Genomic DNA, 72,089 nt, shown 5'->3' on the forward strand with positions numbered 1-72,089 from the left:
TCCGCGCCGCTGAGCAGCGCAGAGGGCAATCTCAACTCCCCTCTGTCTGGAGATCAGGGGGCGGGGCTACCAGCCATGTGACCATTTTCAAGAGGTTCCGGAACTCCGTTCCCCCACGTTCCCCCTGAAAAAAAGCCCTGGTTATGATGAACTGGGGGGGGGCATGGCATGCCATCTCATCCTCTTCCTCCATGGATCTCAGGATGGCTTGTGCAATTCTCCCATCCCCGTTTTCCCTCACATCAGCCCTGTGAGGTAGGTTAGACTCAGAGAGAGCGAACAAGCAAGAGGTTCAGATTCGATTTTAGAATATTCAGATGAGATTTCAGCTGCCTGTGGGTCTTTTCTTGGACAGTTTCATGCCTTATGCTGTCGTTCCTTGCCATGGAAATATTTCATGGAAAGCAAGTTTAATTCCCCTCAATAAATAAATAAGAGTTTTCAAATACAACATTCTGTAGACCATTCCAGCTTCTAAGGGCATTGCTTTTAAAACCCGGTTTGCAATCCTTTTAGCTCTGGCTTTGATTGGGCTGACACATTTTGCCTATGTGCAGAACAGGCTGATGGTTTGGCCGGTTCTCAATGGGTCTTCCTTGTTTTTTACAAAAAGCCATTAATAATAATGTCTCCTTCCTTCAAATTGCCCGAGAAGGCCATGGGAGGGGAGGGGAGTCGAGGGGAATGGAAATGCAGGAGACAAAAGGGTATGATGAGACATGCTATAAAAGGAACACACAGTCACTACAATCCCATAGAGCCATCTCGTGCATATGGAAAGGGTTTATGTTGGCTGAAGTGGGGGAGGGACCTCATATTGCATTCTGAGATCTGGCTACCCTCACTGGAATTAGTAATTTTGCATGCACTTGGAAATCTGGATTACAGCCAGTGATTTTTTCAGTTCCCTCCTATGCCGTTACACCCTTCTAAGTTCACTGAAATATATCATCATCATCATCATCATCATCATCATCATTATTGTGGTTGTCGTTGTCGTTGTCATTGTCGATGTTGATGTTATTAGTTAATTTATACTCTGCTTTCTCCCTAATGGGGGCTCACCATTCTTTCCTCCACTTTATCCTCACAACAACAACCTTGTGAGGTTGGTTAGGCTGAGTGTGTGTGGCTGGCACAAGATCTCCCAGAGAGCTTCTGAGTGGAGATTTGAACCTGGGTCTCTCAGATCTGTTGCACCACAATGGGCTAACATGGGTGCAGGTCTGCTGAGGGTGTGTGAACCACTAAGATTGGGCCCATCCAAAGGTGAGCCAGATGAGCTCCTGTTGAGATCTGATCTCTGCAGTTTGGGTGTTTGGGGCGGGGGGGACTTGGGCCTGTGCTGGGCCCCAGATCTGTTCTCAGGCAAACAGCTGACAACTGCAGGACAAGCTTCACACAGCTGACCTCTTCTTATCCTAGGACTGCTCCATGGCCAGGAAAATACTGTTTGCCCTGCTCCAGTGCTCTTGAGCAACTTGATGACCTGAAATCATCAGTATAGAATCATCACAGCCAAGAAAAAGGCTTTTGTCTCTATGCCATGAAAAGCTTTACCTGCTTAATGCCTGCAGAGCAGCTTTAGCTGCTGCAAAATACACAAGAGCAGTGGCTGCTAAAAACATGGGCACCTTTATACTATTGATGTATGGGTAGTAATTCCAGAGGGGTAGCCGTGTTCATCAGCTGCAGCAAGAAAATCAAACAGGAATATCTCATGGCACCTTGAAGATTAACGCTGCATCCATGTGGAGAGCCAGTTTGGTGTAGTGGTTAAGAGTGCAGGACTCTAATCTGGAGAGCCGGGTTTGATTCCCCACTCCTCTGCTTGAAGCCAGCTGGGTGACCTTGGGCTAGTCACAGCTTATAGGATCTCTCTCAGCCCCACCCACCTCAGAGGGTGTTTTGTTGTGGGGATAGTAGTAGCATACTATAAATCAAATGTTGTTGTTGTTGTTATTATTATGTGGTGAGGACTTTCCATTTGCATGCACTGCAATTGTGAATGCAGAGGAACACACAGGGAGCAATCCTAAGTGGGTCAACTCAGAAGTAAGTCCCAAGTTATTCAATAGGACTTATTCCCAGGAAAGCATCCTTAGGATTGCAGCCACACTAGCAACGGAGCTTCCCCATGGGAGTTTTCTGGACATTTTCCTCCATCAGCCACCATTTCCTAGGGGCAGGCCGGGGGTCCAGTTTGGAAACCAAAATGGAGAAAAACATCTGTGTTGAAGCAGCCAAATATATGGCAGAGGATGTGTTTCTCCTCCTTGTGTGAAATGGTGACACGCAGGGACCCTGAGCAGCAGTTAAGTGGCTATGCTGGGTCAGTTCAACAAACTTCCTTCTTCAAGAATGTTGAGAGGAACTCATCCCCAACACATAATAAACCTGATGAGTTTCTTGCATTTATAAATGCAATAACAAAACCCTACAGCAAAAAAAAAAAAAAGGCATCGTCCCTGCTCTTTGATAGGTGCTATTTTTAGCATGTGTGCTATCAGATGTGTTGGCTCTTGATGAAGCGTCTTAATTAAGTGCCACCTCTGCATTCAAAGAGCTTGCCCTTCTGTATTGGAATTGCAAGCCTGATTGAATGAGACATTATACAAAGGGGAATTTTGCAGGAGGGTGGTCACACTGCAATTCTTTTATTTGGGGGTGGTCCCATGGACATGAAGCTGCTTTATACAGAATCAGACCCAGGGCTTTTTTTCAGCAAGAATGCGATGGAAAGGAGTTCCGGAACCTCTTGAAAATGGTCACATGGCTGGTGGCCCCGCCCCCTGATCTCCAGACAGAGGGGAGTTTAGATTGCCCTCTGTGCCGCTGGAGCACCACGGAGGGCAATCTAAACTCCCCTCTGTTTTGAGATCAGGGGGCAGGGCCACCAGCCATGTGACCATTTTTGCCAAGGGCAATTTAAACTTTTAAAAACTCCCCCTTGTTCCAGCAGACTCAAAATGACGTCATTGGCCCTGGGAGCATGCGTGCACTTTGCACGTGCACATGTGGAGCGGCGTGAAGGGCAATCTTAACTCCCCTCTGTCTGGAGAGCAGGGGGCGGGGCCACCAGCCATGTGACCATTTTCTCCGAGGGCAACCCACTGAGTTCCACCACCTCTTCTCCCAGAAAAAATGCCCTGATCAGACCATTGGTCTATCAGAGGTCAGTACTCTGAATTTCATTGGGTCTGTCACACCACCTTATTCTTGATATTTTCAGTTGGAAATGCCAGGTATTGAACCAGAGACCTTCAGTGTGCAAAAGAGCCATGGGCCGATTCCAGATGACTAACCTGAAGGTGCTTCGTGCCGCCATGTTCCGGATCGCGATGGGGAAAATGCGAAATATAGCGTTTTCTCACGTGAGTTTGGTGTGACGTCGCGCCAAACTCGCGCAAGAAAACACGATATTTTGCGTTTTCCCCGTCACGATCCAGAACATGGCGGCATGAAGCGCCTTCCGGTTAGTCGTCTGGAATCGGCCATAGTCTCACCCCTAGCTTATTTGAACTCAGTGGGATTTTAACCCTAGTAAAATGGCATTGTGGCTACTAGCCACAGCTGCTAAACAGCATGATAATGATATCGTTCTGAATTTCAGTTACTTGGGAGCATCCAGAAACTTTCTTCTGTATGCTTCGTTTGTGGACTTACTGGAAGGATCTGTTTGGGTTCTTCGGAGGGAAAAGGGACAGTGGATTAGTGGGATCTGTGGCGTGATCTATCAAAACATTTGTAATTGGGCTGCATGACGCTTCCAGATCAGTGGTGGTGGTGTATGCATTTATAATGAAAGAGAAACAATTATGTGGGAAACGTAGATCACTTGGAGCTTGCCAATGGAAAACGGGGAGGGGGGGTGTTATATGTCATGAGACGAGCCTTTGTTATCCTTTGGGCTGAACAGAGCCCTGCAATTTTATTTTGAGATACAGGGAAGCTGTGTTTAAGGTGTGTTACACTCAAATTGTAATATATGCATGTGCTGATTTTTCTTAAAATAGTTCCCCTTCCCTCTAAAATTACACACGCAAATGCATTGGTTTCTTGACAAGCTTTCTTTTCGCATCAAGCAAATTGTACCAGATTTCTCCTTGACCTTCAGCTCAAAGCCTTCCCCTTCCTTAACCTCTGATTTGTGCCAGATGAATTAGACCATCCTTTTAAAAAATCAATGGCAGCCTGTGCCCCAAAGAAAGAGCCATAAACATTCTTTTAAGATTTGCATGATATAAATAGCTCAAGGGGGAAAAAAGTTTTCTTGGATGGCATCGACAACTGACAATTGACTTTGCTGGGGGACTGTTTCAGGGTCACAATGGATAAAAGAGGCAGATCTCTCCATTTTGGAACGAGCTTTCAGAAAGCAGGTGCTGTGGGAAGTGGCAGAGAGACATGCTGGGAGTCAGCCCTGTTGAATGACACTGGCCTTACTTCTAATTAGGCCTGTTTAGGATCACTCCCCTCAAGATAAACACTGTCCTAAACAGTGTTACGCCCTTCTAAATCTATGGGATTCAGAGGATTTAGTTCTGTTTAGGATTGTGGTGTTAACTTGTAGAGGCCCTGGGAGTGAGTGACAGTGCTCGCACAACACGTTTTAATAAAGGTGACTTCAAAAGACAACCATATAGAAGAAATCGCACAGTGCTTTCTCAGGGACAGGTGCCAGGAAATAAGGACTCTCGTTCTCTCTTGCAGAAGGTATCCAATTAACAGTTAACTACTCTCTGTGTTTTGGAAGTTCTTCTGACTACAGGAAGGTGTGGTCTTTATCCTGTCTGGGCTACTGATCCGCAGCAGGTGCCTCCCATTCCTGCGTATCTAAGCTTTGCCGTGTCAGCAGTGGATTCAATTAATCTCGGAAGTACAGTCACAAATAAATGCATGATGCCATTGGAAGATAATGGGTTTTAAAGGCTTAGGATGCTGTCCTGTAGTCATTGTTGTACAAGAGTCAGTTCTATTGACTGCAACATATCTTGTGCAAGAGTAACGAGGTGCAGGATCACAGCCTTATTAAATGAGGGTTCTAGACAATACAGGTCTAACTTGTAAGGTGCACACAAACCGTCATGCCTCACAAATAAATGTGCAGCATCACAACCAAATCTCAATTAACAATACATTCAACACAATATACTCAGCATAAAATACTATGTATTATCTGGTTGCAACTATTTTCTCCACAATGCAGATGGGGAAACTGAGGTACCCCCGTCTAGTGAATTTATGATGGAGATGAGGTTTGAACAATAGACCTGCTCAGGGCTTTTTTTCTGGGAAAAGAGGTGGTGGAACTCAGTGGGCCCTCAGAGAAAATGGTCACATGGCTGGTGGCCCCGCACCCTGATCTCCAGACAGAGGGGAGTTTGGATTGCGCGTGGAGGGCAATCTCAACTCCCCTCTGTCTGGAGATCAGGGGGCGGGGCCACCAGCCATGTGACCATTTTCAAGAGGTTCCAGAACTCCGTTCCCCTGCGTTCCCCCTGAAAAAAAGCCCTGGACCTGCTGCATTCTTTTAGTTAGCATGTTATACCATTTCCCAACCATGGCATTAATAGGATTTGCATCATATGAAGTGGTCATTGGTCCATCAAGGTCAGAACTGTCTACTCTGGCAGGGGCTTTTTAGGATCTCAGTCAGAGGTCTTTCATATCACCTACTGCCTGGTCCTTTTAACCAGAGATGCTGGGAATTGAACCTGTGGCTTTCTGCATGCAAAGCAGATGCTCCCCCACTGAGCCATGGCCCCTCCCCTTCAGTATATGGTACTGAATTGGTATCATGGATGCTTTGCTGTTTCCAAGGTGATCATGACATCTAGAAATATGAGAAACCAGTTTGCAGCTACCAGCCAGTACATTTGCACTACAGAATGCAGGAGTAAACATCCTCCAAGATGTAAACATTAAACCTAAACTTTTTTTTTGAGACTAAGAAGTGGAGTTGAACAATTGTTCTTTTAAACCAAGAATCCTACTTGTCTTCTTTTAAGCATGAAGTGCTCAGGGGGTGGGTGCTCAGTGGAAATGGATGACAAGCTGGCTTGGTGGAGAGATTAATCTCCGAACAGTATCCCAAAGGGAAATAGTTTACATTGCCACTGGGTTTGGGGGATGTGAAGGGTTGTGATTCAGTGGCAGAGCATCAGCTTTACTTGCAGAGGGTCCCAGGTTCAATTCTTGACATCTTCTGTTAAAGAAGAATCTTTTTTTAAAAATTGTATTGATGTCTTTGTTTACATAGCCATACATAGTCACTTCCATTACATTAACATAATCCTACATCAATACAACCTTTCCCCCTTTATGTTACCCTCCCCCGCTTCCCGTGAGCAACCAATTGGAAAATAATACTTTATACTTGCAACCATAAGCACACCCTTTGGATGTGCTTATGTATCTATATAATATAGATACATAATCTATCTATCTATCTATCTATCTATCTATCTATCTATCTATCTATCTATCTATCTATCTATCTATCTATCTATCTATCTATCTATCTATCTATCTATCTATCTATCTATCTGTATGTGTATGTGTATGTGTATGTGTATGTGTATGTGTATGTGTATGTGTATGTGTATGTGTATGTATATGTATATGTATATGTATATGTATATGTATATGTATATGTATATGTATATGTATATGTATATGTATATGTATATGTATCTAATCTATAATATATTAGAGATAAGGAAGAAATGGCTTGGGTATATACATTGGGTAAGGGAAGGGGGGCCAACGAAGATACATCTGTTAAAGAAGAATCGGCTACTAGTTGACATGAGAGCCAAGCTACAAGAGACGAATTACACAAGAAGGAGCACATGAAGAGAGTTGCAATGTTAGCCTGGAAGCTGAGTTTTAAAAGAGATGGGAAGGCTTTGTTAATTTCCCCTCTCTACAGAGCCAGGGAGAAGCTGTTCAGAGCCAAGCTACAAGTGACGCCTGACACAGGTTGGACACTTGTCAGTTTACCTCAAGTTTTGATGGGAAATGTAGGCGTCCTGGTTTTACAGCTTGGCTCTCCATTACAGCTGCAAGACCAGGAGGCCTACATTTCCCATCAAAACTTGAGGGAAGCTGACGAATGCCCACCCTGTGTCAGGCGTCACTTGTAGCTTGTCTCTCAGAGGGTTTGTTAATTTCCCCTTTGCCTCCAGAAGGCTCTGTCAGTTTCACTTCCTCTTTTAAGAGGCAAAGAAGAAATAAACAAACCCTCTGAGCAGGGATCTCCCTGGCTCTGTAGAGAGAGGAAACTGACAAAGCCTTCCCATCTCTTTTAAAACTCAGCTTCCCAGCTAACATTGCGACTCCCTTTACATACTCCTTGTGTAATTCGTCTCTTGTAGCTTAGCTCTGGGACTCAGGAGAGCCTCAGGGTAGGCAGGGTAGACAATAGTGACCTTGACAGACTAGTGGGCTGACAAAATAAGGCAGCTTCATGCTATCGCTTTAGGTGTGTACAAGGGCTTTCAGTGAGGGTTTTTTGCCTGTTTTCTTGTAACAGCTACCCCCTCCCCACAACTACATCATAAATTGATTTTGAAACTTTATCAGAGACAAACATGGTTTGTTATGTGGCAACGGGGGGCCTGTTCCAAGAAACGGAAGTTTGAAACCCTGCTTGGGCCCATCATGTTGCATCTGCAGTAGAACAATTGATTGAAAAGTGACATATAATTCTGCGCCAATTAAAAAAGAAAGAACCTAAAAATGAGGAACAGCGTTTGACTTCTGAATCCACGTCATTCTTCTGAGCAACATCTTGTTATATAAATCAGCTCAAGATGGCATGAAACCTGTGGTGTAAATGGCTTTAAAAAATCTATATGAGATGAGTAAGAAGTACCAGTGCTTGTAAAAAGCAATTTCTGAAATAGATCTCAAAAGGCCTTATTCAAAAGTCTTCTCTCTACAAAGCCTTACTGGTTCAATATCCCACCCAGAAAATCTGGGACCTCCTGTTTTTTGTTTTTTCAAACTCTTTAAATGTAACAAGCAAATATATGCATTCAAATGCAAGGGAAGGCAACAATAGCATTAAATACTGGCTCTTTCGGCAAGGAAATGGCTCCAAATTCTAAAACAGTGATCCCCGAAAGGAGCAACAGAGGCACCATGGCTGCATACCCATAAATTTGTTTCTTTGGGGCTTTTTTCCAGCGGGAATGCAGTGGAACGGAGTTCCGGCACCTTTTAAAAATGGTCACATGGCTGATGGCCCAGCCCCCTGATCTCCAGACAGAGGGGAGTTGAGATGGCCCTCCATGGAGGGCCATCTAAACTCCCCTCTGTCTGGAGATTGGGGGCGGGGCCACCAGCCATGTGACCATTTTCGCCAAGGGCGATTTAAACTTTAAAAAACTCCCCCCTTGTTCCAGCTGACCCAAAGTGACATCATTGTGCGGTTGAGTTCCACCACTGAGTTCCACCACCTCTTTTCCCAGAAAAAAAGCCCTGTGTTTCTTGGTCTGCAGGCCAAATGTTCTTGAATGGAACATTTGGGGAGGGGGAGATAATCTTTGGTTTACTTCCTAACATCTGATTGGGTAGCAAAGCATTGAGGTCATTCCAGGAAGGCATGTCATACCTGTATGCCCTTAGCTTGGCTATACGAGAAGAAATTTGTATATCTGTGGGGGGGGGAACCTTTACTGTGACCATACAGGGAGCATCCTTTTCCCTTTTTTTTTTTTTTTTGAAACTGAAGCCAAACACTGACTCCTGACCGAAGCAAAAAGCAAACACCACCGTCCTTGTAGCAACCATTTTGTAATGGCTTCCTTTGAGGCAGACATGTTGTGATTGTCCCCTCCCTCATGGCAGCCATTTTGTGATGGCCCCGCCCAATGGTAGACACTTTGTGGCTGGCCCCATCTTTTCAGCAATCATTTTGTAGTGGCCCGCCCTGCCCTTTCTCAAAAACCCCAAAGTGCTTGCAGGTTCAACAAGGTTGTTTTTTTAAAAAATCCTGTTCAGTTATACAGTAAGTGTAAGTGTACAGCCTTGGAGAGTGAATTAGATTAATAGAAGCCATTTCACCTGTAAGTGGTAAAGAGAAGTGACACAGAAATAAATAACAAGGTGCCAGAGCTTTCCAATACGGGAACTATGCCCAGAGGCGTTTTAATAAAGAAGGAAGTTGCCAGCAGTAATTCCCCGCTGAAAGGTTTCATATTATTTGTAATTTTGAGCACTGCTGTTTTTTGTTTTAATTTGCAAACTAACATGGCGGTTTCTGACATGTTTTGCTCTAGAAAAAAGAATGGGGAGTTTGGCACAGCATGGCCCAACCGGGGTTGTATTGAATCCCAGGAAAGGTGGGTGGGGTGAAATCTAACAAGCAGCTAGATGGATAGGAGGGGAAAGCTTTACCCTTCCTCTGCTTGTGGTTTTTTCACAGAGACATACACACATCTTATGGCAGAGATTATTTCAGGTAGCATTACACTGAAAAACAGGGCTTTTTTCTGGGGAAAAGAGGTGGCGGAACTCAGTGGGTTGCCCTCGGAGAAAATGGTCACATGGCTGGCGGCCCCGCCCCCTGATCTCCAGACAGAGGGGAGTTTAGATTGCCCTCGTGGACAGCAATCTCAACTTCCCTCTGTCTGGAGATCAGGGGGCGGGGCCACCAGCCATGTGACCATTTTCAAGAGGTTCCGGAACTCCGTTCCACTGCATTCCAGCTGAAAAAAAGCCCTGCTGAAAACACTGATTTATCTCTTTCCATATCCCCCAACAAAGGACAAAGTTTAGTTTTCCATTCTGGGTTGTGCTTTTTTAATTGCTTTGGATGGAATCAGTAAGAATCCAATTCTGAGGCAGGTGGAGAACAAGCTCTTTCCTTAAATTTTTGTTATAGGTGTTCATACTAATTCTGCGATATTTGATAGACATGTCAGTCATATATATAATGCCATAATATTGCAATTATATATAGTAAGCAGAGATTACTTTCTCAAGTACTGTAGCACTTTCCTAATTAAGAACCAAGTGTCCCGATTGATATATTAAGAAAAAATGTGGGACAGATTTTTCTGATACTAAAAATTTGAGAGGGTCTTAGCGAGGCTGCTTAACAAAAAAAGGGATGAAGGGAGGGGGGGCAGCATGCTTGTCTCCCATTCTGGTTACTCTCCTACAGGATTTCTAAATCCATCTCTTGTTTACCAACATATCAATACTACCCTATCCTATGTATTGGGGTAACCTGTCTCCAGGCCTTCTACAACCTATTTTCTTCTGACCCATCTTTCAGAATGACTCAAATAACCTAGCTGGTATTTTGATCCTATAAACAATTATTGCTGATCTCTGATGCTTATTAGCACTGGAAACACCCTTCTCTCTTAGGTAGGGGTGAATGCTAACGCCATACTTAATGAACTAATTTGCCTAGGAAAGCATTGGCTTTACTTCAGCGTCTGTGGGAGTGAAGCTGTAGATCGGGAATCGATATCCTTTGTGGAGTTTGCAAGAATGCTCACCCCAATGCCTTCTGGGGTGAAGGAGGTTATGATGAGTTCTCCTTTCTGATCTTACACAAACAAAGGAGTCATGTGGATCCTTAAAAGGTGTAAAGGTTTATTAAAGCACCAGGATTCATGGGCTAGAGCCTTGCAAAAGCTTAAGCTGCAATAAATATGCAAGTATTTAAGACGTCACTCACAAGATTCCACTAGGAACTGCCTGATACTCTCAGCTATGAAGGGGCAGAAGATGAGTGTCTGTCCTTTAGAGCATGATCTGAGTGTTGTTTTGACTTTTGTGCTTATTATGTGTTGCTATTTATCACTTTTTAAAAGTGGTTTATCAGAATGTCTAGAAGTGCCAAGGATAAAAGCAACAGACATATGTTTGCAGATATGCCTATTTTACAGGTATTCTTAGAACAGAGTCACAGTTGATGCAGCACCTGGTTAAGTGTCCATAAAGTGGCAAACTCAAATTTGCTGCTATATGATATGAGAAATGGGCCTAAAAGCATTAGCTAACTAGGCAAGGACAGCTGCAGAAGGGGATTTGAGGCAGCTTGCTATGCGCAAAAAAAAGCGCTTCTGTTGCGGCATCAGTATTCCCAGCAGTATCAGTCCCATATATCGAGGTTGGTCCTATTAGAAGCATGATAAATTTTGCATTTGCAATACATTGCAAGAGGGTGTACATATAGCCACTTACATGTAATTATCATTATATTTTTCCATTTTTAAAGCAACACTCTCATTCACTTTTCTTTCATTTCCCTTTCTGCTGCTCAATATAAAAAATAATAGTGGATTTTCACAGCTGTTCAATACCCCAGAAGTCAAGTCACATAAGGGTCTAATTTGGTAACATTAACTCACCTAGACACCTACCCATGTCCTTATGGGAATGTTTTTCTTTATTTACTATGCTGCTATTAAATGTCCCAATTAATAGAGCAAATTCTGGTTTTGACTTCACTCCACAATCTTGTTGTATAGCAAACTTTCCTTTAGAGGTACAAGGAACAGCAGGACAGCCCCATGCTTATGGTGCCATTAAGAATCCTGTTCCTAATTGTACTCCCTCTTCACTCCAAGTGTATTTTCTACTATATCATTATTAAGTTTGTATTTGCTGAGGGCCTCTCCAATGCAGAGTTACACCCATTTAACAAAAGGTATGATTTTAAACCAATTAAGCCAAACCGGAACAACAAGCCATGCAGAAACTATTTGGGCTTCATCTTGCAAAGACTTAGGATTTGCTGCTATGTTATTGCAAGCCTTATAAAGCATGAAAGTGCCAGTCTGGGGCTAGAAGAAAATAACAGTTGTTCAGGGGTTCCGTTTGGGGCCACCACTACTCACCAAGATTGCACAGTATACCATACTGGAAAGAATTGCAAACATAAAAGAATGGATTAAAACGTAAGACATTCTCGATATCTACAAAGTATTACATATTAGGAAGAAAAGTCAGGAAAGATATAGGTCTTTACATATTAAAGGATTTCCCAAGTATGTAGAAAAACAGTACATGTAACAACAGCAAGAAAAAAACGACGAAACACAGATTTGCTAAGGTCCAGCATTTGAAAACAAATTGTAGTCAAGCCTTTCCAAAGCTTAATTTACCTGATCTCTGAGGTTTATTTTATTTATTAAAATATTTATATCCTGCATTTCCTCATGGCTCAAGGTGGCTTATAAATCACAATTTAAAACACACAAGATAAAAGGAATCCCCAAATAACCCTCCTCTCACCCTAAAAACTCCTGTAATCTATACCCTGCCTTAAAAGCCATAACAACTATGGCATAACAAGATCTAGCATAACAAGATCTGGGATCATTTCATGACGGAAAAATTGAGTGACAAAATTTATCAAGCCGAGCACTTTCCCAAAAGCACTGATTTTCAGGAGAAATGGTCTCCATTCTTTGAATACCTGGAAAACAATAATATCTGGGCTATCTCAAAGTTTCACAAATCTGTTTTTGAATTGCTATAATGTAGTTCTTAGAATTTAAGCCTTTTCACTGTTACTTTACATTGTATATAGTATTGTTATTTGGTTCTTGGTTGTGTTTTATTTACCAGTTGTTACTTGTTAATCTATGCTATCTTGTAATTTATTGTACGCTTTTTATTAATAAAATTTTGTTTAATTAAAAAAAAGGCATAGCAACTAGAATAATCCTTGCAAGGTCTCCTAAACATTTCTAGAGAAGATGCCTCTCTCACTTCTTCCTTTCCACAGATAGGGTTGCTGACTCGTCCCTTTAATAGAGCCATAATAGGACATAATGTATTAATTGTTGTAATTAATTCAGGGTGGCTTCCATGGAGTTTCCAAACAGTGTCCAAGACCAGACATGTTTAGCTTCTAAAGCTGAAATGAGTTATTTGCCCGCAGACCATTTTCTGAGCCATAAACTGCACCTGTATAAAGGTTGCCCAAGCCAGCAGGTCTTCTCTGATAACATCTCTCTGAACCAATCTGACTTGGATGCTAGTTTGGATGCAGACTGGGCAGGAAAGGTGCTTGTAGCACTGTCTAGTTAAGTTGTTATCAAGCAAGTTGGACTGAAGGGTGCTGTCAGGGCTCCTGGGGTTGTGAAAGGCAGTATAAATATGATTCTGGTCCCCTTTGGCGTATAAAAACCTGCTTGGTAAAGCTTGGGGACCTGCTTGCTAGAATAATGAAAAAGTTCCTAAAAGAAGGATTCTCTCATGGTCCATTGAAGGAAACCCTTACTAGATTTTTATCAAAATGTGTACCTTATGTAAAGATAATTCAGTTATAAAATTATGGCATGTGGATATGGGCCGTTTCCAGACGGCCCCCCGCCTCGCGAAACGTCGCGCGTCGTCGCGCGTCGTTGCGCAGAAAACGCGAAATATCGCGTTTTCTCGCGCGAGTTTTGCGCGACGTCGCGCAAAACTCGCGCGAGAAAACGCGATATTTCGCGTTTTCTGTGCAACGACGCGCGACGACGCGCAACGTTTCGCGAGGCGGGGGGCCGTCTGGAAACGGCCATGGTGAAGAAAATTCACTTATTTTCCTTTTCTCATAACACTAGAACTTGGGTATGGGTCTAAATGAACTAGGGACCAGTTATTATTTATTATTATTATTATTATTATTTATTACTTCGATTTATAAACCGCCCATCCTCAGGGGCTCTGGCCAGTGAACATCAGTTAAAACCAATAAAAATGAAAAAACAGTAAGTCTAAAATCAACATACAATAAACAATAATAAAATAAATTAACCAAATAAATTAACCAGTTAAAGGCGGGAACTGAATTAGGGACTTTAGAGGTATTTTCTTGCCTGTTTTTTTCTTTGTCTGTTAACCCAGTGAGATTTTTTGGTAACCAGAATTTATGCACACTGTTAATTGTCTTGAAAGCTCCAAGTTATTGACAACCCTTTGTACATTTTGTTTTTCTGTTGAATATAATCCTTTAATCTTTTAAAAACTCTACTAGGGGTTGCACATCTCTGGCTTGGTTCCAAAACTAAGTAGCAGGCCAGCCCCCTTTGTGCAAGGAGAGGCTGCCTAGGGAATAAAAAGTAAGGGGATTATAGGGAAATCCCCAAATTATTGGGAAGACTTCAAACTAGGTTGTTGGTGGCAGCATGTACATGGTCTTAGCTGAGGACTGAGGAGGCAAGTGGAAGAGAGGTATGAGAAATGGAGGGAGGGGTTTCAGGTTTGTCTGATACCTGGGAAGGGGTGCCTCAATTGGAGCCCTACCCCTCCCTCCAAAATTTCCCTGCTTCAGCAATAACCTCACAGACATTAGCCTTTGGGCCAAGCTCTTATTTGTCATTTTATTTAATTATCTAAGCCTGTAGAAGCAGCATTCTCTCCTGTGAGACAGTGCACAGATGCTATGGTCACATGATATGATTAAAGGAGAATGAGGTGAAACTGGAACGGTTGCAAAATTGTTGAAGGTTGTATTATGATCAGTTTTGATGGGAAAGTTATATTATGGAGCACCTATATCTCTGGTTGCGGATATAGTTCTCTCTCTCTCTCTTGCAGTCATGCTGCACCTGACTTATGGTGGTAACCCCATAAGGTTTTCAGAGCAAGAGACATTCAAAGGTAGTTTGCCATTGTCTGCATCTTTGTAGCATCCCTAAATTTTCTTGGCAGTCTCCCATCCAAGTACTAACCCAGGGTGACCCTGCTTAGCTTCTGAGATCTGATGAGATTGGTGTAGCTTGGGCTATTTAGGTTAGGGTGGATATAGCGTAGCCACAACAAAATTTCTCAGAACATAAGCAGTAGGGGTTTTGTTTTTTGCAATGTGGCCTTGAATATCCCAACAGTAGCCTTTTCAAGGCAACACCTGCCCTACTGATGTTCTCAGTCCATTTAGAGGTGTAAGGTTTTCAGAAATGCTGAAGCCATAACATTTAAAAAACATTTTTGGGACCATCCCCTCCCCCTAAAAGTGAGGAAAAATTAAAATATATTAATTACATAGCTTTTGTTTAGGATTGCACTGTGTTGGTGTACTTTTTTATGTGGTGTATTTTTATCCTACCATTCTTCCAGGGAGCTCGGTATGGTGCATGTGGTTCTCCTCCATTTTATCCTCACAGCAAGCCTGTGTGAAAGAATAATTGTCACTAAGCCACCTGCTAAGTTCCCTATTCCTCCTTTTGTTTACTTTATCTTCACAAGCTCTGTGGTTCTTCCTCCCTTTCAGCTTCACACCAAACCAGTGAAGGAGATCAGATGAGAGCCAATAACCGGCTCAAAGTCACTTAGTAGTAGGCTTCTTGGTTCCCACATGTTAACTTTCACACAACAGCCCTGTACAGTAGAGTTAGGCTGAGAGCAGCCATCTTAAGAACCTCATGAAATTTAATGATTCTCTTCTCTGTGCACATATTACTCTGGCTGAATCCACACTTCCTTTTTGTTTCCGTACCTTTTTCGCAACTGTGGCGCTGTTCAAGCAGATACACGCTTTCCCATTCCGCATGTTCCCCGCCATCACCGTGCCACAATTGCGCCTCCTTTCCGTACCACGTGATAATGGCGGAAATCTGTTTTTGCCCGGCCCAAGGGCTTTCATAGCGCATTTGCACAATAAAGAAAGGTCGGTATACTGGAAAACCTACTTTATTGAGCAGCAGTTTGCACGGGAAAAGAAACAGATGATGGCCCTTTATCTTACCATCAGTTACTTTCCGCTCTCGGCTCTGAATGGAACCTGGTTCCTCCCTATAAATACTCTGGCTTTTCCCTGGCTCTGCCTACATAAGAGTTGGAATATCAGTATAGTGCAAAATTAACTTTTTTTTGAAAGAAAAAGGGAAGTGGTATGCGCCATCAATGCTGACGACAGAGGAGGGAACCGCCCACTCTAACGCTTTACTCAGTGGCGTGTGGAGAACTGATTGCGCCACGAAGACGCACTGGGAGGGTGAATATGATGATGCACAGCATGGTAGCGGAATGAACCCAACTGCCATGACTACGCAAGATAAGCGGATGGTGAGTGCGTGTGGATTTGGCCTTTATCTTCTTGACAGCTCTGTGAGGTAGATTTCAACAGGAGTCCAGTGGCACCGTAAAGGCCAACAAAATTTCCAGGGTACAAGCTTCTGAGTTAAATCCCCCCCCTTTTTTTTAGATCTCAAACATTTTTTATTAACCAGACCACATAACGACAGAGTTTAGACATCAAACGATATAGTGTTCCTACAAAAGACCACTTTCACAAAACATTTCAAGTACAAAGAAAGAACTTGCTAAAAATGTGTAGAACTTTTTTTAAAACTCCAAGTTTTAAATCTCCCTTTGTTCAGATACCATAGCCACATGTGTGTGTTATGTGCCATTAAGGTGCTTGCAACTAATGGCGACCGTATGGATGCAAGACCTCCACAATGTCCTATCATTAATAGCCCTGTTCAGATCTTGCAAACTGGAGGACGTGGCCTCCTTTATTGAGTTAATCCATCTCATTTGGAATCTTCCTCTTTTCCTATTGTCTTCCACTTTTCTTAGTATTATTGTCTTTTCCAATGAGTCTTTTCTTCTCATAATGTGACCAGAGTATGATAGCCTCAGTTTCATCATTTTAGCTTCTAAGGAGAATTCAGACTTGATGTGATCAAGAACCCATTTATTTGTCTTTTTGGCCATCCATGCGATCTGTAAAACTCTCCTCCAGCACCACATTTCAAATGAATCAAATTTCTTCCAATCACATTTTAGTTTGGATTATCTTGACCCCAGTGACACATCCTTATCCTTAAAGATCTTTTGTAGTTCCTTCACAGCTGCCCTTCCAAGTCTCAATCTCTGTCTAATTTCTTGGGTGATGATTGAGCCAAGGAATAGAAAATCTTGAACAATTTCAGCTTCTTAATTGTCAACCTTAAAATTCAACTGTAATTCTTCTTTGGCACTTTTTAAAACCTTCATCAGTCGTTGTTTCAGGTCTTCAGCATAGCCGCATATTGGTTTTCTATTCAGAAGGGTGCTTTGACTCTCAAATACCATCTTGATCAGTAAGGGTGCTTACAGGCCTGGAGAAAAATGTCCTTTATTTTTACTAGAGGCTTAATGTGTGGTTTGAAGTTGTTCAAGGTAGGAAGGTAAATTAAACCTCTACTGAAAGGGTAGGACATTTTTCTCCAGCGCTGGGAGCAACTACCAACTCTTTCTGTCACTTGTGAAGATTAAAGTTGAGAGAATAACTGGGCCGAAAAATACACTAGTGAAGGAAGAATAATTTTAAAAAGAGCCCCCAAAGCTTATCGTGCATATAGCAAAAGGCCATTATAATGAACTTTATTTCTCTCTTCTCCCCAAGAGCTCGGGATGATATATTTTACTGTCCGTTTCCCTTCGGTTTATCTCAAGAGCCCTCTGAGGCAGACTATAACGGAGAGACTGCGCCTTCCCCTTACACTTGGTTAAGGCAGCCAGAGAGAACGGTGGGGCCAGAAGTCCATTTTATCCCCCTCAGGCTTTTGCCCTCTCCGCTTCTCCTACCCAAAGCGCCACCCCGCTGGTTCCCTCAGAAGCCTGCCCTGCCAGGGCCATATTAACCCATGGCCGGCTGGCACTCCAAACTTTCACTCCACTACAGCTGATAGCCTGACCCTGGCAGGTAGGTACTAGACCGCAGAACGTAGCCATTTTGAGGTTCTCCTGAAGAATTCTGTTCACAATTTTTAAAACATTTTTATTGCATGAGTAGAACTTTTCAGGAAAGCACTTTTTGGAGGTATAATTGTTCAATACTGTTAATATTTTGAAGTGAATGAAATTTTTATTATTTATTAAATATATATATAATTTATGGGTAATTGTTTTAAGAGAAGAGACAATTTGTTTCACTTCAGTAAGGAAGCAGTTAATTCGCTTATCAAGAGGTTATATAAGAGAATCAATTAATTGTAATTTATGTGTGTGTGTGTGTGTGGGGTGTGTGTGCCTCAGCAAAAACAAATCCACCAGCCCTTGGTCCCTGCGGGGCCCCCTGGGCTTCAGCCCAGTCAGCCTTAGGAATAAGGGCCAAGCTAGAAGTGATGACTGACGAGTGACACTTGAACAGCAAGTGAACAGACTCACATGTATTCCTCCCTGTTCACTCGATCAATGCAAGTGGAGGGCAAGTGAACAGAGAGGAATACGCGTGAGTCTGTTCACTTGCCGTTCAAGTGTCACTCGTCACTTCTAGCTTGGCTACGGTTGCCAGCTCCAAGTTGGCAAATTCCTGGATGGGGGGGGGACCTGGAGAAAGTAGGGTTTGGGGAGGGAAAGGACCTTGGCATGGCATAATTCCATAGTCCCCCCCCCCACTAGCCATTTTCTCCAGGTGAACTGATCTCTGTGGCCTGGAGACCAGTTGTAATTCCGGGAGATCTCCAGCCACCACCTGGAAGCTGGCAACCTTAAGCTTGGCCCTAAGACGGCCCTGCTTCTCTGGCAGGCGCTGCGCCTCCGAGGAAAAGGTCCGCCGGGGTCGGCGCCTCACAGTTTCCCGCCCAAACCACCCGCGGAGCCGGCCCGGAGGCGGAGCCGGGCTGCCCGGCGCTTCCCCGCCTCCTGCTCGGCCGCCGCCGCCGCCGCCGGACGGGATGGAGGAAGCGGGAGCGCGGCTGGGGGGCGCCCCCGCGGGTCGCCCGGAGCAGCAGCAGCGTTTCGCGCCGCCCTCCGCCGCCGGTCTCTGAGGCGCTGCGAGAGGCGCCGGGCGGGAGCGCAGCCGCGGCTCCCGGAGGTAACCGAGGCGACCGCCGCTCACGAGCCCTTCGGTCCGCTCAGGGGGGCCGCCTCGGCGGGCAAAGGGGCGGGAGGGCAGGCGGCCTCTGCCGGAGGTGCGGTTGTCTTTCGCCCGGGTCGGGCCGAGGGCATTTTGCGCGCTCTCGCGGGCGCGATCCTCTTTAGCCGCAGCGGCGGCAGCAAGCGGGGGACACGCTCGGCATTGGCGCAAAGGCAGGGCGGTCTTGAGCCTCAGCAGCAGGATGTGGCGGAGGAACTCTGCACGTGCTCAGAGGCACGGTCCGCTTTAGTGGAGGAAGACACTGGGCATATGCTGAGAGACAGGGCAGTCTTGAGCCTCAGCAGCAGGATGTGGGATGAACTCTGCACGTGCTCAGAGGCACAGCCATCTTTAGTGGAGGAAGGCACGGCATATGCTGAGAGACAGGGCAGTTTTTAGCCTTCTCAATAGGATGTGGGAGGAACTCGGCACGTGCTCAGAGGCACCATTGTCTTTATTCTGATCATCAACAAATGGGGGATGGCAGTCTGCATATGCTCAAAGGCAGAGCAGTCTTTAGCCTTGAAGAGAAAAATGAAGGGGAAAAGAGCCAACCCAAAACAAATTAGGTAACCAGCAAGATTGAGAAAAACAAACCAAAATGAACACTGCCCCCCTTAATACAAAAAGTGAAAAACTAATACGAACATTTCAGCAGATTATAGAACAATAAAAATATAGAATTAAAACGATGGCCATTCGTATAGGGCCTAAGTTGGCGCCTTTCCCTTGTGTAGTAATAAGATATAACACACCCAAGAGTGGCAATAGATCGCTTCCACACGACCAGGCACAATTCTTCAGTGGTCATTAAGAAATTGCTATTCACGCTTTATCAAAGTAAAATCGACTTGACTGGGTGCAGAATGAATTAAAAAATGCTGCGTGTGGGCATGGAATGAGTTGACCTAAATATCCCCCTTCTGTGGATAGGGGGGGAATATGCTTGAAGGTATTATTTTAGCCTAAATAAATGGTGAGAAGGGGAAGAGAGGTTCTCTGTGACATGCTGAAACTCATGATAGGCATTATCAGTTGTAATGACAAGGGAGGAGGAGTCTGCATATGCTCAAAGGCATAGTTGTCTTTGGCTTAATTTGCAGCAATGGGGCATTCTGCACATGCCCACTGTCATTTTTGCAATGATCGCAAGTGATTGCCCCCATTCTATATGAGTGGATTCTTTTACGCTGAATCTTGTTTTTGGAGAGGAGGATTCTTCAGGATTTTGGAGAGGTTGGTTCTGGTTGCGCAGGGGGGCTCTTCAGGTTCTACAGGGGTAGCTGCGTTGGTGGAAAGATAACCAGGAGTCTTGTGGCACTTTAAAGGGTAACTCATTTTTATTCCACCACAAATGTCTCTGGATCAGAGCTGTGCTGTGAGTCATTGTGCAGTTGTTGGAGGATGTTCACTGCAACCATCTGCCCTCCCCCCTCGAAAAAAATGTTTGATCCAGCTAGGTCAACCAATGTGTTTTTACAGATTGTCATTTCCTTTAGAGCTTCTTTATTGTTTGCTTTAACTGGTTGATTTTTAAAAATATGTTTAGGGGTTTATCATTATCTTCTTCAAGTCCTACATATTTTATATAAACACGACCCCACAATTTTATTCCAGCGTAAGCTTTTGTTGGACCGGAGCCCGCTTCTTTAGGTGGTGTGAGTGGATCCTAACCAGGGCTTTTTTTCAGCGGGAATGCGGTGGAACGGAGTTCCCGCACCTCTTGAAAATGGTCACATGGCCGGTGGCCCCGCCCCCTGATCTCCAGACAGAGGGGAGTTGAGATTGCCCTCCGCGCTGCTGGAGTGGCGCGGAGGGCAATCTAAACTCCCCTCTGTCTGGAGATCAGGGGGCGGGGCCACCAGCCATGTGACCATTTTTGCCGAGGGCGATTTAAACTTTACAAAACTCCCCCCTTGTTCCAGCTGACCCAAAGGGACGTCATTGTACAGTCCTGAGTTCCACCACCTCTTTCCCCAGAAAAAAAGCCCTGATCCTATCTATGGTCATTCTGTTCTGGAGCTCTGAAAACAAACCAACAGCAGCAGGATCAAGGGGCCGTGAAATGCAGGAAGTACACAATTATGTAAATGTCAGATCTCATCAGGAGAAATACAGAGACTGCTCAGTAGTTATGCTAAGCTATTTAACACCTGTATTGGGTGGAGAGTCACACATCACAGTTGTAGTGAAATAAAAATAATATATCATGCTTTAATTGGGGTGGGGGGAGATGGGGACAAAGTGCGAGTGTGAGTATGTGAGCTCCTAAGCAATCCCAAGAACGCTTCCCGGTAAGTAAGCCCTGTTTAGAATTGCTTTAGAAAAGATGTCTAGAGAAGTAGTGGAAGGGTGGCTAAACAGTGCAGTAGCCAAATAAATGGTGGTTCTATGGCCATCAATTATTGAGTGGGCTAAACAGCCATCATCAGCTCTCTTGAGAATCTGTTAATTGAAGGTAAAAATGTCACAAAGCAATTCTTTAACAGATCACATATTGGGGGTCTTGGCAGGAGCCTTATACTGCGCAGTGTCTCCTCTAGGTTTGCATTTGAAGCTTGCTTGGCGGTCCTCAGCTCATATCAGCGCTGTTGATATGGCTTTGGTGCTTCCAAAGCAGACGAACAATTAAGATCACTACTGTCTGTCCCGTTTTTCTTAAAGCTACACCCTTTCCCCTTTTGCTTCCACTTACTGCCTTTTTGTTGAAATATAACACTGTAAAAAAAATTTCTCTTTCCCTTTCTCTTCTTTCCTGCAGAAGATCTCTGCTTCCTCCCTCATTGTCTTTTTTTTAAAAAAACGGGGGAAATTGTGACAAGTGAAACCTCTGCAGCCAGAATAGCCAAGGGCTGTGAAAGGGCAATCTAGGTGAGGCTGGGATTCCAGATACTCTTTACGCTTCTTATTCCTAAATCTCACAGTCAGTTCAGATTTCTCAACTTGTCCCCCCCCCCCTTTTTTTTTTTGCAGTTCTGATTTGTTTACTTTTTCTGCTGGAAGAAGATCTAGAGTCACTTCCTCTCTCCCAGCTCTGCCACACTTCATCCACGACAGCAATCCTGGTTATCCTTACTGGATGCTGCTTTCTTGTGTTCTGCCCCCCACCTCCAGCTATTCGGCACAACATACAGTGTGTGTATTTCCTCTACTATTTCTTTTACTTTCATAGTGTGTGTGAGATCTCGTTTGCTTTGCAGAAGGCTGTCCCTACGGAGGGGTGGCAGACAAATATTTCTCTTGATCTCTCGGAAACCTCTTCTTTTGCAACCACAGCATTGGGCACAGTTTTACCAAAGGGCGGTAAAACTCTTCACCCACACCAGAATCAAGCCCCAAGTCCTGATCATGCTGTGTGTGTTGTCGCTGTTGTGTATGTGCATTCCGCGACCACCCCCTGGCCGCTGTTAGCACTATGTGATTGGAATCCTTCTTTTGGGTTCTGGAGGAAAAGCAAGCTTCCTGCTTTCTTATCCAAGTATTCAGTGGGGAACATCTTGTCCGGAGCCTGTGGAACAAGTGAGCAAAACTCGCTGGTTTAATAAGGAACTGGGAGGGAGAGATGGGCAGAATTATACAAACTGTTTTTTTTAAAAAACCAGAGTATATGCACATGCTTTTGGAAGAGAGAACTGGAAAGCACTAGAATAGCAGGCATTTCCAAATGCTGCTCTTGTACCTAAAATGGAACGTAGATTCCCCTGGTTTCTTATCCAGATGCAGATTTCAGTGAGTACTGTACTTCCTTTCTCTGTTATTCCTGTGCTTTTCCAACTGTTCTCCCCCCCCCCTTAAACGGTTGCAGTTTATCCGTTGCAAAATATCTGTGGACTACGAGGTAGATGTTTTCCTCTTACATTTGGAGTTGCAAACTGGGTAGCAAAACAGCAATGAAGTGGGATGACTTAATGCTTTTGTAATGCTCTTCTGACAGAATCTGTTCAGATAATTCTCGGGCTCTTATTTGAACCGGAGCTGTAGCGTGCTCCGTAGCTGTCTACATGCAACAGTTTTGGGGGAAGAATGTCCTAGATTGTCAAATTGACTTCTCCACCTGATGAGTTGATATGCTGTGCTGTAAGTTATATCCCCTGATTATCTTTATTCTTACCAATTCCCTTTTAAGAAAGGTTTTAGTTGTTCATTTAACCAAGCTGACTTTGCAGGGAAATTATATGGCTGTCATAGGCAACAGGTCCAACTAGTATTTGAAGTGTATGCTTCGGACTGTGGATGTTTCTTAGGTATGTGGTTAGTTTCGTGGCGGCACTTTAAGAATAATTGCCCCTGAGAAATACGAGGTGTGCTTAGGAGAGGGGTCTGTCATGTTTGCTTGGATGATTTGTTCAAACCAGTTGTGTGAGGCTCTTGTGCACAAGTGGAAGGGACTGTTTGGTACTTCTGGGATGGTTAGTTATATTTCCTTGCCTGAATTTAAATTTGTTCATGGAATATTTTGAACTGGTGTCCCTGCAGCTTATAATTCTGTACTGCGAATATGAAATATTGCCCTAGACCAAGAAAAGAAACTTCCTCAATGTCTCCTCTCTCCTTGATCAGTCTTTGTATAGATTCCCCCACTAGCAATTACTATGATAAGGAAGGACCGTTCTTTGTCTGTCTTTGATGCCTAATGCAGTGCTGAAATCAGAGAACTGGGCTTGAATGTCTTGGGTCCAAAATTTGTGTGGGTTGAGTGGCCTTCGGGAAGATGTCTTCAGGATTGTTTCATGTGTTACATTTTTTTTTTACAAACTCATGCAGTAACCTGGCAAGTGACTATGGCACGACTGAACGTAAGCAGACGTGGACCCAGTCAGTCAGTCTATAGGATGCTTGGCAGGGTAAATGTTCTTTGCAAGGCAGGCGTGACTGCATAACAGCAAGACGGAGGATCATCCATTGGCTCAGGAGACTGCTCTGTTGTTGTTGAGTAGTTTGCAAAGCTCAAATTGTTGAAAGGGGCCTGTATCCAGTGGAGAACCAGCACGGTGTAGTGGCTAGGATGTTGGACTAGGATCTGGGAGTCCCAGCTTCAAATCTCCGTGCTGCCATGGAAGCTCACTGGGATGACTTGGGGACAGGCACTCTCTCTCAGCCTAATCTAGGATAAAATGTTAGGATACAACAACAACAACAACATTCAATTTATATACCGCCCTACAGGACAACTTAACACCTATTCAGAGTAGTTTACAAAGTATGTTATTATCATCCCCACAACAAACACCCTGAGAGGTGGGTGGGGCTGAGAGAGCTCTGAGAGAGCTGTGACTAGCCCAAGGTCACCCAGCTGGCTTCAAGCGGAGGAGTGGGGAATCAAACCCAGTTCTCCAGATTAGAGTCCCGGCAGTCTTAACCACTGTACCAAACTAGCAAAATAGATGACAATGCTGTAAGATGGGGGAGAAAAGCAGGGTATAAATATATCTAACAAGATAAATGAACCCCACCATCCATGTGTGGAAGGCACATGGAGTTTCCCCTCATTCTTCTCTGTTCTTGCTGCCCTGGTTTGCGGAAAGGTCACTTACGGGGTTGTGGTATCAGCAAAGAGAAATAGCCATGTGGAGGTGGGACAAGAAGATGAAAATGGCCCCTTTCCTCAGTGGAACTTTTCTTGTGAAAGAGGAAGGACAAGCAACGTCACCCCCCTGTCCTTGCTTACCCCAGCACCCCACCCTTGCTATTATTTGCCTTGAATTCCACAATTCTGGAACTGATCTTTCTGTCAGGCTATGGATGACAGGCTATTGCTGTACCATTGCAACAAGAAATCCAGGCTCTTGGTTAAATGGCTTTATTCAGAAATCAAATCATCTCCATAGATATGTCCATAGGGTTACTCAGAAGCAAGGTAAGCATCTAAGCAGTAAGAGCAAGATTGACAGGAATAGTAACATGTAGGAAAATCCTTCCTCTTAACATACACATTTGCTCCTTTCCCCTCCCAACAGTAAACAGGACTTTTGACCAGAACTCGTCCTGAGAACGTCTTGCATATTTGTACTATCAGGTTGAGACACTGAGAAAGCAAGAGATGAAAGTTGAGACATAGCAGTGCATGGGGAGTGAGCAATATACAGGGTCAGAAGCACTGAAAGTTTCTACAGTCTGCAATAAGCCTGTGAAAGAAACAGTTATGGCATTGGCAATATGACATCAAGTTACAGCATGAAACATTGATTCAGAACAGGTCAGCATTAGCATTAGCATTAGCATTGCTGACAACAGCATCAGCATTGGCATGGATGGGGCTCAGACATGACACTTTCTAGGAGTTTGAAGGGGCAGCAAAAGCAGAGAAGAGCACAGGAGAACTCATTCTGTGCATGGAATGGTTACATACAGGCCACTGTGCTCAATCCAGGTCTTTTTTGATCTATTTAGGAACTACTTTTATTCTGGCAGCTTAGTAGAGGCATGCAGCCAAAATGTTGGCTGGTTCTTTCATGTTAATATTTGAAATTCCTCACCTCTACAGTTTCTGGACGTGTTCTGGCCTCCTTTCTGACCATTCTTCCAGCTTTCTTTTTCCTCTGACATCAGTCTTTGGCTTTTCCTTCATTCTCTTTGACTACTTTACTTCTCAAGCTTCCTGGCTTCCTTTGGCCTCCTCTCTTCTGAAGTCCCTGGCATTTCCTTTCTTAGACCCGTCTTCCTGCGCATACATGCGCTCCCTCAGATTAGTAAAGTGTAGCCTATGGCAACCACAGACCTACCATACCTCTTGTGATACCAGGACAGGTAAGACAGAGAACCATTCGATGCAAAGACACACCATTCTAAGTGCATTATGGATTTAGCGTGACATAACTCTGCTTTGGATGGCACTGTCAGTCACTGCCAGGGGCTTTGCTGCCAAGACTACACAATCCCTTATTTCACTATAATATTAATTAATTACACAGTGTTTCTTAGTATTTTAACTGTTTCCTCACTTTCCCGTGCTCTTTATATGCTACCTCAGTCTGATTCCATTATGCCAGTTGTGTGTCTCTGCTATTTATACTTCTGTGATCTTTGGGGAAGAATACCATGTGATTTCAACTGACAAATTAAGCTGTGGTGGCTGTGGTGTGTGAGAATCCTGAGGGGGAATGGTTTCTGGTTCAGTTGCAACGTTCTAATACGTATCTAGATTTTATGACAAGAGTTGAGAACATTATGTTAGGTTATAGTCCTGAAATTATTTACTTCATTTAATACACTTCCTTTCTTCCTAATGAAGAGTCGAAGGGGCTTACATTGTTGTCCTGTCTTCCATGTTATCCTCATAACAACCTTGTGAGGCAGGATGGGCTAAGAGTGTATGACTGGCCCAAGTTCACCCAGCAAGCTTCCATGCCCGAGAGGGGGTTCAAACTTGGGTCTCCCAGATCCTAGTTTGACACTGCTACACTGGCCTATTAGATTGGTAACCATTTACTGGTAAAGTTTAAGCAAGACTTCAGACATTGTTCCATCTGTTGCAAAACTAGCATAAACAATGTTCTTGGAAAGAGCGTGCTCAAGAAAGAAGATTGTACTTTACTGAGTTACTATGACCTGACACTTCTCATTGCTTTTACAAAGAGCAAAGAAACACGGTCTTTCTCTTAGTCATTAACCTCAGCTAGATGCTTCCGAGAATCTGGAAACCTGGATGCTTCTGGGCAGTACAGAAAATGTTCTTTGTATAAATGAAGAATCTGCTAGGATAAATGCTAGAAGGATGAAAGTTTTAGACGAGGATCATTAATTTGGGGGCAGTGAATGGGAAAACATAGAGAAACTGGACTATGCGCTCCACAGTTCTTTTAAGATAAAAACCTGTATGTGCAGATTGTAAAATGTAATGACAACTAGAGCAGGGTTTTTCTAAAAAAAATGTTTTGCTGTCAGAGAACTTCTTCCACACTGACTGTTCTGCCAAGAAATCTCTGAGCATTTACGATGGGACCCCTGTGCATAGAGTTGCCAAGTTTTCTTTTTACAGGCCTGTTCTCCTATGCAACCATTTGATATGTAACCATTAACAAATGATGCTTATCTCTATACTATGAAAAGCTTCACTTGCTGAAGTCTGTGCACGGGACAGCTGTAAGAGGTACAGTAGCAGGCCATGCTTTTGAATGGTCAGTTGGCAAACCTACTGGTATATTATTGGGGGTTAGTTCACACCAGGAACTAGTTTGACTTGTTCATCAACCTGTGTGAGGTGATGGTGTGTCTTTGCAGTCTCTCCTACGCACTTTCTTTCTCCCAGGGAGCAGAAGGTTTTGGAAAAAAGTGATGTTCATGGTACATAACTTCATCTTTCTTTTGCCTCTGGTAAACAGATTTTGCAGGTTTCTGTTGCTTCAAAAACCTGCTTGACTGGAGTTGACCATAGGATAAAGGAAATGTATATATACTGTGGAGAATGAAGCCTTTCTCAAACGCCTTCCCAGTCTCTTGAAAACTCAAGCTTTTCTTCGGCCTATTATAACTGGAAACCTTGCATGCTGACTGAGGCATTTTAAATTAAGACTTCAGTAAATTTTCTTTTTATGTATGTCTTGTAAACAGGGCTTTTTTTCTGGGAAAAGAGGTGGTGGAACTCAGTGGGTTGCCAGCACTGGGGGCAACTCTTGGTGGGAGGTGGTGCCCCTGGTACCACATGTGTGTGCGCAAAGTGCACACATGCTCCCAAGGCCAATAACGTCACTTTGGGTCAGCTGGAACAAGGGGGGAGTTTTGTAAAGTTTAAAGTGCCCTCGGCGAAAATGGTCACATGGTTGGTGGCCCCACCCCCTGATCTCCAGACAGAGGGGAGTTTAGATTGTCCTCTGCGCCACTGAAGCAGTGCGGAGGGCAATCTCAACTCCCCTCTGTTTGGAGATCAGGGGGCGGGGCCACTGGCCATGTGACCATTTTTAAGAGGTGCCGGAACTCCGTTCCACCACGTTCCTGCTGAAAAAAAGCCCTGCTTGTAAATAACATTTGTGGTCAGCTTTATGAATACAGGAGATGTTTCTCATTGCAGCTGCCGCACAATTGTGATTTCTAGTGGCAGGTCACAGCAGCCTTAAGAGTAGCTTGCCAGAGTGCCAGCACTGAGTTTGGAGGGTCGTGCAGTGCAAGAAGTTAATAGATGACTGATGTGAACATTAGAGGTGGAATGGAAGGCTGAATCCACAACAAGGAAGCAAACAGAATTAGGAACCAGTGTGGTATGACTTAAAGAATGCAGTGTGAAAACAGATTGTAGTGCTTTCCGAAAAAAAGATGCATGATGGGTTTGTAAACATCATTATGGATAGTTATTTTTACTTCTTGGGTCCTCAATCAAATCTTCTCTACCAGAGAGCTAAGCTACAAATAAAAATAGATATATACCTCAACAATCTTGTCTTGCCAAAGTGGAGCTTCTAAAAGATTATGGGCACAACTGACGTGTATTGGGTATTAATGAGAATTCAAGCAAAATTATCTTAATTAGGGTATATTCCTGCTTATGTTTGAAATGTTATGTTGGAAAGGAGAACTGATTTTACTTTGTAGGGTGCAAATGGGAGTTCTGTGAGAATATTTCCTAGCTCTGCTCATCTCTCGCCTTGAGAACCATGATGGCACTTAATTTTTTAATTGATGGGCTAACACAGCTACCCCTCTAGAGTTCAAAAATCCCCCCCTTAAGTCAGAGACCTCGTGACTGCATTCTGTTTCTTGAAAAAACAACGCGTAGTATGTAGCTCTAACCTTAAAGGGGCTTGTTAACAAGTGAGACTTGCCTACTTTAGGTGATTTTTGTTGTTGTTTTCTTTAGTTCATCAGTGTTACTTCTGTTCTAACATAAGCTTGTATGAGAGGGATGAGCTATTATTTTTTTCGTGACCCAAGTGCATGGTGAGGACTGAGAGCCAAGCTACAAGTGACGCCTGACATAGGTTGGACACTTGTCAGCTTCCCTCAAGTTTTGATGGGAAATGTAGGCGTCCTGGTCTTGCAGCTTGGTTCTCTATCTAATTGAAGTTTACAGAGCAGCAGTCTATGAGAGGGAGAACATGCAGTCAGGAGGGGAATGCAGGCATCAGGCTCTCGCCGGTTGCCCCCCTTCCCCTCTACTAGGGGTGTGTGTGGGTTTCTGTAAACTTCAATTAAATGGAGAGCCAAGCTGTAAGACCAGGACGCCTACATTTCCCATCAAAACTTGAGGGAAGCTGACAGGTGTCCAACCTGTGTCAGGAGTCACTTGTAGCTTGGCTCTGACTTACAAGCCTGGTTTAAAATAGGTTTTATAGGCTGCAGTCCTATAAACTCCTGGGATTAAGTCCCATTGAATTCTGAGGGAGTCCACAGCCTGATTTTGAGTGATTCCGCACACGTTGGATAATGCACTTCCAATTCTCTTTATAGATCATTTGGAACAGATTTTTTTGTGTGTGGAACAAAAAATCCACCTCAAACGATTGATAAAGTGCATTGAAAGTGCATTATCCAACGTGTGCGGAATCAGCCAATGTGTAGAATTTAGTGTTCTAAAAGCCCATTGATTTTCAAGTAACTTTTATTTGCAACTGTATGTGAATAGGAGGTTGGAATTTGGTTACCCAAGTCATATTTTAATGTATATTGTTAACTGGGCTATGGAAGCAACAGTAGAAGGGGGATGGGAGGGGAGAAGAGAGAGAATGAGCACCACTTACACACTGCTTTTCTCCTGATTGGGGACCCAAAATGGCTTTTCACATTGTTCCCCCCACCCCAATCCTTACAACAACCTTGAGAGGGTAGGTTAGATGGAGAGATTATGATGAGCCAAAGGTCACCTGGCAGGCTTCCATGGTTAATCAAGGGATTTGAACCCGGTTGTCTTATTCCTAGTCCGACATTCTAACCACTACACCACACGAGCCCAGGCTTTGGCTTGGTAGCCAGGAGATATTCATGGTTTGGGGACGTTTATTATTTATTAAACCTGCTTGCTTCTTTCATAGATTATAGTGTTTCCCCCCTCAAATTCCCTGAATTTTTTCCTTGAGTTGATTTGCTTGTCATGTTACATTCTTTTTAGTCTTAAAGCTGTGAGAAGAATAAACTTTGCCTGTGAAACAACACACCAGGGTGCAGAGATCATGAGATGTGATGTATCTTTATTTTCATATAAGCTGCCTCCTTAGGTATCAAGTTCACATCTTCCAAAATATTTGCAGACGTTCAGCAGGACTCAATTAGTGTTTCTTGTAGAGTAGAAGTAATTAATTTTTTTTAACTTTATTTTTCGAACTTTTTTCTTTTACAATAAAAAAAAAAATCTAAGACACTCAACGGTAAAACCATAACTCAGTCCACAACATGATAACTACAACCAGGGGTTTTTTTCAGGGGGAACGCGGGGGAACGGAGTTCCGGAACCTCTTGAAAATGGTCACATGGCTGGTGGCCCCGCCCCCTGATCTCCAGACAGAGGGGAGTTGAGATTGCCCTCCGGGCCGCATGGCGCGGAGGGCAATCTCAACTCCCCTCTGTCTGGAGATCAGGGAGCGGGGCCACCAGCCATGTGACCATTTTCTCCAAGGGCAACCCACTGAGTTCCACCACCTCATTTCCCAGAAAAAAAGCCCTGACTACAACAATAGACAACCAGTGTAAGGATCCTAAAAGTTCTATACATATCAACCAGGCAACAGAAGTAATTATTTTTGTGAGCTTGCTGCAGCAAGTAATTTTGGAGCTGCCACTTGTCTGAGTGTGTCTGTTGTGCCATAGTCAGTGTCTGGTTCTCTTTGACAAGGATTTGCAAGATGGCAACTCCACAACAAGGTGGTAGCGAATTAATTCATCTGGTCATTAGGGTTTAGTCCTGTAGTCTGAGTTGATAATAGAGAATATGCAAAGTGCCTTTCTTTTATTACTGAAGGATAACTAGCAGCCCTAGTCCAACAGCACCTTACAGACCAACTAGATTTCCAAGATACGAGCTTTCGAGAGTCAAAGCTCCCTTTGTCAGATATGAGCAGGGCTTTTTTTCTGGGAAAAGAGGTGGTGGAACTCAGTGGCCAATCTCAACTCCCCTCTGTCTGGAGATCAGGGGGCGGGGCCACCAGCCATGTGACCATTTTCAAGAGGTTCTGGAACTCCGTTCCACTGCGCTCCAGCTGAAAAAAAGCCCTGAATACGGGGATACAGCCACTTTGTCATATCAGATGGAGCTCTGACTCTCGAAAGCTCATCCCTTGGAAATCTAGTTGGTCTTTAAGGTGCTATTGGACCCAGATCTTACTGTTTGACTGCAGAACAGTACGGCTGCGCACCTGGAAGTGGCAGCTCTAGTCATATTCAAGCAGGTATAACCCCTGGTGCATCCCTTTCAGAAGTTAACTGCTGTCGTCTAGCTATACTAGGCTGATAAAAAACTTGAGGAAAATACCTTATGGTGTCCAAGGATGCTCCATTAGTACCTTCTTTTTTGGAGAACATAAAACAGCCATTACAAATGGATACATGTCACACAGTTCTTCTTATGTCTTTTCAATGTCGCTCCTGCCAGTACTGCTTCTTTTTAAAAACCAAATTAGCTTTCTTTTGGAGCAAATGTAAGATCAGAAGAGCCATCTGGAAACTTGAGAAGAGCACACTCTTTGACAACTGAAACTTGTTAAACGAACTTTGCTGTGACATGGACTGTGACATGGACTGTGACTAGAATTGCTTTGGAGCTGTTCTTAGATTAGACATCTGAAGGTTGCAGGAAGAAGAGGTCAGAGAAGTGATGGATATTTTGGGAACGCTCATTAGGTTGGGTTGTTCCAGTGTTCTCTCTGCCTCCTGCTAAACGTAAGCTTTTCATCACCCTGCTGAGAACACTCGACTGCTTCTGCCACTGAATTCAGTGAGAGCTGGTATAACGTATGTAGAAACATGAGCTGAGAACCAAGGACGTGCTTTAAGTCTTGAATGCACTGAGTGGCCATGGTTAAGCCCCTGTCTCTTGTCTTTAGCATCCTTCATCTCTGTTTCTACCGCGATAAGAATGCAGGTTCACCTCATGTTCTGTTGTTGGAGGCTGCTGATTTTATGTATGTAAAGCATTTGTAACAATCCAAGAACTGTATACATATTAAGTATTATTGCTAACCCCCATCCTAAAGTTACATAACAATGCAGTAGCTAAGGAGTGGTGCATTAAATGATTTTTCCCCATTTGCAGGTCACATCTTGCTATATCTTCAGGTGGCACCTAATGCTTTCTTGGTAGAATGAAATCGTAGCTTTTACAGAAGTGGGATTTGGTAGAGAGCATCAGAAGTTGCCTGGAAAAATCTACTCAGCTGTTCTTAAAAGAAATCTCCTGTAAGTGGTAAGATCTCCCAAAGTGATTTCCTGCATTGCTTTATTCATGTTGCCAATCGCAGTGTGTTTTGAAGGGCCTGATTCTATAGTAACACAGCAGAACTTACGGCTGATTCCGCACACGTTGGATAATGCACTTTCAATGCACTTTAGCTATCGTTTGGAAGTGGATTTTTTGTTTCACACTCGAAAAATTCAGTTCCAAATGATCTCTAAAGAGAATTGGAAGTGCATTATCCAACGTGTGTGGAATCAGCCTATGACTGACTGTCCTGGTTTTTTTTTACATTGAAAGCAACCGGGAATTGTGGTGGTAGCTCCCCCCTCCCAATACTGCATGCACAGGTTTTTTTTTAAAATAGAAGTTGCCTCTAAGGGGAAAAATAAAGTACAGGTGTCCTTTCCCCCCTTACCTGCTGTAGCTAATAGCCACTTTTTAAAATCCGAGGACTGCCCAGTGCTGTAGTTCGTTAACCATTGGGGTTCCTGCTATAGGTACTGTTGAAGGAGATCTGACAAATGGGAGTAGAGCCCATATTTGGCATCCAGAAGTCTTGAGTTCATTCCCGGGGACCTTAGGTTAACGGGTCTTTGGTTAACAGGTCTCTGGTTAACCAGAGAGCTGTTTCCAGTCAAGAATAGGCAGTACTGGCCTAGATGGATCCATGGTCTCATTAAAAATAAGACATTTTTGTGTGTTCTTTTATCTGATTATGGATCTTCTCATGTAATACGAAGTTTAGCCTCCATATGTGGCTACAGTCATCTCCTTTCATTTATTCAGTGGGGTTTGCCCTCCATCGCCAGATTCTGCTGCTTTGATTAGTTGTGGTTGTGTCCTTGCAGTCAGCCATCCAGTTGCTGTGCCTCCTTTTGGAACCCACAGTAACATATGGATTTTATGGACCATTAGAGGTAAAGGACTTGACGGCAAAGATCCTAGAAACAGTAGTTGCCCTGCTTAGAGCACAGAGGGGTAGAAGTGGATTCATGCTACATGTGCTGTTTTTAGTAGTTGCAACTAATTCAGATGTATAACCAGTGTAGATATTTATCTATTGGGGAAATCAAGCCTTAGTTTAAACCCTGAGGTGGGAACAACTTTTGCTGGAGAGCCATTGTGAAAATATTTGGGGAAAGGGAGTGGCAGGCAAGGCCCCCCTCCCCAGGCATAGAAGCTGGCTATCAAAAGCTAATTGCCCCCTCTAAGCCACTGCTCCTTTTCTTAGATCTCTAACACCATATGTTTCCAGGAAAGGTGGCGGGAGGGAGGCAGTGGAAAGGAGCTGTAGGGATTTGGAGTTGTTGCCTAGTAACAGACCCCCCCCCATCGGCTGTTGCTGCTGTATTACAGCTTCTGGGTTGTGTATGACTTTAAGGAATCTGTGGCAAAGGGAAGGAGGGAGATACGTAGGGGAGAAGAAGAGGAAATAGTACCTCGACCACTACAACTTTCTTGCCATTACGTGTTCTCCCTTTTCCTCTTGGTTCCCTTCACTGCCTCAGTAAGTTGTGGAGAGGGGAGAAGAGAGGCTCACAAATAGGTTAATCCTTTTGACTGTTAAGCTGAACGCAGGATGAGGTCTTTTTATTTCAGAAATGGAAAAAAACATATTGACCTGGCAGGGAGAGGTCGTGGCTCTGTGGTAAAGCACCTGCTTGGTATGCGGAAGGTCCCTGGTTCAATCCCCGGCACTTCTAGATAAAAGGGATCAGGTACGAGGTGATGTGAAAGATCTCCACCAGAGAGCCGCTGCCGGTCTGAGTAGACAATACTGATCTCGAGGGACTGATGGTCTGATCCAGCATATGGGAGCTTCGTTGTGTGTGTGTGTTCTTACCAGGGCTTTTTTTCTGGGAAAAGAGGTGGTGGAACTCAGTGGGTTGCCCTTGGAGAAAATGGTCACATGGCTGGTGGCCCTGTCCCCTGACCTCCAGACAGAGGGGAGTTTAGATTGCCCTCCGCGCCGCCAAGCGGTGCGGAGGGCAATCTCAACTCCCCTCTGTCTGGAGATCAGGGGGCGGGGCCACCAGCCATGTGACCATTTTCAAGAGGTTCTGGAACTCCGTTCCCCCGTGTTCCCCCTGAAAAAAAGCCCTGGTTCTTACAGATATGGAGGGCCTCTTCCCCATAATACGGAGTTCACTTGCAGGAATATTTCCACAAGCCACTTCTGCCAACTCTTAAATCAGATGCGGATATGTTAAGAATATGGATGCATCCCAGGTACTAGGTACTAGGGTATCTCCCCATGCAAATGATTTGCTGATGTACTCCTGAGAGTAAAGTAATACCATGAGCAATTACCTTGATGGAAGATACTTTGGGCCTTGTGTACCCATGCCAAAAAACAAGAGGGACTTGTACCACTTTGGACTCGAGAGAATGAAATTCCAGTGCTGAATATTCCTTCAAGTAAAAAAACCTTGATGCAGAAAGAACACTGGCTCAGCAGGGGAAACGCTCCTCCCTTTTGCTTATACTGATCACTATTTTTCACTATTTCTCCCCGCTCCCAAATGCTTTCTTGACATTTTTAATGTGGGTCTTTTTCAGTGTTCCTCCTCCAAACTCAGTTTGATGGTGTACATTCTTCCTCCCAGGGATCATTTCGTAGAAAAAGAGCTGGAGGAACTCATTAGCATAACTTATTAGGATAACTCATTAGCACATGCCATGCCCCTTGACATCACTGGAAGTGTGTCATTAGCATAACTGATTTGCATGTGCCACACCCTTTGACATCACCTATCCTGGCTGTTCTGGACCCAATCCTGGCCATTCAGGCCTGAAATTGGGCCCAAAATGGCAAAAAGGGCCCGAAAATGGCCAGAAAGGGCCCCAAAATGGTCAGGATCGGGCCACTGCTGAGTGGGAGAGTGATCCACCACCTGTCAGATGCCTGATCCAGGCCATTTCGGCCCCAATCCAGACTGAAACAGGCTCAAAATGGCCGAGAGTCAGGTGGGCGGGGCCACCTGACATGTGACCTCTTTGGGGAACTGCCGGAACTGCGTTCCTGTGCGTTCCCCCTCGAAATGAGCCCTGCTTCCTCCCAAACAAGCATGTTCTAAAGGGAAGAAAACCAATAGAGCAGAATATACATTTGTGATTTATACCCCTGTTTCTAAAGCAGAGAAAGCTGCTTTTTGGAAGGACACTGAACACAAATCGACGTAATAACAAATGTTTGTTCCTTAGCTGAACTAGCCTTGAGCTCACACTCACATGCACTAATAATCCATCTATGGAAGAATCTGCACTCTCTGAAACTTATGTCTTGTAGTCCAACCAAGTTGACTACTGTGGCTGTCTGGTTTAAGTTATGGTGCATAACCTGCCTTGACTGAACGGTACACAGCATTAGAACATTCTGAAACTAGCATAATGTTCAGCACCTGTACTAACTATTCTAAATACGTAAATCACGTAGCTCCCTCTGCTCTGGCACTGTAGTAATCCCGTGGAATATTGGGTTGAACTTTTGTCTGTGTAAGAATACTTGGATGCTGAGTAACCAAGAGTTGAACTTATCTTTCAGGCTACAGTTTATTTGATCAGTTTATAGCCATGCATTTCTAGTGTGTGCATTATTATTTTCTTTCTCTGTTGTGTGTTATGACATCTAATGTTGTATGTGAAGGAACTGCTGTTTGGATGCTGCTAAGCTCAAATCCCCTTCTGGGCTATGCTGTATGTTGTGTGCAAATATATCTTATTCTCCTCTCCCTTTTGAAGGTAAAGGCAGCTTTGAGAAGGTAGATTTGGAGTACAGAAGTAGCAGTGAGGAGTGAGTGAGCACATAACCTTTTACTTACCTGCTGTTTTCTGCTGCAGCTTCTGTAGATGCTTTCCCTCTACATCCAGAGGAGTTAGCCGTGTTAGTCTGTAGTAGCAAAATCGAAAAGAGTCCAGTAGCACCTTTAAGACTAACCAACTTTATTGTAGCATAAGCTTTCGAGAATCACAGTTCTCTTCGTCAGACGCATCTGACTAAGAGAACTGTGGTTCTCGAAAGCTTATGCTTCAGTAAAGTTGGTTAGTTTTAAAGGTGCTACTGGACTCTTTTCGATTTCCCCCCCTACAGTGTTCCAAGTGTCTGTAGCGACTCTTGCTAACATGCATTGTGGAACCCTGGAGGGAGTCGCCAAAGGGCTGTGCAAAATCTGATTTTTGAATCTTGTTTTGTATTTCTTTAAAAAAACCCTTCTGTTTATTCAGCGTAGGACAGATTTTTAAATTATGGAGGGAAATATTATCTTGAAACATAGCCCGTCTTACTGTAGAACTGCAGGAACATTGTTCAAAATGACTATCTCTGTACGGATTTATTTTTCTTAACATTTTGAAGAATGATCTATTATTTGAAAAGGAGGATCATGGATAACATGGAACTTCCCTTATGGTTAGTATCACACTGATGTGTGATCCAGCAAACTTGCATAGCTAGCAGTATGCACTAGCATAGGTTCTACAGTATTTATTTAGTGTTATAATCCCTTTGCAGTGTGAAGTTGCTTATTTGCACTTCTGTCAACAGAGGCCTGGTGGATAAAGTGTTACAGTTACTGTACCTATAGGAAGGTTAAAAAAACTAAACGGTTTAATTTTGTGCTGCAGTTTGTCTCTTTTGTGCCCCATCTTGGGATCTGTTTATTCCTCCTCCTTCATCTTCTGGGATTAGGGCTTAGGCTGTTTCTCCCCCTTGCTTACGTGAAGGAGAAAAGGATTGAATCAAGAGATCCTGCAGTTGATGGAACATGAAAAATCCTCAGAGAGAAGGTGTTTGCAGTTACTTGATGGCTTAACAAAACTGGATAAATGGTGGTTAAGAAATGACGGAAATGTGGGCTAAAGGCATGTTAAGGCTATGAATGGAGTGAACGAACGGACTGAAATTGCCCTGGGAAGTAAAGAGGGTCAATAGTTAAGCAGAACCCCTTCCTGGGCATTGGAATCTTACAGGCAGGAAGGGAAGAGAGAAATATCCAGCAACTCCCCCTCCCCCAATGTGTATGTGGTTGTTTGTTTCATTACCTTCTTCTCTGCATCTCTGGCTGAACTCTTTGGGTGGCCTGCTGTTTTTGCTTCTTTTCTGTTATGCTTTTATAATGCTGCACGTGTTGTATAGTCTCTGAATGGGATGTGTTCCTTTTGAGACCTCCTTCATCAAGGGCAGGTTTCAACGCTCTTTGTTTAGCTCTATCAGATGCTGCAGTGATGGCTTTGCATGAAGCCTTTGCCTTTGGCATGGGAGCAGAGCACCCGCGTGCCTCTCTGTCTTGCCTCTCTCCGCTTCCCAAGCTTATGGCTGACCACCTTGTCACGGGGTATCTGCTGGAAGCAGTGGCTGCCTCCCTTCCCCTTTCTAAACAGACTTGATAAACAGCAAAGCATCAGCAGGCAGCCATAGAATAGATATTTGCAGGCATGGCCAGTGTTTCATCGGTTCCAGGTCACACATGCGCAAACCTAGGGCTGTCATGCTGCTTGCACATGATCCGTTTATTGCTGTTTGTTTGTCAGGAAATATCTGTGGAAGATGGATGAAAAGAGAAGGTCGAACAGTAGCAGCTGTCTCAGGGCAGTATCCTAGAGGCAGCGTGCTTAAAATGGTATTTGAACAGGGATTCTGGCTGGTTCTGTGTTCTAAACTTCAGCTCCATGTTCTAGCTCCAAACCTCCCATTAAGCGGCCAAGCTGCAACCAAGACCCAAGCCTTACCTGATAAATAAATTGTTATGTAGGCCCCAGAAAACTTAAAGAATTCCATGTTTGGGCCATTAGCAGAGTCTATTATTTGGCATAGGAAGCGTGATTATAGGTGGTTGTGAGCTGGTTCTGCTGGCTGGTATGTGTGCAGGAGATAAAATAATAAAAGCATACACTTGCTTTATATTTGGAAAAGAAATGAGAGTTCTTTATTGTAGTAACTCCATACTTTGATAGGAAAGGAGGAGGGACAGATCCTAACTACCTATCTAGTCTAAGGATGGACATGAATGGCAGGAGAAGGCCTGCATCCATGCTACCACGATGGAGGGAGGAGAAGAGAGAGGTGTTGCCTGGAACAATGCCAGGAAGAGAAGAAGTGAGAGCGAGGAAGTCAGGAGGAGGATATCCTGATAATAGAAATCTACATATCAAAGGACAGAGTAGAGCAGAGTGCTCTGATCTCTTTACCTTTCTAACTCTTTGGTTTGTCCCCCTCTGAAACCTGAGGAAAGGGACAGCATTTAATCCTCCTCTTCCAATATTACCAACCCAGATCCAAGGGCCCCGAGTGCAGGGTTTGAAAGACAGATCTTAAACTGGTGGGCTGGACAATATGGGAAGAAGCAATATGGAATTATATCCGTAACACTGTAATTTGAAAGTCTTTTGTAACAGCAGTGATTGAACTGAGAGTGATTTGTTTATTGGAATGCTGCAATGCTTTCAGCAAAGGGTTGGAGGTATCTGTTTAATTGTTCATTGCACTGTATAGCTTATTGTCTGAATGGACTAATCAAAAGAAAGACACATAATAAAGTTCAAGATCTTAATTAACTAAGGAAATAGAAGTGATGATCCTGAATGTGATGCTTGTTACCTTTTTAAAAAAATGTAATGGAGATGCTCATTTTAAGTCAAGCAAAGTGGAATCAGGAATTCAGAGAGATAGTAAATGGATAAAATGTTATATTATTAAAGAATATATGCTAGAAATGTAATAGTTAGTCTTATAAGGTAAAAGGGGAAGGGAATAAAGGTAGTACTGTGTTATAACATAATATGTAAGCTTAGAAGAGAATGAAAGTAGGTTTAATAGTATAAAGTAAGTTTGAAATGAGTAAGAAAAAAGATAGACAAGGGGTTGGAAAACTGTTGGAAGTCAACAAAAGGGGGGGGAAAGGGAGGGGGTTAGAACAGAAATTATTTAAAGGGAAATGATTGTATGGAATATTTACATAATTTCTAATCCAATAAAAATTTAAAAAAAGGAATTTAGAGAGTGTGGAACTGAAAACGAGGCAAAAACATCCATCCAGTTTGTCCGTGGGGGAAGAAGCTGAAGCTAACTCAGAGGCACAGCTGGCATTTTGTTACCTATGCAAATGACTGGGTAAATATATAATATAGAAACACTAGTTGTAGATGTACTGGTTCTTTTCTTTTGTGGCTGAAAAGCTAAGGGCTTAGCTATATTTGTAACTATCTTGGTATCCATGCTTTGCTACAGTATTTAACTACTTTAAATCCAGTTATAATACTTATGGGAAGGTAACATGCTTTGTTTTTTTTTAAAAGTTAGCTTTGTAGTATAATAGCATAGCACCCGAGCTTCACAAAGGTGTTTGAATAAAGTTAAGTGTGTTATTCCTATTCAGGAGTCTTATACCATTTTTCTTCAGCTGTCTGCAGTTTCCTTCACCTGATTTTTACCTCAGAACAAAGAGTTCCACAGCTGACCAGTCAGAGAGATGGGGGTGCAAGCAGGCAGGAGCCTGCCAATCACACAGGAAAGCCAAGCCCCACAGGGAGATTGGCAACCCTAGTAAACTTTGAGGGGAAGACTGGGAGGTGCATTTGATCTCAGGACACATTCAATGACTTCCAATAGCAACTGCACACTGTTCTGAATGTGGGGGGTGAGGACCAATCAGGCCGCATATGCAAATGACCTTTGTGTTCCAACTGTCTCTGGGTGTGTGTGTGTATGAGGTGTGGAATGTTGTAAGCCCCAATCAGCCCGCATATGCAAATGACCTTGAAAGGCTGGCCCAATTAGGGAAGAGTGGCCGAGCTAGCAGTGGACGGGGGCGCAAGCAGGCAGCAGCCTGCCAGCCACACAGGGAAGCTGTATCCCTTTGGGAAAACACATTGTACCCCTTTTGACCCCCTTAGGGGGTGAATTTCTTAAAATCCCTTCTTAGTGGGTGTTTACATCATGAAAGGAATGTTCTCCCCAAATTTCATGTTTCTAGGTCCAGGGGTTTGGGCTGGGCATTGATGAGTCAGTGAGGACACTTGTCTTTATATATATATAAAGTCTGGTTCAAGCTGCGATTAATTGGAATGACATCAGTGGCTCCTACTTTGATTTTGAAGATATTTACATGGAAATGAAGTAGGTTTCCCCAGTCTTCTGATAGGCGAGGAACACTGCCCCCCTCCTAGCTTAAAAGGGGAGGCATGCCTCGCTATAACAGCCCAAATGGTTTATTTCTGAAGCACGCAAAAGTAAGAACTTTCTGTCTTAAGAATAGTCTGTCCTTTTCATTCATTCATTTATTGGACTTCTCGCCTGCCCGCCCTGCAAGCGGGCTCAGAGCAGATCACAACAGTATAAATACATTTAAAACATAGTAAGACTATATAATCATAGCAAGCATAAAATACAGTAGAAATACAATAAAATACGATGCCCAAGATAGTGATCCCTGCCAACCACCCCTACCAATAGTGCATAGAGGAGGGAGGGGAGGGGAGGGGAGAGAAGAAGGAAACAGCCATTCTGGTTGCATTTTGACTGGGAGGGGGGATAACTTGTCTGTTTCTGAATTAATTACACTTTGGGGTATGCCTCATCTAAGGGAAGGTAAATCCGTTACAGCTCTACAATCCTATTGCAACAACCAGTTCAGAGATGGGTCGGTTACCTTCCCTCAACAGATTTTAATACTAAGGAGGTAAGCCCAGAGCACAGAATCATGCCATGGCAATGGGCAGGTGTCTCAATGTTTTGTGCATATATGGGAGCGTTGCATTTTTAAAATTTTATTTCTCACGGTTATCTAAAGTGACATAATATATAGTCTGGAGGAAGTTTAATAGAACTCACGAGAGTTCTAAATCAGCATGATTAAGGTCATGGTGTAAGATTTATTCAGCTGGCTTTCATGGTTCTGAAAGAAATCCTTTAGAAAAGGAATGTGTTGTGTGCTGCAGATACAAAAGCAGCGGATGTATGATTATGGTTCTGTAGTTATAGAACAGTACTTCCCCAAGTGTCATGCCTGTACGCCTACATCCATACCATTGTTCTATGTGTCGAACCATTGCTAATGCTGTATCTTGATTTCATTTTGCAAATACTCTAACCATCACTTTTGTTTCTCCCTCTAGCAGCCTGAGAACGCAGCTGTCTTATCTTTTTTTCTTTTGAAGCTCACAGAAGTGACCTTGTACTGTCTGCAATGTTGCCGTTGACTCTTATACCTCTTTGTCCTGTTTAGGTTGATGTATAAACTCCAGAAGAAGTTCCCAGACCTTTTCAGGCGCAAACCAGTGGTCTAAGTGGGAAGGGGGGAAATGATTGAGTATTGAGAGCTGTGCTTTCTTCAAGTTCCTATTCCTATCAAGGACACGTGTACTGCTTAGATGCTTCCTTGCCTCTGAGTAATTCTATGGACATATGTATGGAAATGATTGGATTTCTGAATAAAACCATTTAACCAAGAGCTTGGACTTCTTGTTGCAATGGTACAGGGGCCTGCCTACCATATCCTGTCACCCATAGCCTAACACCAAGTCCAGAGCACTGCAGAGAAGAGGCCTGAAATGGTGAGAAGGGGGCGGGGAAGACATGCTACATTCTTTAAGCTGTGGTCAGAAGAGGTTATCTGGAAGTGCTAGAAGGGATGAGATGAGGAATAATGGAGGCTAAAAAGAATATGGGGAGGAAGGGTTAAAGGGATAGTGGCATATAGGAGTGAGAACAAAGGGAGGGTTTGGGATGCAAGTGGCGTTACAACCAGCGGTAGCTGCTGTGATTACTCTGGGATTGGTGTGTTTTTATAGAATCATTTAAAGCTGTGAGCCAACACGTAAGAAGTTGGGGCTCGCTAGATATTTGAGCGGCTCTGTAAAACCATTAATCTTTTTGGCTTAACTAAACAAAGAGTTCTGTCACTCAGAACTGTTTAGTGAGCGCATTTTGCAAAGCTATACCAAATGCTTGTTGAATCTTACTTCTAGCTGCATAGCGTGCTATCCGGGGAATGAATCTAAATGTTGATTCCCAGAGTCTGATCATTTTTACTTTGAACTAGTATTGGGAACAGTGAACAAGTTCAAAAGTGGGAGTCCTTCCAAATCGCTACAAGTCTGAAAGAAAATACTTAACGTATGAAAAGGTGGGGACGGCCACAGGAACCGTGCCGTCCTGAGCAGAGCGCCATTCCTCTAAGCCCAAAGGACGTAGAAGGGTTAACATGGTTTAGGATTGCAGGGTGGGAAGCTGTGCTTCGTGGTATCCATGACGCTTAGTTTGCTTAGTCTTGTGGTAGACTGGCCGTCCTGTAGCTGGCTTTAGATTAGAATCACTTGCTGTAGGGGACAGAATTCGAGGCAGCGGAGCATGTGGTTAGGATAGTCAGCTGTGTGGTTCTAGGGGAAGGGAGACTCCTGGGGGATGACAGGGCAGACTGGATAAAGCCACAAATAGCCAGGAGAGCTTTGTCCATTATTCAGGACTGCAGATAATTGTGGTAAGGGGCAACTAAGAGCCTCTGACATCATGCGCCGTGCAGTTCTCTCCCCCCCCTCGCTTTTTTCATGAAAAGCTTGGAAATAAGAAGTTCCTTAAAAGGTTATGAATGTTAGGGCTGTTTTTGTGTACTTGTGTTCTGGCTTCTGTGCCTCTAGGGCGACTGCAGTTGTCTGCCAAGGCTTTTACACCCTTTCCAAAAGGAAAGCTGGGACTGGGCATTATTGCTGGCAACCCAAATATCCTTGACAAGGAAGCTCATTCATATGTCAGGCTTGGTCGGATGAAAGGTGTCCACTCTTTCTTTTTCCCACTGGGTTTCTTTCACATTCAACCCCCTGCTTACTTTCTTGTTTCTCCTTATCCAAAAAAACAGTAGAAATTTAAACACAAGCCTAATATGCTTTCCTGTTTTTATTTTTACATTCTCCGTCCCCCAGCGATATGTCACCTCATCATTCCCAGAATACATTCCCTCTTGCAGATGCTTCCTGCTTGAGGGTTTGGGGGGAAGGGGATACGAGGCGGGTGACAGGAGTGGAAGCTGTGTAAAGAACTGCTGTTCAGAGCCTGAGAGATATTATGTCAAGAGGGACGCTTTAAAATGTGCTTTCCTTATTCCTGTGAAATTAAAATTAATTCTAATTAAGTGCGAGTTAACCTCTGTACCTATTGCAAATGAATGGAATATGCGATTAACTTACCTTGCGGTGTTGGAGGTTCCTTAACATTACTTTGAAGTAAATTGTCCCTGTGTATGTGGCTTGAATTCTTAATAATCTATTCAGTTCTTGGCACTGTATGCTGAAGCAACAGATCTCTGTGAAATGCTGTTTTTATTCCCCAGATTAAAACACGGCTACTCAACGACAACAACAAAAAATCGAAGATGCTTAAAAGCAAACATAGATGTTTAAAAGCAAACACAGGAGATGTTTAAAAGCAAACAGGAAACCTATTTGTCAGTGCCTTTGCTTTATCTTTAAATTTGCATGTCGTGTGAAGCTGGAAATTTGATCAGCATATTCTAGGCAATAGGATATGTGGTTTTCTGGATAATCCATGGCAAGAGCATTGTGGTTGCTTCCAAGTGTATCTTTCGTCTAAGAACCTGATTAAGCTTCTGTACTCTTCACAGTATGACGGCTGCCTCTGAGAAAGATACATGAACAAATGCACATAAGCTCATGAAAGAGCGCGAAGGACCCAGCTTTCAGCGCTATACGCTTAGCACAAGAGTCTATTGGCTACTGCCCCACCTCTCGCACAGAATGGTAATTTTTATGAGTTGAAAGTAATCAGAGAGCTTTCGTTTCCCATGGTGTCTGCATATCTCTTTGTTGCCTCTGGTCAAAGAGGTTTCCCAAGCTTTTGAAACAATACAGAAAACCTGTTTACCAGAGGTGAAGTGGAATGAATGTACACATCACAAACAGTCATCCTTCCTTCAAAGCTTCTTTAACTGGGGGTGTGGGTGGGGGGGGAATAGCCTTTCTCCAGCTTGAGAGAGTTGGAACCATCATTCTCAAACTATCAGTTGGTCCCTTAATTGGGAGGCTTGCGTAGCTGCTGGAGGTCAGTTATCTCACCCTCTTTAAACTGAGGGGTTTTTTTTTGCCTTCTAAGTTTCTTCCCTGAGTTGCCATCCTCCAGGTGGAGCCTGGAGATCTCCCAGAAGTACTATTGATCCCCAGATGACAAGAGATCAGTTTCCCTGGAAAAAATGGCTGCTTTGTAGGGTGGACTGTATGGCATTATACCATGCTATGGTCTCTCCCTCTCCAGGCATCACTACCAAAATCTCCAGGGATTTCCCGCCCCAAGGGACGCAACCCTAAGTCCCGTGAAGACTTTGTGGCCTTCTTAGCTTCACTCTGCTTGTTTCTTTAGATCTTGTTGGTATTTTAGCTGAGGACAATGGTATGTTTTTCTGTGGCTTTAAGGCCTAAGTAGCTATGATGGGGTAGCCATGTTGGTTGTTCATGCATCTATCTTACTTCCCCACATGGATTGCTTCTGGTTTTGAAGCTGGTAAGGTGTGGAGGAGACAGTTAAGTTTTTCTTGCCTACAGTTTCTTTTGAAATTAAAGCTTGTTGGCTTTATGTATATGTGTAAATAAAAAAGTAGCTACTTTGTCATGACTAGCTCATTTCTATTTAAGTCACTGTGTGTGCATTGATTTCTTTTTGTTTTAATTTGATTCTGCAATCATACAGAACTACAAAAAGGAATTGGAGGAAATCAACATTAATAAATTCCAAGGATGCAAAGCTAAACACTAAAGATTTATTGTTTTCTTGACTTTTAGAGACTCTCTGTGATAAAATTTTTGCGAATGCACAGCATGAAGAAATGATACTGTTCAAGGTTTGAGTTTGATGCAGGATTTTTTTTTTTATCTTCCTGGTTTTCTAATAGTCATTTGAGACGTGCAAGTGAGTCTGGATAATGTTTTTGATGTTTTCAATCTTCGTACGTTTAAGTGGCAGCCAAGACTCTTCCGTGGGTTTTCTTTTCAGCTGTTCAATTTGTCTGTATGTATTTCCATTTAACCTTGGTTTGAAATGTGGCTGTTGGTACGAAATGACAGGTGTAAGCTGAATTTTGGAGTTCAATTTGAAATTTTTGTTTGGATTGGACTGTGGTTTGAATGGTTCTGTATCAGCACTGTGATTAGTTGGTTTTGCAACAGTCAGATCTTAAAACAACAAAACCTGCCATTCTCAGGTGTAGAGGATTTCTGTCCACTCATCTAGCAACATGGTTTCCTGTGAAAGCAGGGGTTTTTTTTCTGGGAAAAGAGGTGGCGGAACTCTCGAGAGGGAAATGAGGAAGAAACACATGAGATTCTTTTAAATAATACTTTCACGCACTGTTGCCGAGTATTTTCAAGAGGTGCCAGAACTCCATTCCACCGCGTTCCCACTAAAAAAAAAGCCCTGTGTGAAATCATATTCAGTAGTATCACTTGAGACAGACCAACTGACAACATTCATTGTTCAAAGTCTGGCTGTCGGACAAGGTTGTCATAAACTGGCACTGGGCCATTGCTGCATTTGTAGTAGAGACTGAAGGCTAGTAGCTCTATAGAACAATTCCCATACCTGAAGTACAAGGCTCAAGATGGTACTTGCGGCACTCAAGTGTGGTGCTACTGACTTTGCCTGAAGAAAGATGGCCTGTGCTTTATTAAAGGGTAAAGTGGAGGGCGGTTCTACTGAATGTGAGTGTTTGTGTGCTAATAGGAAGCTGCAGAGTCTCTACGAGTGCTCTTCTGTGAGCAGAACTACAAGTGACAAAAGGCACAGGTTGGACACTTAACAGCTTCCCTCAAGTTTTGATGGGAAATGTAGGCAGCTTGGCGGAATGTTGGACAAATGACAGTTGAAAAGTCCATTGGTCAGCAGTCAGAGAGCCAAGCTGCAAGACCAGGACGCCTACATTTCCCATCAAAACTTGAGGGAAGCTGGCAAGTGTCCAATCTGTGCCTTTTGTCACTTGTGGTTCTGCTCTGTGTCTTCCTAACAATACAGCCGATTGTTTTGTTACTGGGGCATGAGCCATCTCCGCTTCTTTCACAGGAGCCCTCGAGCACGAGCACGTGCTTGCTTCAGCCCCTATCCTATGCGGACCACCCATGACCAAAACTGGTAGTTAACTATGCTCATTGTTGATGATGAGACGGGGAACAGTTCGGGGAACAAGGGAGAGAATTTGGCTATGGTTACATCTCTGCTGGTGAGAGGCACTGCAGAATCCACCAGGGTGGATGAAAACAGATGTTTTCTATCCTCCTCCAAATGCAAACAAAACAGAGCAGAACAGAGAAGCGCTTCTTTTTCCAGGTCAGTGAGGCAGCCTGTTCCTTATTACAACAGCTGACAAACAAGCCCCAGATGAAAGGAGAGAGATTGTCAGGACAGGCATTCTTATTTTTCGGCACAGGTTATGTTTTCATTAATGTTCCATTATTTTCAGGGTGCACAACAAAGTGGTTTAAAAATGCCTGCCTGCGTGTGCAGGGGAGAAGACAAAGGAGAGCGGCCTCTTCAACTGGGCCATACCGGGCTTAATCAAGAGCTCTTCCTTTCCTCCTTCAATGAACCACAATGAAGAAAGATCCATTATAGTGAATATGCAGTCTTTACTCCTGGAAAAAAGGGAGTGTTTTCATTCATCTGTCTGCAAGCCCTTCGTATTTACTGGCTTTTTAACCAGTTATATTCCTGCCAGTGGTTCTTACATCTGCATAACACTTTCACCTCTTACATAGATAGAGTGGAAGTTTGACTGCAGTAACTTATCTAAGCTTCCCAGATTTGCATGGCTGCTAGTTATCTCTAATTTCTCCCAGTATTTGCCCTTTTAAAATGTTATTTATAAAATCAGTTGAATCTGCATGTGTATGTGCATGGAGAAAGGTATATGTTCTAGTTTGTACCTGGTGTTACGTTACCTACTTTGAGGATTCATATGACAGCTCAAATTCTTCCTTATCAATGAAGGATGAGTGCTTTATGGGTTACCATAGCATAGCTTTCAGGTGCTCGCCATCATCTTTCTTTGGAAGTTACGGGGAAATGCTAAGATTGACCACCCTAGTTCCACATCCCTCATCCCTGCAAACGTGCTTCCTTGGAAGCTGCCTAGGGAGGTGGTGAGCTCCCCTTCACTGGCAGTTTTCAAGAAGAGGCTGGATGAATACTTGTCAGAGATGCTTTAGGCTGATCCTGCACTGGGCAGGGGGTTGGACTAGATGGTCTGTATGGCCCCCTCCAACTCTATGATTCTGTGATTCTTAGTGCTGTTGAATATCTAGTAGTTGGTTGGGTAAAGAAAATGGCCTTTCTGTTCAAACTGTGGCCATGTTAAAATCTTTGGTTCTGGACAGAGGCCTGAGAAAGTGTACAGAGGTTGTTAGAAGCTTCAGGGGACCGTTTATTTTTAATTTATTTATTTCATTACATTTCTATTCTGCCCTCCCTGCAAATGGGCTCAGGGCAGATTACATCAGTTAAAATATAATCACAGTACAGCAAAGATTTACAGAGTCATAAAAGCATATTAAAATCACAATTTACATATAAATAGTTAAAAAGGTATCAAGAGGGCAGCAACCACAATATAACTTAACTTATCTTCGCTCAATAGAACAGAATTCTAAAACAGAATGGTGGTAATGCATCTGATGTGGGGGGGGGGGCGGGATTTAAGCATTCATCGACTCCCTTGCCCCATATGGCCGGCGGAGGCCAGGCCCGACCTCAACCATGTGCCTGGTGGAACATCTGTCTTACAGGCCTGGTGGAAGGACAGCAGATCCTGCCGGGTTCTGGTTTCAAGAGACAGAGAATTCCACCAAGCCGGAGCCAGGAGGACCAAAAGGCCCTGGCTCTGGTCGAGGTGAGACGGGCCTACTTGAGGCCAGGGACCACTCATAGCCATTTGTCTGATGATCAAAGTGTCATCTGGGGCGTATATAGGGAGAGGCGGTCCCGCAGATATGCAAGTCCCAGCCCACTTAGGGCTTTATAGGTTAGTACCAAAACCTTGAATCTGATCACTGGCAGCCAATGCAGCTCACGTAGCATAAGTGTTATATATGCTCCGATTCGCACCTCAGTAATAACATGAGCAGCTGCATTTTTAACCAGTTGTAACTAGAGATGGGCACGAACAGCAATACGAACTTTAAAAAGCCACAAACACCCCAATCAGCTGTTCATTGCTGTTTGTCAAGCCAGACAATCTGGCACCTGCAATCAATTCCCTTGGCAACCGGAGGCAGGGACTGCCTGAACTCTGTCTGAACTCCTGCTGTTGCCCTGGAAACCCCAGTCTTAGCCCTATTTAGCTTGATAGACAGGTCTTCCTTTCAACTGTGGAACTCTAAATTTGTTACAAGGAAGCAAAGAGCAGGGGGGAGGGGGGCTCCCAGCTCTGGTTTTGCAGAAAGTGAGGGAGAGACAGTTGCTGTTGGCATTTTGAGAGAGAGACAGGGAGAGTGCATTGGAGCTTGAATTTTCTTTGTGTGTGGTGGGATAGAGATCTACCTCTTCAGGTTCCAGGGCTGCTGCCAGGCTCTGGGGCCAAGCTATTATTTATCATTGGTACCTTTCCTGCTGCCTGCTCAGGTAGCGTTTCTGGGAGTTGTGTGGTAGGGATCTTGATGGCTGGAGGAGGGCCTGCTGGCCCCCCATGAACAACGAACATGTTTGTGAACAGGTCATGTTCATCAATGTTCATTGTTCATCGATGGCAACGAACACCATGTTCGTTTTTTTTTCCTGTTCATGCCCATGTCTAGTTGTAACCTCCAGACCAGACTCAAGGGAAGCCCTGCGTAGAGCGATTTACAGTAGTCTAGCCTAGACGTGACTGTTACCTGGATCACTGTAGTTATATCGTAGGTTGAAAGATAAGGGACAAGCTGCCTGGTCTGTCGAAGATGAAATAAGGAAGACCGGACAACCACTGCGACCTGTGCCTCCATTGTCAAGGAGGCATCCTGGATCACCCCCAGGCTCCTAACCCTTGGAACGGGCGCTAATGGCACCCCATCAAGGGTCGAGAGCCGAAGTCCTGAATCCAGTCGCCCACGGCTCAAGTACAGGACCTCCATCTTCGCGGGATTTAGCCTCAGTCTACTCTGTTTTAACCATCCAGTCACTGGCTCAAAAGCATGCTCCAGGACATCTGGGGCCCAGTCAGGCTGGCCGTCCATCAGCAGATACAACTGGGTATCACCTGCATATTGATGACACCCCAGTCCGAAACTCTGCACCAGCTGGGCAAGGGGGCACATACAGATATTAAACAATAGCGGGGAGAGTATTGCCCCTTGCAGTGACCTTGTAGATAAGAGAAAGCTCCATGGTACAGCCTTGAATTAATTAACTTTCCTGAACACTAAGCAAACTTTGCACCCGTGGGAAAGAGGCTGGAGTGCAAGCTGCGGATTGGTTTAGTTTCTGCCCACTCACGTGTTCACCCTAGCAATGGTGACATCAACTTTTGGGGTCTTGATTGGCTACCAGGCCTGAGCCAATTAGGCCCCCAAACCCTTAAAAATAGGTTAGCAACAAGTTAGTGCAGTTCAGAAGACAGTTGGTGGCTCTGGCTCTGGCTCTGTGTGATGGCTGTCCCTCTACGTTCTGCAACCATCTTTTTGTCTGCTGTCATGGATCTGAACAACTAAGGTCCGGTCTGTCTCTATGCAAGAGACTCTGGTATTTGCACCTGTGCCTAACTTGTGTTTTGCTTTCTGGAACTACTGGTATGCAGTTCCAGAGCTTATATGCTAAGGTTTTGTTATTTTATCCTCACAGTCTGTCTTGGCATTTTGAATATTTTTGCACCTTAAATAATTCATTATATTTTTTATCTTGTGTGGTTCTTGACGCGGAAACCTCAAAAGGCTAAACCAGTGTCTTGGCCCTGAACCACCTACCAGGTAAATCTTTGTTCAAGAAACTCTGCTTGCAAGTCACCCTTGCAAGGTAGACCTTCTGTTTAGCTCCTTGACAGGCCAGAAGGTTTGTCCTTTTGCTCCTGTGCCTTGGGACAGATTAAAAGGACTGGTGGCAGCTGTTGAGGCTGATGGGAGAGCAGTCAATCCACTGGCAGTTTTGTCAAGTTCTGTTTAACGAAGATTGCGGAGCCCTGTTCGTGTTCGCCCCTGCCTTGGGTGGAAGCGGCGGACTCCTGCGCTCTTTCACAGGTTGTACTTTTTTTTTCCTTCGTAGCAAAGAGGATGCCTGCTGCTCTATCCTTGAGTGTGCTTTATGAACTGCAAGCCCCACTCCCAATTATTTGTATCTAGAAAGCAGCCGTCAAGTGCTGTGAATATTTTCAGTAGCTGAAATAGATCTCAAAGGAAATTAAGAAAGCTGGGACCATTCTGCAGCTTTCAATACATATGTGAATACACACATGCCCTTTGGGCCTCAATTTAATTTTTAAGGCAGAAAGAAAAAAAAATCTGAAGACATAGGAAATAGTCTGGGGTACAATAATTTCTCCCTAAAGGATTTAAACTGCTTCCTTGTACACTTGTGTTGATTTTTTTCAAAATGTGTTCTTTTTAAACTCTGGGCAGCGATTCTAGTCAAGAACACAAAGACAAATAACTCCAGTTTTATTTTGGGTGGGGAAAGGCTTTTGCTCAATTCAGAGTATGAAAGCTTGGGTAGGGGAAGAGTAGATTTAAACATGAGTGCAAGCAAAATGAAAAATGTTTGGCTTTATTTTGGCTTGGCTGTTACTCGAGTTAACGCTAGGGCTCCAAATATTTTTTTTTCATAAGAAGCAAGTGTAACAGAGTTTGGTTGTCAGATGCTTATCTTCCATTTGTGTCTATTATACTCGGTATTGTATTCTAGGCCTCTGAGAATGTGTAAAGAAATATCTGTGTAGCTGTCTAACTGTGTAGCTGTGAATTGCTTATCTTGCAGGTGGCTACTTTCACTTTCTCGACTGGCATGAGAAAGTGTCCTTGAAGTGCTGGTTGGAGCCGTATCTCCCTGAGACATGAAATGAGATCATCCTTGTCTTCCCCTCCCCTACCCCATCCAACCTTCTAGGCCCTGCGCGCCTAAATTCTAACGGTCCTCATCCCAGGGCAGGAACCTTGCCCTATAACTAATATTGCTTTTCCCTTTTACGTCACTTCTGCCAATGCTTCTGTCTGAGTGCACTGATACTGATGGATCTCTAATAAAGAAACTTTAACTGGGCTCTTGAAGTGTGTGCCGTGAAGTAACTGGGGATCTAACTGGCAGAGCCTGACATTGGTGCTTGCTGCATTTGATTGCATCCTCAAGAAGTGCTGCCATAGCTCCAACATAATTTGTAACATTAACATATGGGTATCAGGTAAATGATGCCCCAAAACGCTCTTCTCCGGTTACCTCCCTGTCTCCAAAGAACCAAAGTTACGGCTTTGCATAATTTCAGCTTCCCTTTAGAAATAAGGTATGATCTGTAGCCGAAGTGATTAGTTTCAGATTTGCATTGTCCTTCAGTTTGCTGGAAAGGGTTTTTTTAAGATTACAAGGACATGACTAATTTTACTTTTTGGATTTATGTGGAAATGTGTGAGTAAAGTACTGTCAGGTTGCAACCGACCCCTATAGGGTTTTCACAGTAAAAGATGAGTAGAGGCGATTTGCCATTGCCTGGCTCTATGTGGCAGCCTTGGAGTTCCTTGGTGGTCTCCCATTCAAATACTAACCAGGTCTGACCCTGCTTAGCTTCTGAGCTCTGACAAGAGAGGCCTAGCCTGGGCCATCCAGGCCAGGGTTGTGTGAAAATAGAGATGGGATGCTTAGTGTAGGCCTGCTTGATGCAGAGTCTATATGGAGAATCTGGTCTCTATAAGCTCTGGCTTCCTTACAGTGCAATCTGCCTTTCTCAGTGAGACAGGTGGACAATACATAATGTAAATAAATAAAATAAATGAGAACCTTATAATTATGTTGTGGCGGCCTGTGGCTGAAGGTATTGGACAGGGGCATGTCATTCTTGCTTTCTACAGTGCTAACTTGCACTGTCTGTGTTCAGAGAATGTGAGCACACTCGACTGCTATTGCCATGCTGTGTTGTCATGGGCATTTCCTTTCAGTCTCTTATTCGAATGCTGCAGAGCTTTTCAATTATCTTACTATATAATTGAGTAAGCATATTTCAGACAACTCACTTTATACCCTGGTGCACCACCAGAGGGCGCTGCCATGGAGCAAAGTCTAGACAAGGTACCATGTCCCTCCAGAAAACGTGTCATGGTGGGAAGCCCAGGCCAGGAGCAGGATGGGAGCCGGTGGCAATGCCTGCCTCCTGCCTTCACCCAGCTGGTATTAGGAGTGAGGCAGGTGGCAATGCCCACCATCCAACTTAACCCAGCTGATATTAGGACTGGAGCAGGTAGCAATGCTCACCCCCACCTTAACACAGCTGGTATTAGGAGCGGAGCAGGTGGCAGTTCCCTCTCCCCCACCTTAACTCAGCTGGTATTAGGAGTGGAGCAGGTGGCAATGCCCATTCACCCAGCCGTAGTCAGGTGCAGAACAGGAGGCAATGCCCCCCCCCCTTACCCGGCATGTATCAAGCATGGAGCAGGTAGCAATGCCCACCACCCCTTCACATGGCCGAGTTCAGGCATGGAGCAGATGACAATGCTCACCCCCGTTCTTCACCAGCTGGAATCAGTGACGGAGGAGGAGCGAATGCCTGCCTTCCCCCCCTCCCCTTTCTAGAGCCCGTTGTATTTTTCCCCCACAACAGGCATTGTTGCTAGTCCTCAATATTTGTGGTTGAGTCCGCGAACAGGAACAAGGGACAAGGAACTGGGAACTATCTTCAGCCTCATGGTGAAGTTGCTGATTTTTTAAACATTTCAAGCCTCTGTCACTTCTTTCCCTGTGAGATCTCACAGTGATGAAATAAGCTGTTATATGCCAATGTCTCCTTTTATTATGAAAGCTATCAATATTAGCACAGTTCTGTTTCAGAAGAGCAGTATGCAGGGCTTTTTTTCAGCTGGAACGCAGTGGAACGGAGTTCCGGAACCTCTTGAAAATGGTCACATGGGCTGGTGGCCCCGCCCCCTGATCTCCAGACAGAGGGGAGTTGAGATTGCAATCTCAACTCCCCTCTGTCTGGAGATCAGGGGGCGGGGCCACCAGCCCATGTGACTATTTTCTCCGAGGGCAAGCCACTGAGTTCCACCACCTCTTTTCCCAGGAAAAAAAGCCCTGGCAGTATGTGTTATATTATGACCTGGGCAGCCTATGTTAGCATGATCTTGAAGCTAAGCAGAGTTGACCCTGGTTGGTACTTGGCTGGAAGACCACCAAGGAAGGCCAGGGTCTCTACACAAAAGCAGGCAATGGCAGACCAACTCTATCTCTTGCCTTGAAACCTGCAAGGTGCTGCCATAAGTTGTCTGTGACTTGACAGCACTGAGAGCTGCTGTAGCACAGTGGTTAAGTGGTTCGGCTGCAAATCAGCACTCTACTGGTTCAAATCCCTCTATTGTCATGAGCTCAGTCGGTGGCCTTGGGTAAGCTTCTCCTCAGCCCAGCTCCCCAGCTGTATTGTGGGGATAATAATAACACTTCACCACTCTGGATGAGACACTTATCTGTCTAGAAGAGTGGTATATAAGCACAGTTATTTATTATTATTATTTTACAAGCACATTTTCTTCACTGTATCGAATACAGCAACAACATGCTCCTCCTGTCAAAATAAAAAGCTTTTCTAGGTCCCTTCCCACAAATCCTTTTCATAATAATTTAGTCTTATTGTAAAACAAAAAATAAAATATTACAAAAACGAAACAATGAGAAGCAAAATGCATCACATCAGAACTCAGCAATGTTTGATAATGGAGATTTATGCTTCGCTAAAACGCTTCTTTACAAAGTAATGGTTTAAAACAATCCCCATATATGAAATCGCAACACAATCCTTTTTGTCTTTTTTTCTTCTGGTTAGGCAAACTTTTATTCTCAGCAGTTTTTATCAAGACTGAGCTTTAAAAGTTGTGCTTTTTTGTGATAAAAAGTTGTCTTTCCTTAAAACACTGTTGCCATGGCAATCTTTCTCCCAACAGTGAGATTTTGCGGTTTTTGCTGCATTCCCTCCCCTTGTAGAACAGAAGCACACTCTTATTTTTCCATAAGTTTAATGCGAGTGTTAACATTTACAGAGCAATCCTGAGCAAACTTACTCTAGTATAAGCCCGTTGAAATCAATGGGCTTAGAACGGAGTAACTCTGCTGCACTGTTAGCATACCAAGGAAAACTTTGGCAAGGCATCCTTGAGATATAGCTTTATTCCCTGCTGTTGAGTAGCTTATTAGTCCCGTGAAATAGCCCTATGTTAAGTCCTTTGTGCAAGGAAAATGGGAGCTTTGCTTAAAGTAGAAGTGACTTATCTGAATCCCTCTTTTGTTGGTAATCTCTTTCCTTCCTCAGAGGAGCACTGTAGTTGTGTGCTGTGCTCAAGGAATTGCTGTCTTTCCCAATATACAATCTTTTCAATGCTCCTAAAAAAAATTTCTTGAAACATCTGAATGTTCACTGAACAAATGAGGGAAGCAGTTTTATCTACTGTAAGAGCGTTCTTAATAGGAGCCTATATTTAGACAACAATTTAAAACTTTCCTGGATTCTAAAGATTTGGTGTAATTTATTTTGCTGTTCTCTTGGTTCTTATTATATTTGTATAATTTTATTTCATGTTCATGGATTTGCAGTCTTTTAGAGTTTTTAGAGAAAGGCAAGATACAAATATTTTAAGGAATGGTGCTGTCCTAATGCTTCCCAAAGTCACATGCTGGCGCCCCAATGAACTTGCACTCTAGATTTTGATGTTGCCATATTCCCACCGTCCTTTTTCTCACAGATGGGCCATAAGTAATGGGATGCAATGCTTGCATGTAATTACAAATATTTAAGCTTTGTTTCAATTAGGAACAGGGCTTTTTTTCAGCTGGAATGCAGGAGAATGGAGTTCCGGCATCTCTTGAAAATGGTCACATGGCCGGTGGCCCCGCCCCCTGATCTCCAGACAGAGGGGAGTTGAGATTGCCCTCCGCGCCTAGCAGCGTGGAGTGCAATCTAAACTCCCCTCTCTCTGGAGATCAGGGAGTGGGGCCACCAGCCATGTGACCATTTTTGCTGAGAGCAATTTAAACTTTAAAAAAATACTTCCTTCTTCCAGCGGACCCAAAGTGACATCATTGTGCAATCCTGAGTTCCACCACTGAGTTCTACCACCTCTTTTCCCAGAAAAAAGCCCTGATTAGGAATAAATGTGTCAGTGGTAAGAATGCAAAAAGCAAGTTAATTTTAGGTAGTCTATAACGTAAGGTCTCTTGTTGGCTTCCGTAGTTTTGATTTATTATTGCTCAACAATGAAAAGGCTGTTTTGTAAACATTTAAGAGTGACAGTACAGTTCAGTAGACCTACTGTGTAATGGAAGCTCCTTGAGCTGCTGTATGGGTGTGTTGACTCTTGTAAAATAAGTTCTTCTAGGAAAGATGTTATGGAGAAAGAAGACAGTGTTTTATTGTAAAAGTGAGACATGCCTTTAAAAGCCAGTTTTCTGATAATGCAGGTGATGGTATGGGAAAGAAGGTTGATCGGAAAACAATGACAATAATAATAATAATATAATATAATAATTAAATATAATAATATAATACATATAATATATATATAAAAAAGTAACCTCTAAATAATTTCTGGGTTAAGTAGTTGAGCAGCACATGTAACTAACTCTGTCAGACTGTATTTATTCCTCCAGACAAAGAAAGGATCTACCAGTTGGAGTGTACGTTACTTAAAAATGCTATAAAACAGATAAGATTTACACCGTGGCCTGGAGACTGCCAAACTTTAAATGTTAGCAGTCCATTAGAGAGTGTGGATTGCTGTAGAGGAAGAGATCTTGCTGCAGATCTATATAAAGTTCAGTACAAAGAACCAAACCTGTCAACTGTGATTACAGCTGTTTTAAGGACAAGTTCCTGTGTTCGCTTACTTCTGCTTTCAGAGAGATTAGTTGTTCTTGTTAGAATGGGTGAGGCCAAACTTCTTGCAATGCCAGCCGCCTTGTAATTCTAGCCTGTATATACTTACTGATTTTGGTGAGTCTGTGCTACTTCTTTGAATTTGTCTTCTGCTTTGGATTGGATAGCAGTTGATGCAGAATGTTGCAGCTTGGTTATTATCGAGCATGCAAAGCGACAAGGCAAATCCCAGTCTGAACTGACAGCAAAAAAAAAGTGGAAACCCACCCGGGAAATGAGAAAATATATCTGTATATTATGACATGAGACCAATCAGAAATATCATTGGTGTGCTCAATAACTATATAATTATACAAAAAGTGCATTCACAGGAGGCAGCCCTAGCTGCAGCCGGCTAAACGGCAGATTTCATCATCAAGACTTCCTCAGGGGCTGCAGGATCACCTGAATAGGTATAAATATTTCTTAAGACCCAGGGAGTGACGCGGATGCCAAAGCTCACGTGAGCTAGGGCTGCCTCCTGTTGGATCCTCTATGCAGCACCTTGAGAGACACCTGAAAGAAAAGAAAGAAACAGTTATGGTTATAAATTGACATGTACTTACTGTTTTGTCTACACCTGGAGTGTTTGCCTTGTTCCTAAAAGGACTGGAATGGGGCACTGAGTCCCTTGTTTGGATTGGACTGAGATAAGAAATTCTGGATTTTCGGATGTATTATGAACATATGAATGCACTTTTTGTATAATTGTATAGTTATTGAGCACGCCAACGATATTTCTGATTGATCTCATGCCATAATATACAGATATATTATCTCATTTCCTGGGTGGTTATTATCGAGAGCTAGGAGGAACATGAATATTACTCCTGTTCTGCAAACACTGCATTGGCTACCTATCAGCTACCAGCAAATCAAGGTATTGGCCATTGCATACAAAGCTCTTCACAGCCTTGGCCTGGTTTATCTACAGGACTACCTCTCTCCCTGTGTTCCACCATGTCAGCTTTACTATCTGAACAGGGCTTTTTGCAGGTGCCACCTTGCGCATGGGCAAAATCAGCTGCCCATACATATACATTCACCATCCACCCTGCCCCTCGGTATGGAATGGCCTAACTGAAGAGCCAGGGAAGCTCCCACTCCTGGCCTTCTGCAAACTATGCAAAACTGAATTATTCAAGAGGTCTTTTTACTCAGATAGGAGGGCTGTACTATAAGGAAGTGGTCCCAAAGAGATGCACAACAATAACAACGACAACGTTTTTATACCTCTCTTCTAGGCAGATTAGTGTTCCACTCAGCATTGAACAAAGTCAGTGTTGTTATTGCCCCCACAATACAGCTGGGGCTGAGAGGAGTGGCTTACTCAAGGCCACCTACTGAGCGCGTGGCAGGAGTGGGATTTGAACCAGCAAAGTGCTGATTTGCAACCCAGCCACTTAACAACCGTGGTTCAGCAGCTCTAGCAGCATAAATGATGGGATAGGGCCTATAGATTCTACTACTACATACTGTCTGTTGCTGTAAGTATGATCCTTCTGGATAGGTTCTGAGTTCTTTAATATGTCAGTCTAGGAATTACTTACACCCTGTTCTAGCATTTCTTCAACTCTGTATTAGATTTTTGCTAGTTTAAAATCTTTGCAAATTTGCATGTGTATACCACAATTATTTATTGAGATGTCTTTGAAACTGGCTGTACTGACTCACACTGTGTCATCCGCCTTGAGTCTCAGTGAGAAAGGAGGACTATAAATAACATAAATAAATACATTCATCCATTGTCCCCAGGAGATCACAGGGCTGACCAAGGGAGATGCTGATGGTAGGGTATGCATGCTTCATTCCTTACGGTCGTCCCAACCAGTGCAGGCAATCTTCCCCCAGGTGGATAGGAGGATAGTGCTGGTGCATCATGCCTTTTATTCTGCCCTTGTGGCCACAGTAAACCTTTCTTGGTTGTGTTGAAACCCCCTCCCCCAGCAGAGTGAATGGTTATAATCAGGGCTTTTTTTCTGGGAAAAGAGGTGGTGGAACGCAGTGGGTTGCCCTCGGAGAAAATGGTCACATGGCTGGTGCCCCTGCCCCCTGATCTCCAGACAGAGGGGAGTTTAGATTGCTATCTCAACTCCCCTCTGTCTGGAGATCAGGGGGCGGGGCCACCAGCCATGTGACCATTTTCAAGAGGTTCTGGAACTCCATTCCACCGCATTCCAGCTGAAAAAAAGCCCTGGTTATAACCTTTGTTTAGCTGCCTGGATTTCACGGCGTGCCTTTCAGACAGCTTGGATCAGGACCCCTTTTTCACCATAAGATTATAAAAAGAGCATTCCTGGACTGGATTAAAGGTTCATCTAGTCCAATATCTTGTTTCCGCCATAGCAGCAAACCAGTTGCCAATGGGAAGCCCATGTGCAGGGTAAGAGATCCATAACTGCTTCCCCACCTGCCTTGTACTCCTCCTCTTGTGCTTTGGGAGGTCTGTTTGACCACTGGACCATGGAGGGAAAGATTTTCTAGTATTACCATTTTCTGATAATGGGTGGTTGTGGAATTACACTTGTTGTTTTGTTTGCTTCATTTATAGTCTCCGTTTCTCACTGAAACTCAATGTAGATTATAGATGAATTGTGCTCGACAGATGAGTTTTATGTGGAAATTAGCATCAGCAAGTAATTTTGATGACATTTTAGACATTGCCAATGCCTCGATTGATGTTCTGTTGATTTTTAGGTAGAGCGATTCTCTGGTGCCCATTAGATTGTGATAGTGGTTTGTAATCTAATTGCACCCTCACACCTTTATCTAATGAACACTCTTCATTTGCAACCTGCGCTCTCTCTCTCTCTCTCTCTCTCTCTCTCAGTTGCTCTGGCCTTTCTATAAAAGTTAAAAACAGGAAATGAAGTTTTGTTGGGAGTAAATGTAAATGGATGTACCTTTCTATCCCTGCCATCAGCAACAACAGAGAGATATAAACAAGTACTGCTTTCTCAATACGTGATTGCTTTGGAGAATGGCCACCTGATGAAGACCGTCCTAGTACAGGATGAAATTTCCAAGTTGCAGGCAAAACTGAGAGAGCTTATTGCATTCAAAATTTCCTTGCACAGCAGCTGAAAGAAATAACTCTTATTTTTAGAAGACAAGGGCAGAGAGCAAGCAACATGCTATGAGAGGAAATTGCATCTCTGGAGTCCGGGCTCCCTCCATGCACTCCTCAGGAAACTCATGCTTTGCTTGTTGACACATTTGTAAACAAAGGGTTTTTTGATGCTTTTTCTTTTTAATCCTTTGCCTGTGGGCAACTGAACTAATACTCACTGACATGCTAAAAGCTAGAGTGGAGGCTTTTTTCTCCATGTTGGCAGAACACAGAAGCAAGCTCCTGACTGCCATGAAGGCAACATTTCCCGTTTATTCTGGAGCTGGCAAATGAATTGCTTATGTGTCATAGGACCAGGGCTTTTTTCTGGGAAAAGAGGTGGTAGAACTCAGTGGGTTGCCAGCACAGGGGGCAACTCCTGGCGGGAGGTGGCGCCCCTGCTATCACATGCACACATGCAAAGTACGCACACGCTCCCAGGACCGCACAATGATATCACTTTGGGTCAGCTGGAATAAGGGGGGAGTTTTTTAAAGTATAAATTGCCCTCGGCAAAAATGGTCACATGGCCAGTGCCCTGCCCCCTGATCTCCAGACAGAGGGGAGTTTAGATTGCCCTCTGTGCTGCTTGGCACGGAGGGCAATCTAAACTCCTCTCTGTCTGGAGATCAGGGGGTGGGGCCACCAACCATTTGACCATTTTCAAGAGATTCCAGAAGTCCATTCCACCGCATTCCAGCTGAAAAAAAGCCCTGCATAGGACTATATAAAATATCATATATATTGTTTTGAGTGTATATTTTATTTTTAAGAAACTACAGAGTGAATAGGGGTGCAGTACTGCACCCCAAGCTCTGCTCACAACCTGAGTTTGATCCTGGCGGAAACCGGGTTCATATAGCTGGCTCAAGGTTGACTCAGCCTTCCATCCTTCAGAGATTAGTAGAATGAGTACCCAGTTTCCTGGGGGTAAAGTGTAGATGACTGGGGAAGGCAGTGGCAAACCACCCTGTAACAAAAATCTGCCAAGAAAACGTGATGCGACGTCCCCCCATGGGTCAGTAATGACTTGGTGCTTGCACAGGGGACTTTACCTTTACCTTTACATAGTGAATGGGGAGGAGCCGTGGCTTAGTGGTAGAGCATTTGCTTGTAGGTAGAAGGTCCCGGATTCAATCCTTGGCATCTCCAGTTTAAAAGGATCAAGTCTTATCTGAAACACTGTAGAGTTACTGCCACTCTGAGTAGACAAGACTGACCTTGATAGACCAATGGTCCGATTCAGTATGAAACAGCTTCATAGCCTGTTAGAACATAAGATCAGATATTTTATTAAGGGACATTGTGTCAGCTGGCAGCTTTTTTTCTTTTTCTTGGTAATGATTGTGTAGAGAATAAGATCTAAATGCAAACAGCAGTTGCAGTAGCATATTAGCTTGAGCTGATCTGGAAGTTCAGGCTTTTTTGGCCCTAGTACCAACCTGGTGGAACTCTCTGTGGAAACTCGGGGCTCAATCAGATTTATTATCTTTCCGCAGGGCCTGCAAGACAGAAATGTTCCGCCAGGCATATGGGGGGTGAGCTGGGCAGGCCACCCAAACCAGCCTCCTGCCAAGGGGGGAAATATTGCTCCCCCAGCCTATTTTCATCTGGTAGATGGCCACTCTGCCCCACGGATTTGTTCTGCATCTGGTGGACATGCAGTATGGCTGTGACTGTTTTATATAGGTTTTACTGAGTGAATGATTTTTATTCTACCCTGTTTTTACTGTATTTATTACTTTGTGCGATCCGCCCTGAGCCTGCTTGCGGGGAAAGCGGAATATAAATAAAATAAATAAATAAATAAATTTTTGTCTGGTTTGATTTGTGAAACGTTCACACTGGTAACAGCCTGATCTGGGAAAAGGCATGGGACTCTTGGGTCATGGCCTTGTATATTTGGAATACCTTAGGCAGATAAGAATACTAGTTGAGACATTTTTAAAAAACACCTTGCTGTGTGAATTGCAGTCCTGGCAGGCAGGCATTGCTTTTTCTAGAAAGGTACATCGGACCAGCTGGCGGAAAATTGTCATGCCTGATAACTTTACAGAGTCGGTAGCTTTACAGAGTTGACCCTGAACACTGGGTCATTTCAGGCGGTGGGAATGTCTGGCATACAAACAGTATTTAGCTGGCAAGTGGTATAAATTACAATCATTTGCAAATTGAGGTAGTTACATAGTTTAAATTGCTGAATAAATGTATATGAAGCACTTTAAAAATCAGGCAGCCTGGCTAAGACATTGTGGTTGGGCAAAGCTGGGGGCAGCAGGGAAACAACAACAACTGAACAACTAAAGCTGCATTTGATTCGCTGACAATCTTACTTACGTTTCATTTGTTATGCTGGGCAAAAGCTGGGCTTGTACCCTGGCTGAGAGGCTTTCTGGGATTTTTTACTCCGAGACTGAAAAAGACAGCGCAGTGTTGGGAACTGGCTAGTCTATATATAGAAGCAAGAACAGACACTCATTTTTCAGACACTCATTTTCCTTGCAGTATTTGTCCATGGAAATTTATTTCTTGAACTAATGATTTGAAAGGGGTGTCCAGTAAGAACGACTCCCATTAGCGACATAATAAATAAAATCTCCCTGGCACTGTTATCAGTCTTAGACACATTGACTAGAGTGTGCAGAACTTGGCAGGGGATATGGCCTGTAGCAAAAGACTCCTGTGGCTATAGTTATGGTTTACAGATTGGAAATCTAAACTATTTGTCTCTGTGCTTTCCAGTTGAAGCCAGTGGCGATCAGTGATGATGAAGAATGTGGCTGAAAATGGTATAGCAAAGGTTCTCTAATGTACTACACTGATGGAGAAGGGAATAGAATTCTTTCAAAAGATTGTATGTTCCTTTCATGGTCTTTCAATGAGCTGTTTGCTCTTTTTGTGCAAATCATAGCTTGCCGTTTCATATTTGCTCACCATCCAATCTTCTTGGATATGTTTCAGACTGCAACTTTCAAGGTTATGGAAAGCATGCACTGAGTGGCACAGGCAGGGCTCATTTCGAGGGGGAACGCGCAGGAACGCAACTCCTGGAAGTTCCCCAAAGAGGTCACATGTCAGGTGGCCCTGCCCACCTGACTCAGCCATTTTGGGCCCGTTTCAGCCTCGATTGAGGCCGAAATGGCCCAGATCGGGCCTCTGATGTGTGGTAGATCACTCTCCCACTTAGCAGCAGCCTGATCCTGACCATTTTTGGCCTCTTTTCGGCCATTTTCAGCCCCTTTTTGCCATTTTGGGCCCAATTTCAACCCTGAATGGCCAGGATTGGGCCCAAAACAGCCAGGATAGGTGATGTCAGGGGGCATGGCATATACTGCATTATGCTAATGAGTTATGCTAATGAGTTCCTCCAGCTCTTTTTCTACGAAATGACCCCTGGGCACAGGTAACTGTGTGCTTCCTTGACTTTCCAAGTACACCTATGCTGATATGGCGGCAAAGAAAGCTATAGGCTTATGCCAGTTCATAGGGCTTTCTGTTATGCTGTCGCATAGTGGTTAAGTGGCTGAATCAGCACTCTGCTAGTTCAGCTCCTACTACTGCCATAAACTGCAGGTGGCCTTGGGTAAGGCCCTCCTCTCAGCTGCAGCACCCCAGCCCTGTTGCGGGGATAATAACAACACTGACTTTCTTCACCACTCTGAGTGTAGCACTAATCTGCCCAGAAGGGCAGGATATAAACTCGTCGTTATTGTTATTATTATTTGGTGTGAATAGCAATCCACCTTGTTACTGTAAGTTCTTCCCACTCCCTTCAGTAGATTAAGGCAAGACATGGTGCCTAGGAGCTACTGAATCAGTGGCCATGGTTAGCCTTCTGTACTAGAGAGTGTTCCCCTTTGATAGAGCCTTTATGGCCATCAGTTGGGCAAATCTCGTAGATGACTTAGTAAACCCACCAGATCCAGAAGTTACCAGGAAGGATCTTCTTAACAGCTCCCCCTGTGTGTATAGTCACATCTGGAATGCAGAGATCTGGCTCCGACGAGTGTGGTTACACTGCCAGCTAGCGGATATGTCTAAGCCAGTCCAAGAAGGCTTACCTGCTGCGAGCGCTGCAACATAGGTGACACAGTGGAGCACCCACATCTGTTAACTTGTGACAGCCAGGAAGTCTTGAGCCACACCTGTCAAGATGGCCATGGCATGATTTATTGCGGCTTCCTGTTGAGGATGCTAATTCCTGTGGCACGTTTGACACCTGTAAGACACACAGGGATTTGACCATCCCCTGGTTTGTCTGAACTGCAGAGTCAGAGCAGTGACTAGAAAGAGGAGACTAAAAGAGTGACTGTTACGGCAATATGCTGTCCTCCTTGGTATTGGCTCTTCACATTGCCACTTCTTTTACGGCATTAAACCAGCTGGGAGGAAAAACAACAGTTAAGTGTTTTCCTTTTTGATAAAGGTGCCGGATGCAAACCTATACATCAGCTGTGTAAGCTATCAGATGGATGGAAACATTCCATTTCTCCCGCTCGCCTTCCCTCAACCCTGTTCTCTGAGCCACTTCTGAAGTTCTAAGGTTCTACCGTTCCTATGGCTTCTCAAATGGTTCTGTCTCCTATGGCTTCTCAAAAAAAGCAAATGCTCCAGAAATGTTTTTATACAATAGTTTGCTTGGATTGATCCAAAACACCAGTAGAACATCATCAACAACAAAAATACCGGAGCTTTCAAAGATTTTTTAAAAACATATTTTGTTGTTAATTATTTTCTTAGATGTTAATTCATTCTGTGTTGTTAGCTGCCTCGGGTGCTATACCAGTACAATGTGAGAGAAATAAATCTTTGAAATGATTAATAAGTTATATAAAAAATTAAACAGAACAAGGATAAAAACGTTAGTTTCAAAGACCTGAGAGAGACTTTCCCAGCTTTCAGTACAGACATAAAGAAAATCATTAAATTGTAATACCTTAATAAATTTATAATTTCAGTGGCTTAAAGCAGCTGCCAGATGTCGTATGCAAGGGTACTGTGAAAGATTTCAGATAAATGGCTTATTATGCATAGGTTAGGTAAAAGGTAAAAGTAGTCCCCTGTGCAAACACTGAGTCATAACTGACCCATGGGGGGATGTCGCATCACGATGTTTTCTTGGCAGACTTTTTTACGGGGTGGTTTGCCATTGCTTTCCCCAGTCATCTACACTTTACTTCCAGGGATCTGGGTACTCATTTTACCGATCTCGGAAGGATGGGAGGCTGAGTCATCCTTGAGACGGCTACCTGAACCCAGCTTCCGCCAGGATTGAACTCAGGTTGTGAGCAGAGCTTGGGCTGCAGTACTGCCACTTACCACTCTGCGCCACGGGGCTCATTGATGCATAGGTTAGTTTTGGCCAAAAAGCCAGGTAAGGGTGTTCTCCAAAAGAGGGCCATCTTGGAGGAAGAGCAGTGGACAAGGATGAAGGAACTGAAAATCAATTCCCTTTGTATGGGGTATCACAGCTTCTTCAAGGTTCAAACCACAGAATGATCTCACAAATTCTGACCTTCGGAAAGCCCCTCTGTCAGTTTGAAGACTGTTTAAATTTGTAAAAATAGCTACTGTAGTATTCAGATCTTCCCTGTGGGGGGAGGAATGTGGTTGAAGCTGTGCTTGATAAGATCAATTTAACCTTTATGCTTACTTAACCAAATTTGACCTATGGAAAGTTACTGAAGCTAGGCCTCAAAGAGAGTGGCAAATGGTCACTGAATACAGCTGGCTGCTACAAGGAGCTTTACATGGTGCCTGGGAAATGTGCTTTGCGTGTTTTTGTCTTTTTGAATCTTTTAATGTCTAGCCTGACAAAGAGTCTTGGTGGGCTTGGAAGCTTGCACAGTGCTGATTTTGTTGGTTCAGTAAAAGTCATTACATATATTTTGTTATTGTTTGGGAGGTTTTGCAAGAAACAATATGGCTGTACAACTTTTTTTTTCTAGTAGCCCTGAGAGCCAGTTTGGTGTAGTGGTTAAGAGCGATGGGACTCTAATCTGGAGAAGCGGGTTTGATTCCCTACTTCTCCACTTGAAGTCAGCTGGGTGACCTTGGGTCAGTCAGACTCACAGCTCTTCCAGAGCTCTCTCAGGGCCAAACTACAAGTGACGAATGACACAGGTTGGACACTTGTCAGCTTCCCTCAAGTTTTGATGGGAAATGTAGGCAGCTTGGCAGAATGTTGGACAAGTAACAGTTGAAAAGTCCATTGGACAGCAGTCGGAGAGCCAAGCTGCAAGACCAGGACGCCTACATTTCCCATCAAAACTTGAGGGAAGCTGACAAATGTCCAACCTGTGTCTTTCATCACTTGTAGCTTGGCCCTCAGCCTAACCCACCTCACAAAGATGATAATAGCATACTTTGTAAACCACTCTGGTGTTAAGTTGTTCTAAAGGGTGGTATGTAAATCAAATGTTGTTATTATTATTATTATCATCATCAGATGAGCAGATCTCTTTAATTATAACAGGTAGAACATGTCATTTTACATCAAGCAATGTATGCATTATTCCATTGGGAATATTGAAACCATAAATGGGAAACTTGATTTAAAAACTGCAGAACATTTTGATGGCATGGGCTCTCATACTGTCTTACCAATGGATTCTTGATCACAGGAACCACATGTTTCTCTCCAATACCTCCCCCCCGCCAGGTTTATGTGGCTCTTGAATGGGCTGCAAAGTAGGGTACGGGTTTTGCTTCTCTCCACCCCCATCCATATCTATGTATCTATATCATATTTTTATCTTCCAAGGAGCGAAGGACAGCAGACATGGCTCTTCCCTCCTTTGTTTTACCCTTCCAACCACTCTGTGAGGCAGGCTAGGTTGAGAGAGAGTCTGTGAGCTGGTTTTGTGGCAGAGTTAGGGATTGTTTGAAACTAGGATCTCCTAGCTCTTGTCCTCCAATCGCTACACTCTCCCTAGCTGTCTGCCCCCATAGAATCATAGAATCATAGAGTTGGAAGGGGCCATACAGACCATCTAGTCCAACCCCCTGCCCAGTGCAGGATCAGCCTAAAGCATCTCTGACAAGTATTCATCCAGCCTCTTCTTGAAAACTGCCAGTGAGGGGGAGCTCACCACCTCCCTAGGCAGCTGATTCCACCTTTGAACTACTCTGACCGTGAAAAAGTTCTCCCTAATATCCAGCCGGTACCTTTGTGCATGTAATTTAAGCCCATTGCTTCGGGTCCTACCCTCTGCTGCCAACTGGAACAGCTCCTTGCCCTCCTCCAAATGACAGCCTTTCAAATATTTAAAGAGAGCAATCATGTCCCCCCTCAACCTCCTCCAGACTAAACATTCCCAAGGCCCTTAGCCTTTCATCATAGGGCTTAGTCTCCAGACCCCTGATCATCCTCGTCACTCTCCTCTGCACCCTCTCAATTTTGGCCACATCCTTTTTGAAGTGAGGCCTCCAGAACTGCACACAATACTCCAGGTGCGGCCTGACCAAGGCAGTATAGAGAGGGGCTATGACCTCCTGCGATTTTGATGCTATGGCCCTTTTGATACAACCCAGGATTGAATTAGCCTTTTTTGCCACCTCATCACACTGACTGCTCATATTTAGTTTACAGTCCACTCTTACCCCAAGATCCCTTTCACATATACTACTGCCCAGAAGTGTATCCCCCATCCAGTATTTGTGCTTCCCATTTTTGTGGCCCAGCTGTAATACTGTGCACTTGTCTTTGTTGAATTGTATCCTATTCACAGCTGCCCACTTCTCCAGAGTATTCAGGTCTTGTTGAATTTTAATTCTATCTTCTTGGGTGTTTGCTACTCCTCCCAATTAGGTATCATCAGCAAATTTAATGAGCAGCCCTTCCACGCCTTCATCCAGATCATTGATAAAAATATTGAAAAGTACCGGGCCCAAAACCGAGCCCTGTGGCACCCCACTGGATACCTCCCTCCAATCTGATGAAATGCCGTTGACCACCACTCTTTGAGCGCAGTCCTCTAACCAGTTCCCTATCCATCGAACTGTCCTATAGTCCACTCGACAGTCTTCCAGTTTGCCCATCAGAATGTCATGGGGGACCTTATCAAAAGCTTTACTGAAATCCAGATAAATCACGTCAACAGAGTTCTCCTGATCCAGTAAGCTGGTCACTCGATCAAAGAAGGAAACCAGGTTGGTCTGGCAAGATCTGTTAGGAACAAAACCATGTTGACTTCCCCGGATCACTGAGCGGTCCTTCAGATGCTTACAGATTGATCCCTTTAAAATCTGTTCTAATATCTTCTCAGAAACAGAAGTCAGACTGACTGGCCTGTAGTTTCCCGGGTCATCCTTCTTCCCTTTCTTAAAGATTGGGATTACATTAGCTCTTCTCCAATCTTGTGGCACATCCCCAGTCCTCCAGGAGGCCTTGAAGATGATGGACAGGGGTTCTGCAAGTTCTCTGGAAAGTTCTTTCAGCACTCTTGGGTGCACCCCATCCAGCCCAGGGGATTTGTATTCATCCAATGCAGCCAGATGCCTCTCCACAACCTCTCTGTCAATGTCAATTAGCCACTCAGGTGTCCTGCCACATTTTCTACTATCTCTAGATGTGCCTGAGTTCTTCAGGGAAAAAACAGAGGCAAAAAAGGCATTAAGCCTGTCTGCTTTTTCTCTGTCCTGCATCAGAGTTTCTCCATCTACTCCCAACAGCGGTCCAATTGCCTCTTTTACCTTGCATTTGCTTCTCACATATCTGTAGAAGTTTTTCCTATTGTAGCAAGCCCTCCTGGCCAGACCCAGCTCGTACTGAGCTTTGGCCTCTCTGATGGCTGATCTGCAGTACCTAGTAACCCTCATATACTCCTCTTTAGAGGTCTGTCCTTCTCTCCATTTCCTGAACATTTCCTTTTTCTCTCTTAGCTTATTCTGGAGCTCTCTGTACATCCACCTCGGTTTCTTGGAGCCCTTACCACAACCCTCCCGCAACCTATTGGTGAAGAAGGAATTGGTCATGGTAACCCTGCCTAGGTCTGACCTTCATAGTTTTTCTGTGAATTCTCTTTTGCTGGGACGAAAAACGTAAAGATGGTCTGAGGCAAAGAGAGCATTGAGCGGAGAGGACAGAGCTGGGAGGACGGAAAGGATAATCCCGATGGGTTCGATTTATACGTTAATATGACCTGCTGGCTTCAGGTATTGGTTGGTTGGTTGGTTGGTCGCTTGCATGCTGGCACCATTCTCGTCACAGGAGGGTGCTACTGTACTGCTTAGCTGAACAGCACTCCAGCAGTTTCTTTAAGCAGATTGCTGCAACCAAGAAGGCTATGCTTTTCAGCGAAATCCTAAGCAGAGTTACTGTGGTCTAAGCCCATTGATAGACTGGGGTAACTCTGCTTAGGATTTCTCTGTTTGTCTCCTAGCACAGACAGAAGAAAAAGGCAAGCGAATTGTCACGGGTTGTCCACAGTTTGCTGAGAGCATTTCATGTGTGGTTCTTTGAGTCATGGGGTTCAACAAGTATAGCCCATGTCTATTTTCTTCAGAACCATGAAGATTGGTAGTCTTTACAAATGAGAGAATTTAGGGAAGTACATTTTGGACCAGAAATTTGGTCTGGACTCAGCTTAAAAGAAGAGTGTCGTGTTTCATAGAGCTTTAGATTTAAATGGTGATTTCTACCTGCAGTCACTCCACATGATTATAAAGCTTCAAAGATCCACATGGATGCTTTCTGGCCAAGGTTTTCACCTTTTGTTGCTATTTTTTTTTCCTAAATGTTTTTATTCTTTTCATCCTTGCAAATAAGAACAACCTTTTCCAGAAGGACATGCTATCTATTCTCAAAGCATATTAATGCAAAAGGATCATCTGAAGAGAAAACATTAAACTGGAAAAAGTATTAGATGGTATTAGATGGTTGCCCATGTAAGAATGAGATACTTTGTGCTAATGATGTGATCTTTGCCATAAACTTGGGTATTTACACCTCACAGCCAACATATATTGACAAGGGTTGAGAGACTGGGAATAGGTCACACTCACCCTGATTTAGCTCTTCTATTTTCCAGTTCGAATTCCTGTGTCCTCTGCTGCTGGCTGCTGCTGCTGCGTCGTCGTCTTCTTCTACTTTTGCTTTTACTGTGCATAAGTGATGTGTCATCACATTTTGCTAGGGTTCCCATCTGGATTGAATCTAAATAATAAACCTTGGCTAGTTTTAATCCCATGAAGGTTGATGCTGATCTAATCCATAATCATAATTTAGACTGGTGCAGAAAGGATTGGAAGATAAAAGAAGAAGGGCTAGGGAAAGGAATGTGTGATCTCACTGCCTGCACAGTTAAGAGCTAGGAGTGTTCAGTTTGCACTGCTATGTTAAAAGGAGTCGGGAGAAGGAGATGTGGATTATTGGCATTCAGTGTGGAAAGGGTTTGCCGTTGGGGGGGGGGGGGGGTTGGCAAAGGGAAGAGCAAGACAAATGAGCTCCTTGCAGTCTCTGAAGGGCAATAATACCATTCAGTCTTCTGAAGTGTTGGTCTCTAGGGTTGCAGAACTGGAAATGAAAGAGAATTAAGAAACCGCAAGAAATTAAAGAAGCCAAACTGGGACATAGATGTGAATAAAAATGTTATCTGGCTTTCTCCCCTTTCTGCTTTGCAAAAACAAAGAAATTGATTTTTAATTTTTTTTTCATGTAAAGCTGTTGTTAAACTACTCACACCCGGGTGTGGATAGTGTTGGCCTCTGTTGGAAATATTTCCCTTTTTCCCCAAAAGGATTATTTTCAGAAGAACAGTGCTAATAGTACTTGAGCTGTGTTCTCACAACAGGGTAACCCTCTTATATTTTGTGCAGTTTTGTTCAAGCAAAACAGTCAATGCTGTCTATAAAATGTACATTTGTTTTTCCTGTTGTGCTATGCACTGGCTCATGTCAGGAGCAGCAGATATGTGTGGTTGTCTGTTGCCCTTATTTATATTTATTTATATTACCCTTATTTATATTTATAACAGGATATGACGGACTTCACTCCCCTGCTCTGAGGCAGATTTTCCCACCAAAAAGTTTGCCTGCTTTGGCTTAGCAGCCCCAAGTAGCATATCTCTATTTGTGGTTTTAAAGTTTGTTTTGTGTCCCACTCTGATAAGCAGTTATAATTTTGGCCTTTAGCCCAGTCCATAAACTTGATGGACGAAAAGCAGGAGCCCTCTTCTTCTGTAATATAAATGACATTGGAGACTGTATAATGTTAAAAAAAGATAACAACTTCATTGAAGAGGTAGAGATGGAATAAAGGCAGTCAGGGAATGAAAGAGCTGAGGTAAAATTTGTTGGTAGAACTGAATACTCTTTAAGCCACAAGCAAAATAGTTTTCTTGAAGGTTAATTTCTATGTTCTTATTCCTTAATAGTGAGAGATGTTTCGTTTAATACTTTGGATACAGCAACAATGTTTCTTCACAAAGTTCCTTTTTACAACTCCGGTCTCCTGACATTAGTTCAAAAGTGTTTTCCCTTTACAACAGATCCGGGGTCCTTCTTAGAGCCAAACTCCTTTTAGACACTGGGCAGGAATTCTTCTTCTTCACCTAAGAAGATATAACCCTTCTTCACTTGGCTTGAATGGTAGTCTCCACTTACTGCCCAATCATTCTTTGCCAAAAACACACCCTCAGTTCTATCGTGGCCATGTAAACAGGATTTAGCTTATGTTGGCTTTTATACTTAGAATTCTTAACTAGAATTCTTCTTCAAAACAATGATGTTACAGTTAAGGCAAAATATTTTTTTTCCCTCACTCCAGAGGGAATCTGTCTGACCGTCTCTCTCAGACTCTCAAATGTACTCTTCTCAAAATCCTGTCAGCAACCATCTGTCATTCTGAAAGCTGGTTCTGATTCGAGGTGTGCAGAGATGGAAAGATTTGGTTTTCCCGCTTCGGATTTTCCAAAGCAGGAAAAAGAATTGGAAATAAGTGATTTCTGAAGTGGCAAGCTGCTTCGGAGGCCGCTTATTGCCCTGCTTCGGTATGCTCTGTGAAGATTCGGAGCACACTGAAACTTCCCACCCCACTGCTTATTTCATCTGATGGGAGGGGGAGGAGAGGGTTTCTTTCTCCCCCTCCCATCGGGTGAAATAAGCAGCTGCAGGACTTCCCGTACTTCAGCTGGCCTGCAGGGCCCTTGCAGGCCACCTGAAGTTTAAAGGGCCCTTTCCAGGCTTCAGCTGGCCCACGGGGGGCATCCCCCCACCAGTCAGCTGGAGTTTAAAGGGCCCTTTAAACTCCAGCTGGCCTCCAAGTGGCAGGGAAAGGGCCCTTTAAACTCCAGCTGGCCTGCTAGGGGATTCTCCCTGTCCCTGCAGGCCATCTGAAGCCCGGAATGGGTCCTTTAAACTCTGGCTGGCCTGCGGGGAGATCCCCCCATGGGACAACTGAAACCTGGAAAGAGCCCTTTAAATTCCAGCTGGCCCATGGGGGATCCTCATCTGCCAGTCAGCTGAAACCCAGAAATGGCCCTTTAAACTCCAGCTGGCTTGTGGGGGATCCTCCTCCACCAGTCAGCTGGAGCCAGCTGGGATTTGAAAGCACCCTGAAGCTTCCCAAAGTGATCCAAATCACTTCAGGATGCTTTGATTTGGCATTTCCGAATTGGGGCCAGCATGCTGAGTATTATTCTGAATCGGAAACCCGAATTGCACACTCCTAGTTCTGACTGACCAATCAGAGAGAAGAAGGAGTGGCCTGTCAATCAAGCTCTCATTCCAGACAATTGTTAACACCTTCCCTTCTAGTTCTCTGAGTGCTGCACTTAGGAAACCTTCATTAAAATCTATTCCATCACA

At 43.9% G+C, this 72,089-nt stretch overlaps 1 long non-coding RNA gene across 1 annotated transcript; it reads left to right on the forward strand.

The window, feature by feature from the left end:
- Positions 1-21,786: 21,786 nt before the first annotated feature.
- On the forward strand, positions 21,787-41,431 carry LOC129338313 (uncharacterized). The gene is made up of 3 exons (XR_008597937.1): positions 21,787-21,940; positions 31,980-32,129; positions 41,342-41,431. It is a non-coding gene; the product is annotated as an uncharacterized LOC129338313 (long non-coding RNA).
- Positions 41,432-72,089: the final 30,658 nt, after the last annotated feature.

Source organism: Eublepharis macularius, chromosome 12 (genome assembly GCF_028583425.1).
Source record: "Eublepharis macularius isolate TG4126 chromosome 12, MPM_Emac_v1.0, whole genome shotgun sequence".
Lineage (NCBI taxonomy): Eukaryota > Metazoa > Chordata > Lepidosauria > Squamata > Eublepharidae > Eublepharis > Eublepharis macularius.